At 43.8% G+C, this 72089-nt stretch overlaps 1 protein-coding gene across 1 annotated transcript; it reads left to right on the top strand.

The window, feature by feature from the left end:
• Positions 1-38205: 38205 nt before the first annotated feature.
• Positions 38206-59714, top strand: POU2AF1 (POU class 2 homeobox associating factor 1; the record flags this gene model as incomplete). Its single annotated transcript, XM_082844216.1, is given in 6 exon segments — positions 38206-38219; positions 38221-38381; positions 55685-55815; positions 56323-56365; positions 56450-56715; positions 59400-59714. Coding segments are annotated over 6 exon segments (930 nt in total).
• Positions 59715-72089: the final 12375 nt, after the last annotated feature.

Genomic DNA, 72089 nt, shown 5'->3' on the forward strand with positions numbered 1-72089 from the left:
CTGCCTTCACCTGTGGAATCTGACACAGTTCTTTGCATATAGTAAGTGCTCATCTAGTTTTTTGGGTGAATGACCCTCTTGAAGTCCCTTCCAGCTTTATGAGTCTATGATTCTGTGATCTCAGAGGCCCACAGCAGTAAGATGGTGGAGAGTGCTACTGGCAGAGAGCATGAGGGGTAAACAGAGACGGGGGTTTGTAGTATGCAAAGTCACTTATGAGCAGTTAAACTGGGAGGAGGGAGGAGAGCATAATGAGCATCCTTCCCATCTTGGTGTCTCTGGGAGAATCCTCAGGCATAACAGCAGGAACCCAACCAGTGCACCTGTCCCATGTGCATGATCAGAAGCGATGTCTCACTCTCCACAAAGCAAAGGTTGGTCAAGCCCCTGACAGCTGTTTCCCACAGAGAGGAAAGCCCCTAAGTTCCCAGGCAGTGTAAACTGACCGTGTGTTTATAAAACACATCGCAGGGCCCAAGCACGTGACAACGCCTCAGACACACAAACCGGCAGCTGGTGCAGCAGGGATTCAAGATGCTTGGGAGTGGAGAGGAGGGCGTGGGACATGGCACGGCTGAAGGCCAAATCAGCGTGGCTCTCTTCTGGGGGACACCCAAACGGATCTAAAGCCGAAGCTAGAAAAATAACAAACATCCAAGCCCTTTGAAACCAAACCGTGCCCAGATGTCTCTTAAAGCCGAGTGGTGGACCCCCAGACAGTGCTCTGAGGGAGTGGGTGCAGACCGCCCAGCACCCAAAGAATTAGGGGCAGCTTCTGCTCCCTGTCTGAGGGCTCCAAGAGTTTCGATGAAAAGCCTTTCTGCCTGGCTGTTGCAAGATGGAACTGAAAGAGCCCACTGCGGGGAGGACAGGAGATTGAGGAGGGCTGTCTCCCTCCCTGTACGGGGGGGTGTGGTGCCTTCAGATGAGCTGTTTTGTTTCACGCTGAGCTGAGCTCACCTGGGCGATGACCTTGTGACAAGAATACCCGGCCGAGTCCAGATCAGCAAAGAGAGGACAGGAAGAGGAAGAGGAAGAGAAGCAGAGGCAGCCATGCAAAGCAGTGATTGGCAGAAACCTAGTCACAGATGCTGGTTAACGTCATTTTTAATCCTTCAACCAGAGTTGATAAAATTTGATATGGACAAGTCCTTGTACTTAATCTCTCAATCTGTAGAAAAGCTGGTTCATATCCAGGGGCATAAGACAGAGGCGCTGGAGTCACCAAATTCTGCCTAAAATATAGGCCCACCCTGAGGCTGTGCTGGGGCCTGAGCCCCTCAAGTTTAAACTAGCATATGGCACCGTGTGCACACCCACATCCTCAAGCGTTCGCTGGGACTTGGGAAGTGCTGGGGGACCCGCATCCTCAAAAATCTACTTTAAGAGAATTCACTGCAGGCCCAGTGAGGCTACCGATCTGGGGGAAAACAATGATAACAGTAATAAAAATAATAAGGATGAGTATTATTTATTGAGCGTTTGATCTACTCAGGTGCCGTGCTAGGCATCACAGCATCTCATTTAGTCCTGTCAAGACCATTATTATCCCCTTTCTACATTTGAGAAAATGAGGCTCAGAGAAGTCAAATGACTTTCTCAAGGTCACAGAGTACATGGTAGAGCCAGAATGCAAATCCAGGGGCTCTAACCCGAAAGTCTGTGGGTCAGTGTGACCTGTTAATGGGCAGAGACCTTCTGTTCCTTCTGAGGGTTCCAGGCTATGCTGGGAGGAGGCATGGATATTGAACGAGAATCAAGGTGTGCTCTGGATCCATCTGAAGCACACCAAATTACTCCTTCCCCTTGGCATGACTGACAACTTCTTGAATCTATTCTTCTGACCTGACCTCAGGAAGACAGAGTCCCTTGAAGTCTGGGGTATGTATGTCTGGGGACCCCAAATGAGGGGCACACCTTACCTGGGAATAAATGTATAAATATTTAATATATTATATATTTAATATTTATATAATATAAATATTATAAATAAGTATAACCAAGAAGAGGTCAGAGAGAGAGGGAGACTCGGTTGTTTATATCCAGGGGCCAAGAAGGCCCTATAGACTTAGTCTCTCCAACCCCATTCCCACAGCCAGGCAACCCCATTCCCACAGCCAGGCTACCCCGTCAGGACCACCCGAGCTTTCCCTTCCGCACACCCTCCGAGCCCTTCTCCCTTAACAGCTAGATGTCCTAGGTCACCTGGAATGAAAACTGTCCTGAAACTTAACAAAGGAGCTGTCAGATTCCATTGTATTTCTAACCTCTGGGTCTCCGCTCCTTTACCTGCCACCCCCCCCCATCACCCCCCTCCCACCCCAGCCCTCAGGACTGCCACATCCTCCCTTTCCAGCTCTGTGACCTGATCAACTTCCTTTCTGGAAGCCAGTTTCTCTTTCTTGTTTAATGAGGTTGTGTTTTGGGAAGCTGTTGGGCCGCCAATTTGTGGAGGACATCCCTAGGCCATACGGGGCCACAAGCCACATTCCCTCCTCATCCCCTATTCTTCATGCCGGGAGATACATAAGAAATCTCAATCTCCCTCTCTCTTCTCAGCCTGACCTCTGGGATGTAAGGTCAGGAGGGCAAGATTCTTTTTATTTGTTTATTTATTGAATTTTATTTTATTTATTTATTTTTATACAGCAGGTTCTTATTAGTTATCTATTTTATACATATCAGGGTATATATGTCAATCCCAATCTCCCAATTCATCCCACCCCTCCTTCCCCCTCTTGGTGTCCATACATTTGTTCTCTACATCTGTGTCTCTATTTCTGCCTTGCAAACCGGTTCATCTGTACTACTTTAGGAGGGCAAGATTCTTTTTAAACTAAGGGAGAATCTCTAATTCTTTTACCCTCTATCCTTCCAAGCCCTCTACACAGTGCTATCTTTTATATTCTCTCTCTCTGATTTCTCAGGAAACATTAGCCTCAAAGTGACTGGTATTACTAGCTGTCAACTTATAAAACAAGGGGTCTAAAGTGGAATGAAGGAGAAGGAGAAGCCTTGGAGGAGGAAGGAGTGATCACAGTTACATTTCCCTGCTGTGGAGCTGGCAGAACACGCTGGGAATCAGCAAACCAGTCACAGGGTTGTAGTGAGCAGGGCCAGTTCTGCACGCTGCACAGGGTGAGGCCAGCGGTCACTATCTCTGCTTCCAGCTGGGTTCCAGAGGAATTAGTCCCTCTCTTAGGGCATCTTGGAACTGAAATCCCAGCCCAGAGCCAAGGGTTTGTGGGCATAGCCATTTATTCTTTTTAGCTGTTTCTCTCTCTCCAAGGATATATGGGTTTGTATTCTCCTTCAGTCTTTCCAGAGCAGTCTGCTCGCCTCTTCCCAGGCCCCCCAAAGACCCCCACTATTTGTTCTCTTTTAAGTACTCATCTCCCCCGAACCCTTAGAGCCAGGAAGGTGGCAGCATCTCCGCAGCGTCAGCTTTGAGGCTCCCTCTGTGAGGTACCGAGTTGACAGCCTATGCACATCAGTTTTTTCCTGAAGATCTGAGAAGAAAGGGAAGCTCAGAGACATTGATCTTGCCCTGCGTTCTGGGAAGCTGCGTTTTTTTTTTCGCTGCTGCTTTCAAGTGACCTGGATCTCATTACAGATATTGAAATGGGGCGTGATTCTCAGGAGGCGCCTGAGAAATGGGAACTTGTCTTGCTTGTTGCCTTTGAGGGTCGGTGGGGGAGAACCGCAAGCCTGTCCAGATCTTATCTGCTCAGGAAGGGGCAGGAAAACAACACAGCAAAACAGCTACCAGCCGAGAACACCACCTAGTGTCTTTACAGCACACACCCACGTGTGGTGAAGTTGCCGTTTCCCATGAAGATGAAAGTGAAGAGTGTGGCACGGCAGGGATTCCCTGAGCCCCGGATGAGGAGGGGCCGGTCCTGGGACACCGACTCACTTAGCAATCAGGACCCATCACCTCCACCTGTCGGCTCTCCCTGGAGGGACCTGGGAGAGGCTGAGCTGCTTTTGCTCTCTAGAAGGGGCAATCCATCACCCCACGCGTATTAAATACACACTGTGTAGCTGCCTTGTGGTCTGGGGGATCCAATTAAATACAAGACAGTCTTGGCCCACGGGGAACTTAGTGAAAAGCTGGTGGGAAGACCAATCACAAATAAAGGAAAAGTTAAATAACATACAACACACACACGCACACAGAGACATCACACACAAGAGCGGTTGCAAGTGGTACATGACTAACTGGCAAATTAAAGACATTTTCACTCTCGCTTTGCTCCCACACTGACATTTTGCTGAAGAACGGAACAGAAGGAGGACACATTACTGCAGCTAGCTGCGCTGGTGGAGGGGAGGAGGGGGTGCTCCCAGTGTGGCAGCAGGTCATGGCTGGAGCTACCTCCACGGTCCCCTGTTGTGCTGTCGGAAGGTCTTGTTTTCTGAAACGGATTTGGGGCCAAGTTTGCCATGCTCTCAGAGACCCTGGCCGTGTCTCCTGACATCAGTCATACCCGCTCGCATCTGCCCTCTTTCTTTCCATCCCTGCTGCAGGGGCCTTTCTCCACTGTCCACTGCAACACACTTTAACACATGCCAGCAGCCACTTCTCTGTTCATGTCTTGGCTAGGCCACTCTTTTCTCAGACCCTTAGGATGGATTTCCATCAAATCATTCATAGAAATGCATTGAATTTGAAGCAAATTGGTTTGGGAACAAATCCCAGCTCTGCATTCATTAGGCATGTGGCTGTGACTGTGGGCCTCAGTTTCCCCATCTGTAAAGTGGGTACAAAAATGATACCTTTATTATATTATTATTATGAGGATCAAAAGGGGTCATGAACGTGAAATGCCTGGTGTGTTCGAAGTCTCTTGCTGTGGGGAAATTCACCACAGTCTATGCTAAAGCGGTGCCTCTCAAACGGGCATGTGCATTCATCACTGGGGATCTTGTTAAAAATGCAGACTCTGATTCAGTAGAAGTCAGTGGGGCTTGAAGTTCTACATTTCTGGCAAGTTCCCCATTGATGCAGATGCTGCTAGTCCAGGGATCACACTGAGTAGCAAGGTACTAAAGGACTTTATGGTCAGAATCCTGCACTTCCAGGATTTCCTTGTGTGTCCACTGCTTACACTGACTCATGCCCTCTCTGTATTTGGAACATCCTGCTTCATCACTCTGGTCTCTGCTTTGCCCCACCCCTGTTCCTGAGCTTCTTGGCACTTTGACCCCTTCGGCCTCTGACTCTACACTTCTCTCTGCTAGACTTTGCCCCCTAGAGTGGCACTGCACACACAGATACCCCTCTTTAATGTTTCTGGCTTCGTCTCACAAAGTTCTCTTACAATTTGCCAGAGGTCACCTTTGGCTAAAACCCATCCCATTTCCCTTTTCCCCTGGACTGTTAGGAAGCTCACAGCTAAGTTTAAGGTGAGTTTTAGCAGAGTCCTCTCCCCAAGTTTTCTGATAAAGTTAGTTTTTTCCCACATGCCATCCTCCTTCATACTTCTCTTCTTTTATGACTTGTTTCTTAAATAATTTATTTCTTGTTTTGTTATATATGTTGCCATTTGCTAGCAGAGTGATCTTGGATAAGTCACTTCACCTCCCTGGGATTCAGTTTTCTCCCCTATGAAGTGGGGATAATAACAGTACCTACCTCATAAAATTTTGGGGTTGATTAAATGAGGTAGTATCTGTAGAGTCCTTAGAAGAGTGCTTGGCACATGGTAAGCACCACGTGGGTGTTATTTATTGTTGTTGTTATTTTATAAAATACTTTAAATCCTTTGGAAAGCAAGATGGGTACAATTGAAATTGTCACCACCATCATCATTATCATCCTCATCAACAGCATCATCAGAAAAACCATGCTGACATTAAAGTGTTATACAATGGACCACAAAATTATCATATTATCCTGGAGTACTTGAGTTATGGGACAACTTTTAAACTAGAAAAAAATAATTTAGAACAAGTTAAATAACTTGTTTATAGTACCTATTTCTTATATTCTAAAATCAGGTAGTTCCAAGATGGGTTGTAATGGAATGGAATTTGTCCTCCCCAACTGTGTGCCTTTAAACAAGCGCAGTCCATGGATGTACCATAGAACTTCCGCAGCACACTGGGCTTTGAGCATTGCAGTCATGCTTGGAGCAATTTTCTTGAACGTGTTCACTTCTCTTTTGCCCTTGCTCTAGCATTCTAGTCCATTCCAGCTCCTGACTTTTGGGCTCACCTTTCTCATAATCCAAACTTCATTGGCCCAACTCATCTCTTAAACCTAATGACTGGATTCAGCTGAACTGATTTGATTCCGTTGCTTTCTCTGGCTTATGGTATTTCTGTCTGCTTCTGGAAGTCAACCTGTTGGCTTCCACTCGAGCTCCTAGGACTTTATTAGATGGTTTTCTGGGGTTCTTGCCATGCTTTCTCCATACCCTCATGCTTCCCTGATTCATTCACTCAGTGAAATTTATTTTATGTCTCTTCTATGCCAATCACTGATATAAGTCACTAGGGAAGGTAGAAGTAAACAAACAAAGTTCTGGCTTCCATAGAGCTTTAGTTGGGGGAGAGAAAAAAAATGAACAAATTAATTCATACTACGTACTCTATGTCCTTGCTACTCAAAGTGTAGTCCATGGGCCACGTTAGGTTGGAAACAGTTTCTAGACTGTTGATCAAGGAGGCAGTTGCTTTCATGAGTTCAGATTTATGAGAGACTTTTACTGGACTGTAATGATCATCTCTTCCAGCCACCTCATTTCACAGATGAACGAGATGAGTTGTGTGAGGTGAACAGGCCTTGAACAAGGGCACACAATTAGTTGGTTGCAGAGCTTATTATTGGTCTTTTCTACTCATGACACCCCATCTTTTCTTACATGGTGTCTAGGTCAATGAATTGGTTTATTTAGGGGAACTCCCAAACCTTGTGGGGTTGTGGAAGTATAAGAAAAGCCATCTCTGATATTTCCTGTCAAAGTTTCATTTCTAAATCAGAAAGCTCATGGGTTGACTCCCACGAGGCAATTCTTGAATGTCTAATCACATCGGTCCTAAACAAGGAACACTTAGGGGTAAAGGACAGTGATGATGCAAGTTCTTTCCTAAGACACTTAAAGAGGGCTCTGGACAAACTGAGATTAACAAAGGTTTCAGAGAGACTCATAGATTCATATCCAAATAGGGAAATTGAGGCTTAGAGAAGTTAAGTGACTAATTCAAGATCCTACTGCAGGTGAGCAGCAGGCCCAAGCCCAGAGCTAAGTCTCTTGAATCACAGTGCAAAGTTTAAGATCTGGAGTTGGAAGATCTATGTTTGCCTCCCATCATTTCCATTAGCCAAGTCCCTTCCCTTCCCCCATAGACCTCAGGTTCTTCATTTGTAAAAAGGGGGGTGGGGGTTGATCAAATGAAATGATTTACATAAGATTGTTTTATGAAACTTATTTTTTCCTACCATAACATACAGCATTTCTTATGCCAAAACCATCCAAAAGAGAGGAAATAATCATAATCCAAACTTCATTGGCATTAGGAAGAGGACACTGACACGGGAGAGATGCACGAACCTCACTGACGTATCTAGTCAACTCCTTTTTCAGCTCCCTTCATCTCCTAAAGGGATGATTTTTAAACCTTACTGTTTTCCGTCACCTCTTCCATCACTCTCAGAGAAAACATTGGCTGATGAATGACAGTTCCTTCAATCTCCTGTAACTACAGCTAACAAACGTCTGCATAAACCTTCATTTCCACCTTTTCCTGTTTCTGAAATGACATTATCCTGCTTCTTCCCTTGGTTAACTCCAGTTTCCACGTATCCTTCACAAATCAACTCAGAGGTCATGGCACCCATCCTTATCCACCCTCCCTTGGCTAATTGGTACCCCTCTTCTGTTCTCCAAGAGCACCCTCTCCGAGCATGAATCCCATTGTCTTACATATTTGTTTACTCGAAAACCTCCCTCACTAGAATGCATGGATTCTATTTACCTCTCTATCTACCTAGTGCCTGGCACATATATGTTCTCAATAAACGTGTTTTTGGGTAAATGAATGCATGTGTAATGCTTATTTGGGTTGCCCTGAAGACGACTTCATCAGCTTCTGTTTTACCATCCCTGGTGGGTTTGAATGTCCTGGTGAGAGAAGAGTCTCCAGGTTGCCCAGGCTCTGTTTGCACCTCCCAGCCTCAGGCAGAAATGAATGAAAGCAGAGGGGCTCTCTTTTGACTATGCCCCACTGTGTACCTGTGCCCTGTGTCTGAAATCCTCTCTGGATGGTGGAGGTGAGGATGTTGAGGATGGCTTCTGGAGGAGGCAGTTCTGGCCTGGCCAGGAGTTAGAAGCTCCTGATTCTAAACGTATGGACCCCAAGGGCGGAAAATGGTGATGGTGGGATGAATTGGGAGATAGCGATTGACATATATACACTAATATATATAAAATTGAAAAATAATAAAAACCTGCTGTATAAAAAATAAATAAAAAAAATTTTAAAAAGATTATAAATTGAAAAAAGAAAAAAAGAAGCTCTTGGTTTTCCCAGCCGTAAGCCTGCTCTTCCTCTTTCTTCTGCTGGGAACCTTCCCTGAGGAGCTGCAGCAGCCTCTGCCCTCCAAGACTCTCTTCCCAGGGCCAGTGAGTCAGGCTCTGAGTAGGTCATGGTAATTGGTATCAGTGATTGGTATTGAAGCAACCAAGAGACAAAAGACAGCAGAGGATGTAGGAGAGACAGATGAGAAGTGGGTGCGGGTGGCTTCTTGCCTCCTACCACTCTGTCAATCAAGTGTGGTCCCAGCTCCAGTGACTCTGCACACCCATTTCCATCTGTCTTCCGGGACATCCGTGTGGTGTACAACATGAACTTGGAGGCTTCAGATGGGGAGGGTTGAGTATTATGTGAGCCCGGCTTCAATAAAGGTGAGACTGCAGTTTGTGTGTGGGGAGCCTTTAGCATACTTTCACTTGCGCTGGCAGAGCCCTTTTGCCCCAGCACTATTTTCCGGCTGTAGAGGCCTCTGTGTCCCTTTCCATCCTAATTCCCACACACTACATTTTTCCTGCCTTTTGACCTGCATCAAAAGTCACGTGTCCTGAGGAATAAGGCAATAGCTTAATAAGGTTAGGAACTTGAACTCTGGAGGCAGTCTGACCCTGGTGTGAAGCCTGGCCCCTCCATGGACTGCTATGCAAGTTACTTATCTGCTTTGAAGATTAGTTTTCTCATCCAAAATGTGACAAATATTATCCACTCATGGAGTTTTCTGAGGAGTATATTAGATAATACTCATAAAGGACTTAGTATGTTTTGAGCTCTTAACAAATAGTGATTATTACGTTGTTTTATAACTATATCTGTCTCAGATATACCTTGTCAGAAATAATCACTCTTTCCTTGCTGTTACTACAGAACATTGTAACAATAATACATATTTATTTTGAGAATAGTGTATGTAATAATATGCTATATGTAGGCTATATGCTCTATAGCAGGGGTCCCCAACCCCTGGGCCGCAGACCAGTAGCAGTCCACTGCCTGTTAGGAACCGGGCCGCACAGCAGGAGATGAGCAGCGGGCGAGAGAGCGAAGCTTCATCTGCCGCTCCCCATCGCTCCCCATTGCTCCCCATCGCTCGCATTATTGCCTGAACCATCCCCCCCATCACTCTCATTACCGCCTGAACCATTCCACACACCCCGACAATTTTTCCGCGGAAAAATTGTCTTCCACGAAACCGGTCTCTGGTGCCAAAAAGGTTGGGGAAGACTGCTCTATAGTATATGTAGAATATATACTTATATGGTATAACTGTATATAGTATATATGCTACATACTCTATGTAATATATCCTAAGTATATTTAATAATATATAAATATATAATATATGAAAATAATAGCCAACTTTTATTAAATGCTTACTATGTGCAGACATTATTCTATGAGCTTTATATGTATTAATTCACTGAATCCTCTCAAGATAGGTATAATCGTTATCCAAATTTTATAAATGAGAAACTGAGGCACAGACAAGTCAAGCAACTTGCCTAAGGATATAAAGTTAGTAAGAGGAAGAGCAGCATTTGAAATGCGGCAGGTGGCTCCAGTATTAGAGTTTGCTGTATGAGGGCTGTGCACCCACTCCTGGCCTGTAAGTCTCACGGGTGCATTACCTGTTTCTGATTCATCTTTGTAACCTCCCCAGCGCTTTGCTCCAGGTTTACATTGTTTTTGGATGCCTGTACAAAGGAGGTGCCGTCAGCAAAAACACCAGCTCTTCAGTAGCTAACTGCCTGGGGAGGAAGGATGCTGGCTTCCTGGTGCTCAGGTGCCCACCACCCAGTGCCCAGTTGTCGAAGTCCCTCTGCTCATCCCTGGCAGCAGATAGCAGATTTTTTCGCCCAGGGAAAAGCACTTAGAGTATGCAAGGCTTTCAATAATGGGGCAAAATGACCACCAAGCTAATTAGAACAAGAAAAATAAAGGTTCATTTTGCAGCTAGGGACCGTATTTGAGGAGTGAGCAGAGGTGAGATGTGGGGCACAAGCATGGATTTGATTATGCGGAGGTCCGTCAGTCAATAAAGAGAGACGATCCCAGGATTCTATCCAAGAGCAAAACATATTCAGGCCAGCGGGGCCCTGTTGAGCCATCTGCCCCTGCCCCTCTCCAGGCCCAGCAGGATCTGACCATCATCTGAAGACCACTCTCTGCACCATCATCAAAAGACAAAATGGTGTGGCAAACTGAGTGTAGCGTTAACAAGTCATTTAAGTCTCCTGATTTTAATTTTTTTCATTTCTGAAGTGAAGATGATAATAAAATCTGTCTCATGAGTTTGTTGGGAGACAGTGAAATATCTTCATTGTGAAGAGTGGTAAAGATAACTTATGTCTGCAGAATGTTTTAATAATAATAAAAATAATAGCAATAATAACACCTAACCTATATACAGCACTTGTTATATGCCAGGAACTCTTCTAAGTGCTTTTGTATATTTAATCCTTACAAAAATTTTATGAGATGAGTAGTATTATATCCATTTTACAGAAGAAAAAATGAGGCACAGAGAGGTTAAATCGATTGTCCAAAGTCACATAGCTGGTAAGTAGCACAGCTGGCATTCAAAGGCAGGCAATCTGGCTCCAAGTCTATGCTCTTAACCACCATGTAAAGATGAATGTAAGCATTTATAAAGTATGCTTTTATCCATCATCTCAGGTAATCCTCCCCGCTCCCCATACAGGACAACTCATTGGCGCAGGGGAACTTGGGCAATTCCTGGCACTGAGATGAATCTGCCTCTTGGAGAAAGGTCTTGAGTCTGCTACAGATCCCAAACCTTGGGAAACTTGCCTGATGCTTGCAGAAAAATACTGAGGGTCATCTTTGTTCTTATAGGTAGGACAGATAATCTCTGCAAACTCTCTGGGTTCCCATTGTTCTGGCATCTCAGTGTCCATCAGACAGGAGCTGACCCTGGCTGAGTGGAGGTTCCTCAAAAAATCAGAACTCAGATATTCACTGGGCACCTACACCATGCCCAGCACAGGCATGTATATATCCTGTATAAAGAAGCAGGATATGGTCTCCAATTACAAAGAGTTAACAGTCTAGTAAGAGAGATCAAACAGATGAAACAATAGATTAATTAATAAACAAGGTAATACCATTAAGTAATAATGGGATAACATGAAATCATTTGGTATTGAAAACAAGGCTGTGGGAGATGAATGGAACATGTTGCTAACTGTGTCCCATTCATCTCTTGGTCTTTTTCTCAAAGGTTTCTGTAGGGACACTGTATGCAGCATGGGTAACCTGTCCTCCCTTCCCAGGGAAGAAAACAAAATTCCATGTAGAAGAACATTCTTTTCCCAGCAGCTCATGCCATATTCACCAAGATGTGTCTTTGCTTTTTCCTGTGTATTTTTCCATCAGAGATGGTAGAGAAGTTGATTTGAGGTCTGTTACCCCTGTAATAACTGTCATAGTGACATCAGCAGAGGGGACTTGATGTCAAAGGGTAAGTCAGAAATGGCCTTCCCTCTCCTTTCAAGGTGTGCTCTTACTTCCCCAGGAAACTTGAAGCTCCTTCCTAACCCTGGAAATGTAGAGTGCTTCAGCCAGGGCACCATCTGAAAACTTTGGTGGGCTTCATTCCTTTCTCTCCTAGCTGGGTGACATTGGGCAAGTTGTTTAATCTCTTTCAGCTTTAATTTTTCTCATCTGTACAAAGGATATATAAACGTGAATGTGCACATTGATTCAAGATGGTGGAGAAGAAGGACGTGTGCTCACTCCCTCTTGTGAGAACACTGGAATCACAACTAACTGCTGAACAATCATCAAAAGGAAGACACTGGAATTCACCAAAAAAGATACCCCACATCGAAAGGCAAAGGGGAAGCTGCAGTGAGATGGTATGAGGGGTGCAATCACAATAAAATCAAATCTCATAACTGCTGGGCAGGTGACTCACAAACTGGAGAACAATTATACCACAGAAGTCCACCCACAGGAGTGAAGGTTGTGAGCCCCACGTCAGGTTTCCCAACCTGAGGGACCAGCAATGGGAGGAGGAATTCCCAGAGAATCAGATTTTGAAGGCTAGTGGGATTTGATTGCAGGACTTTGACAGGATTGGGGGAAACAGAGACTCTGCTCTTGGAGGACACACACAAAGTAGTGTGTGTATCGGGATGCAGAGGAAGGAGCGGTGACCCCATAGGAGACTGAACCAGACCTACCTGCTAGTGTTGGAGGGTCTCCTGCAGAGGTGGGGGGTGGCTGTGGCTCACTGCGGGGACAAGGATGCTGGCAGCAGAAGTTCTGGGAAGTACTCCATGGCATGAGACCTCTTGGAGTCGGCCATTAGCCCCACCAAAGAGCCTGTAGCCTCCAGTGCTGGGTTGCCTCAGGCCAAACCACCAACAGGGAGGGAACTCAGCCCCACCCATCAGCAGAGAAGCAGATTAAAGTTTTACTGAGCTCTGCTCACCAGAGCAACACCCAGCTCTACCCACCACCAGTCCCACCCATCAGGAAGCTTGCACAAGCCTCTTAGATAGCCTCATCCACCAGAGCGCAGAGAGCAGAAGCAAGAAGAAGTATAGTCCTGCAGCATGTGGAACAAAAACCACATTCACAGAATGATGGACAAAATGAAAATGCAGAGGACTATGTACCAGGTGAAAGAACAAGATAAAATCTCAGAAAAACAAGTAAATGAAGTGGAGATAGGCAACCTTCCAGAAAAAGAATTCAGAATAATGATAGTGAAGATGATCCAGGACCTTGAAAAAAGAATGTAGGCAAAGATCAAGAAGATGCAAGAAACGTATAACAAAGACCTAGAAGAATTAAAGAAAAAACACCTAGAAGAATTAAAAAACAAAAATCCGGTGATGAACAATATGATAACTGAAAAGAAAAATACACTAGAAGGAATCAATAGCAGAATAACTGAGGCAGAAGAACGGATAAGTGAACTGGAAGACAGAATGTTCAAATTCACTGCCATAGACCAGAATAAAGAAAAAAGAATGAAAAGAAATGAAGACAGCCTAAAAGACCTCTGGGACAACATTAAATGCACCAACATTTACATTATATGGGTCCCAGAAGGAGAAGAGAGAGAGAAAGGACCTGAGAGAATATTTGAAGAGGTTATAGTCAAAAACTTTCCTAACATGGGAAAGGATATAGCCACCCAAGTCCAGGAAGTGCAGAGAGTCCCAGGCAGGATAAACCCAAGGAGAAACACACCGAGACATACAGTAATCAAATTGGCAAAAATTAAAGACAAAGAAAAATTATTAAAAGCAACAAGGGAAAAACAACAAATAACATACAAGGGAACTCCTATAAGGTTAACAGCAGATTTCTCAGGACATTCTACAAGCCAGAAGGGAGTGGCATGATATATTTAAAGTGATGAAAGGGAAGAACCTACAACCAAGATTACTCTACACAGCAAGAATCTCATTCAGATTCGATGGAGAAATCAAAAGCTTTACAGACAAGCAAAAGCTAAGAGAATTCAGCACCACAAAACCAGCTCTACAATGAATGCTAAAGGAACTTTTCTAAGTGGGAAACACAAGAGAAGAAAAGGACCTATAAAAACAAACTCAAAACAATTAAGAAAATGGTAACAGAAATATACATATTGATAATTACCTGAAATTTGAATGGATTAAATGCTCTAACCAAAAGATACAGGCTCACTGAATGGATACAAAAACAAGACCCATATGTATGCTGTGTACAAGAGACCCACTTCAGACCTAGGACACATACAGACTGAAAGGGAGGGGATGGAAAAAGATATTCCATACAAATGAAAATCAAAAGAAAGCTGGAGTAGCCATACTCATATCAGACAAAATAGACTTTAAAATAAAGACTATTACAAGAGACAAGGAAAGACACTACATAATGATCAAGGGATCATTCCAGGAAGAAGATATAACAATTATAAATATATATGCACTCAACATAGGACCACGTCAATACGTAAGGCAACTGTTATCAGCTCTAAAAGAGGAAATCAACAGTAACACAATAATAATGGGGGACTTTAACAACACACTTACATCAATAGACAGATCATCCAGACAGAAAATTAATAAGGAAACACAAGCTTTAAATGACAAAATAGATCAGATGGACTTAAATAGTATTTATAGGACATTCCATCTGAAAACAGCAGATTACACTTTCTTCTCAAGTGCACACAGAACATTCTGCAGGATAGATCACATCTTGGGTCACAAAGCAAGCCTTGATAAATTTAAGAAAATTGAAATTATATCAAGCATGTTTTTCTGACCACAATGCTATAAGATTAGAAATAAATTACAGGGACAAAACCTGTAAAAAACACAACCACATGGAGGCTAAATAATACATTACTAAATAGCCAAGAGATCACTGAAGAAATCAAAGAAGGAATCAAAAAATACTTAGAGACAAATGAAAATGAAAACACAACAATCCAAAACCTATGGGATGCAGCAAAAGCAGTTCTAAGAGGGAAGTCGATAGCAATAAAGTCCTACCTCAAGAAATAAATCTCAATTAACAATCTAACCTTACACCTAAAGGAACTAGAGAAAGAAGAACAAACAAAACCCAACTTTAGTAGAAGGAAAGAAATCATAAAGATCAGAGCATAAATAAATAAAATACAAACAAAGAAAACAACATCAAAGATCAATAAAACTAAAAGCTTGTTCTTTGAGAAGATAAACAAAGCTGATAAACCTTTAACCAGACACATCAAGAAAAAGAGGGAGAGGACTCAAATCAATAAAATTAGAAATGAAAAAGGAGAAGTTACAAAAGATGTTGCAGAAATACAAAGTATCATAAGAGACTATTACAAGCAAGTCTATGCCAATAAAATGGACAACCTGGAAGAAGTGGACAAATTCTTAGAAAAGTATAACCTGCCGAGACTGAACCAGGAAGAAATAGAAAATATGAACAGACCAATCACAAGCACTGAAATTGAAACTGTGATTAAAAATCTTCCAACAAACAAAAGTCAAGGACCAGAAGGCTTCACAGGTGAATTGTATCAAACATTTAGAGAAGAGCTAACACCCATCCTTCTCAGACTCTTCCAAAAAATTGCAGAGGAAGGAACACTCCCAAACTCATTCTACGAGGCCACCATGACTCTGATACCAAAACCAGACAAAGATACTACAAAAAAAGAAAATTACAGATCAATATCACTGATGAAAATAGATGCAAAATCCTCAACATAATACTAGCAAACAAAATCCAATAACACATTAAAAGGGTCATACACCATGATTAAGTGAGATTTATCCCAGAGATGCAAGGATTCTTCAGTATATGCAAATCAATCAATGTGATACACCATATTAACAAATTGAAGACTAAATACCGTATGATTATCTCAATGGATGCAGAAAAAGCTTTTGACAAAATTCAACACCGATTTATGATAAAAACTCTCCAGAATGTGGGCATAGAGGGAACATACCTCCACACGATAAAAGCCATATATGACAAACCCACAGCAAACGTCATTCTCAATGGTGAAAAAGTGAAAGCATTTCCCCTAAGATCAGGAACAAAACAAGGATGTCCACTCTCGCCACTGTTATTCAACACAGCATTGGAAGTCCTAGCCACAGCAATCAGAGAAGAAAAATAAATAAAAGGAATCCAAATTGGAAAAGAAGTAAAACTGTCACTGTTCACCAATTGACATGATACTATACATAGAAAATCCTACAGATGCTACCAGATAAATATTAGAACTAATCAATGAATTTGGTAAGGTTGCAGGATACAAAATTAATGCACAGAAGTATCTTGCATTCCTATACAGTAAAATGAAAGATGAGAAAGAGAAATTAAGGAAATTATCCCATTTACCATCTCAACAAAAAGAATAAAATACCTAGGAATAAACCTACCTAAGGAGGCAAAAGACCTTTACTCAGAAAACTATAAAACACTGATGAAAGAAGTCAAATGTAACTTAAACAGATGGAGCGATATACCATGCTCTTGGATTGGAAGAATCAATGTTGTGAAAATGAGTATACTACCCAAAACAATCTAAAGGTTTAATGCAATCCCTATCAATTTTCACAGAATTAGAACAAGAAATTTTACAATTTGTATGGAAACACAAAAGACCCCGAATAGCCAAAGCAATCTTAAGAAAGAAAAACAGAGCTGGAGGAATCAGGCTCCCTGACTTCAGACTATACTACAAAGCTACAATAATCAAGACAATATGGTACTGGCACAAAAACAGAAATATAGATCAATGGAACAGGATAGAAAGCCCAGAGATAAACCCATGCACCTATGATCAACTAATCTATGACAATGGAGAAAAGACAGTCTCTTCAATAAGTGGTGCTGGGAAAACTGGACAGCTACATGTAAAAAATGAAATTAGAACTCTCTAACACCATACACAAAAATAAACTCAAAATAGATTAAAGACCTAAATGTAAGACTGGACACTATAAAACTCTTAGAGGAAAGCATAGGAAGAACACCCTTTGATATAAACCACAGCAAGATCTTTTTTGACCCACCTCCTAGAGTAATGGAAATAAAAACAAAAATAAACAAATGGGACCTAATGAAACTTAAAGATTTTGCACAGCAACGGAAACTATAAACAAGACCAAAAGACAACCCTCAGAATGGGAGAAAATATTTGCAAATGAATCAATGGCCAAAGGAGTAATCTCCAAAATATATAAACAGCTCATGTAGCTCAATATTAAAAAAACAAACAACCCAATCCAAAAATGGGCAGAAGACCTAAATAGACATTTCACCAAAGAAAACATACAGATTGCCAAGATGCACATGAAAAGCTGCTCAACATCACTAATTATTAGAGAAATGCTAATCAAAACTACAATGAGGTATCACCTCACATGGGTTAGAATGGGCATCATCAGAAAATCTACAAACAACAAATGCTAGAGAGGGTGTGATGAAAAGGGAACCCTCTTGCACTGTTGGTGGGAATGTAAATTGATACAGCCACTATGGAGAACAGTATGGAGGTTCCTTAAAAAACTAAAAATAGAATTAGCATATGACCCAGCAATCACATTACTGTGCATATACCCAGAGAAAACCATAATTCCAAAAGACACATGCACCCCAATATTCATTTTAGCACTATTTACAATTACCAGTTCATGGAAGCAATGTAAATGCCCGTTGAGAGATAAATGGATAAAGAAGATATGGTACATATATACATACAATGGAGTATTACTCAGCCATAAAAAGGAATGAAATTCGGTCATTTGTAGAGACTGTCATACAGAGTGAAGTAAGTCAGAAAAAGAAAAACAAATATCATCTATTAACGCATATATGTGGAACCTAGAAATATGGTGCAAATGAACTGGTTTGCAAGGCAGAAATAGAGACACACATGTAGAGAACAAACGTATGGACACCAAGATGGGAGAGCGGGGTGGGGGGTGATGGTGGTGGTGTGATGAACTGGGAGATTGGGACTGACATATATACACTAATATGTAGAAAATAGATAACTAATGAGAAACTGTTGTATAAAAAATAAAATTAAAAAAAGTGAATGTGAGGACGAAGTGAAATAATTAATACAGAGTGCTTATTATAGTGAGTGGTACATTGCACGTTGTTCAAAAATGTTTTTTTTTTTTTTTTTGTTAACAGCTCTACTACCAATAAGCTCAATCACTATCACCACTGTCATCATCCCCACCATCATTAGCCATATCATCACTATCTTCATCAACATCCTCTTCCTCACCATTACCGTCAATTCTATCATCAGCAGCAGCAGCAGCAGCAGCAGCATCCCCCTCATCATTTAGCCAGTACATTCCCATGTACCTTTTCTTAAGAACTTTTAAAAATGACTGGCTGGCTAATCTGATAAATATCAACCTCTCCTTGCATGACAATGGCTTAATTTGTCACCCCACTCAGATAATATCTTTATTCAAATTTTCAGAGACGAGGGAGGAGGGAGTGACTTGCTGAAAATGAATACTGACAAATTTAGTCCCTGTGGTGGGAGAGAAAGGAAGTTAGTTTTGGTTGGTTGGACTTTTGGATGCTCCTCAAATCGTCTCGTTTGCAGCTGTTAAGTCTGTCCCCGAGATAAATTCTTTCAAGGAGTTCTCTCTGTTTTCCCATGAATAACAGTGGAAACAATGCAGGTAAAGGAGACCTTAGCCCACTAAAATCATTTCCTTTTTCTCCATTAATTATAGAGTCCTGGTGAAGAGAAGACACTTCATTTCAATTTTAGTCCCTAATAGTGGGAGTGCCTGGAGGAGAACAACAAAAATGTTCGAGGTTGAGATTCTGAAGCAAAAAGAGCACAAAGTTAATTACCTTTGGCTTCCCAGGCAGATTTCTATGTACACAGTTGTGTTGCATGTTTGGAACCATGGCTATACTTTGAGAGTTCCTGAAGTAGAGGAATTACCTGTGCTGTATCCAGAGTTAAGAGCTCACATGAGTATGGGCGTAAATACCACTTAAGGACCCCACAAGAGAAGCTCTTCCCTGGAGAGATGTTTATCTGGTAATTCAGGAGGGTAAAGGGACTCATTCTACAATTTTTGCTTGGGGGCTCTCATGTAAAGTTCCATTCTGCAAAGAGCTGTTCAGTTCCGTTGAATTTCTTCACCAAGTTAACATGAATTGCAATGTGGAAATGAGTGCAGAGATATTTCCGATGTGGTATTTCTTTTCTTGCCTTTGGATAAAAACACAGTCAGACCTTTGTGTACAATGAGGATTCTGAAAAGCCATGGAAGGCAGAGTGGGAGAACCTCTAAGGCATCCCAGGGGAACACTGAGCACAAACACAGCACATGCCAACTTGCCTCAAGGCTGGGAGACAGAGGGTTTCTCTGCAGCAACCCCACTCTTCCTACACACTCAACTGAAAGGAACTGGAAGACATCCCCTTGGCAGGTACATGAGGTTTGATCCATTCATCCATTGAACAAATATATATTGAGTGTCAGCTCATGCCAAAGCTATTCCAAAACTGCTGAGGATACATCAGTGAGCAAAATAAGGCAAAAAGCCCACTTGACATAAATTCACTTTTTCTCAAATTGGCTTAATATTGTTATAGTGCTCTCTTTGATTATATATATACACACACATATGTATACATTTTTAATGTATGTATATTCTTAGATTTAACATATAAATCTTAGACTTCTCAGATTTATAAACAAATAACACATAAAAATATAAATAAAATAATTTAAAATATATCTTCTTAGATTGTATGTTCCAAGAATTCAGGAGTTGAGTTTATCTAATTACCTGTGTACAAAGCCCAGAATCACATCATTCATTCACTCTACACATTCTTTCTGAATGTCTACTCTGAGTTAGGTGATAGGGATACAGTGATGAACAAGACAGAACATCTCTTATACAGATTATAGTGTAACTTAGTGAATATGGAGACAAAGATAGTGATGCCATGGTTTTTTGACATTTCATTCAGGTTTAATGATGTACAAATTTAAAATCTTATGTTTAAAAAGATATGTCTTACATCCAAAGAGTAATGCCATATTCATTGTTAGTTGACACATTTTCAACATTAATAACTTTGTCTATCCCTTGTAGTCTTTTTTTTAGCTTTTTATTTTGAGATAATTTTAGCTTTACAGAAGAGTTGCTAAAATAAAGTACAGAGAATTCCTGGATACTCTTCACCCAGCTTCTCCTAATGTTAAGATCTTATATAACTATGGTACATTTATAAAAACTAAGAAATGAACATCGGTATAATACTGTTAACTAGATTATAGACTTTATTTGCATTTCACCAGTTTTTCCATTAATGTCTTTTTGTTCTGTACCTGGATCCAATCCAGGATATCCTGTGGCATTTAGTTGTCATGTCCCCTTAATCTCCTCTGAGCTGTAAAAATTTCTCAGGCTTACCTTGCTTTTATGACTTGGACAGTTTTGAAAAGCACCATTCAGGCATTTTGTAGAATGTGCCTGAATTTGGGTTGCCTGATATTTCCTCATGATTAGACCAGAGTTATGGATTTTGGGGGAAGAACGTCACAGAGGGGTAGTGTATTTCTTGTGGCATCAGGGGTGCACGACTTATCACTGGTTGTGTTGACCTTGGTTACTTGGTTAAAGTGGTGTCTGCCAGGTTTCTCCACCGTAGTTACTCCCCTCCTTTATATACTCTGCATGTTAGAAGCTAGTTAGTTTGTACTCAAAGGGAGAGGTATTCAGTCTACCTCCTGGAGGAAGGCTTCCTTTCTTCTTGAGTTTTCCTCACTTACATGTCCTGTCTTTCAGATTAAAGGCTTTAGGGATCATAGTATTATTTCTCCTTTAAGTGATGTTAAAGTTCATAAATCGAACCTCTTTGCACAGGACCTTGTTTAGAAAGTCCTTCATCATTTTACACAATCTTTCAGGAAGAGAGAGAGTGAATGTTTTCATTGGAACTTCTGAAGTTCTTGTTATTTGTAAATTCACTCTAGGACTACAGACGAAATACTTTGTATTCAGTTTAATGCAATTTTAGCAATCACTTATTGTATTTTAGGGTAAGTGGCTCAATATAAGTTCAATTGTGGAATCATAGAACGTCAGGCCTGTGTGATATAAGAATGATTTAATTCAGCCTCCTCAAATTACAGATGAGGAAATTGAGGCCTTGCAAGGAGGCATGGCTTTTCTGTTTCTTTTTTTAAAATTGAAGTATAGTTGATTTACACTATTATATTAGTTTAGGTGTACAACATCGTGATTCAATATTTTTATAGATTATACTCCATTTAAACTTATTACAAAATAATGGCTATATTTTCCTGTGCTGTACAATATATCCTAATTGCTTATCTATTTAATACATAGTAGTTTGTGTCTCTTAAGCCCCTACCCCTATCTCACCCCTCCCTCTTTCTTTCCCCCCTGGTAAACAGTAGTTTGTTCTCTATATCTTTGTCTGTTTCTGTTTGCTATATACATTGTATGTTTTATTTTTTTAGATTCCACATATAAGTGATAACATGGAGTATTTGTCTTTCTCCGTTTACTTATTTCACTAAGCATAATACCCTCTAGGTCATCCACATTGTTGCAAATGGCATAATTTCATTCTTCTTTATGGCTGAGTAACAAAACCCACAATGAGATATCACCTCACCCGTCAGAATGGCTATCATCAAAAATAACACAAATAACAAATGTTGGCGAAAATGTAGAGAAAAGGGAACCCTAGTACAGTGCTGATGGGAACATAAATTGCTGCAGTCACTAGGGAAAAATAGTGTGGAAGTTCCTCACAAAACTAAAAATAGAACTACCATATGACTCAGCAATTCCACTGCTGGGTATATATCGAAGAAAAATTACTAATTTGAAAAGATACAAGTACCCTAATGTTAATGGCAGCACTATTTGCAATAGCCAACACATGGACGCAACCTAAGTGCTCATCAACAGATGAGTGGGTAAAGAAGATGTGGTGTATATATATACAGAGGCATGGCTTTTCTGAGGTTGTTCACCTGGTCAGAGGGAGCCTCAGCCTCCTGTTTCTCAGGGATCTTTTCCTGTAAACCCTCTGTCTGACCTCCTCAGCAACTGAGGGAATCTGTACCTTCTTCCCCTGACCCATCCCAGCTCTTTCCACAGTGCAAGGCCTTCCATTCTTTCGGCAAATCAGGAATGAGGCCTGCATTCAGGCCATCCTTAGCACAACACAGGATAAAGAGAAACACATTTTGCAAACACCCTCAGGCCCCACTCCCATACGGTGCACCTCTACCCCTCTGGGAGCACGGGGACTTCCTATCCTGCAGCCACTTTCTGGCACTCCAGTCACACCAGCCTCAGTCCCAGTTTAGCCAGGCCCTGCCCCTGGCTGGAGATGCTGCAGTTTGAAAGTGGAAACTCTCTCTTAAATTTGGAGTTTCTTGTTAGAGACTGGTGTTGCAGGAGCAGTGAGAGTGGTTCCCTTAGAAGACTGAGCCGGCTTAAAGCCATGAAAGAACTAAGCTAATAGTTGAGGGGCAGTGAGAACACAAAGCTTGCATTTGGGAGAGGAAACTGGATAAAAGTTGTTCCCTTCCCCCTATCAGTCACTCCAACTGGGGTTGAAAGGCAGTGAGATAAACATCTGAGTATGCTCAGCTAAAGAGAGCTGTCATTTCTCCTAATGAAAAAATAAAGCTGGGCTTCCCTGGTGGCGCAGTTGTTGAGAGTCCGCCTGCCGATGCAGGGGTCGTGGGTTCATGCCCCGGTACGGGAGGATCCCACATGCCGTGGAGCGGCTAGGCCCATGAGCCATGGCCGCTGAGCCTGTGCGTCCGGAGCCTGTACTCCGCAATGGGAGAGGCCACAGCAGTGAGAGGCCCACATACCGCAAAAAAAAATAATAATAATAAAAAAAAATAAAGCTTAAAGTCCACTCCCCTCCCATGCAGGAGGGGAGCACCAATGATCAAATCCATAAGGCAGTGTTCTCCAGGGGCTCCCTGGACAAGGAAGGGCACAAGAGGTCAGGGGCAGGGCTGGCCCAGCCCGAGACTAAGTGGTATCCAGGGTTTCAGTCAGAATATCTGACCAGCTGGGCTTTGCACGTTGCCATTTTGATGGTCTTGGCCACAGTCAGTGAGCCTGAGAAGCAAAGTCAAGTTAGTGAGAGTGTCCAAGGAGGTGGCTGCAACTGTCTGGTCTAGGGCTGCTGCAAAGGGCTTTCACAGGCTGGACGACCCCCTTGGTGAGGTGAATAAAGATAGTTTTGGCCGCCTCGGTTTCCCTCCCCTGGGTGTGCCTTATCCACACGTGTCCCTCAGTCTAGAGTCTTCAGTACTCCCTTCCCTCCACTAAAATCTCTCAGGAACTCATTCATACTAACATGTAAATCACTGACTCCACTGCAGTGTGTTAGCCCTTTAGAGGGATGATTGCCTTTAAACAGGGATAAACACTTACTTGTGGTTTTCAGTCTAGGCTGTGCATCAGTATCACTGGTGGTTCATTGAGAAATGAGGAAGCCCGGGCTCCACTCAAACTCTGGAATGTTACAAAGCTCCACAGGTGATTCTCATGCACAACCAGGCCTGGAAACAAGTCCTATTTAAGTGAGAGCTTCTGTGTGTGGTCCCTGGACCAGCAGCATCAGCATTGCCTGGAACTTAGGAATATTGCTCTGTGGGCCTGAGCCTGGCCTCCTGAACTGGAATCTCTGGGTGTGGGGCCCAGCCATCTGTCTTTTATTAAATCTTCCAGGTGATTTCAATGCATGTTAAGTTTGAGAACCACTGATTTCAGCAAAAGAACCAAGGTCTAACTGGTAGACCTTGGATCAGGAGTAGGGGAAATGTGGATGGAGGCCAGGGGTGCCCTCTGAAACCACATTCCATAAATGGTGGGCTAGTCTGTGTACACATAAAGCCATCTGTGGTTACTAGTTGCTCAATCAACTGAAGCTGTTTGAGATTTGCCGACCATCAGCTGTGTTAGAACCTTTTCTTCCAGTAGGAAAGACAGCTTTATTTAAAGTGGCAACAACATGCTGGGTAGTAGTATTGATTGGTGGTGGTTATGTTGGTGGCCATGACTGGCTCCCTTCCTTCCTCTTGTGCTCCACAAGCCACAGACCACAAGTGAGTCTGGTGGACAGGGCAGAGGCAGAGGATAAGATTGTGGTAGGGGAAGTAAATGATTTGATTTGTTAAGCTAAAGTGGACTGAATTAGAGGCCATGGAACTCTTCTGCACAGTAACTATTTCTTTAATTGTAAATTATCTCAAAAACAGTGATCCTAAAGGGCTCACCTGAAGGATGTCTTCATGGCCTGAAGCATACGTGGGAAAGATGTCCTGAACATTGGCTGAAATGTGAGGATGTTTCAGTCTTACTCAACCAGCACTATTCTTGGTACTGGGCATACATGGAGGGACATGTTCCCTAGCCTCAGGGACTAGAAGGAAAAACAAACGGGTGGGGAGACCGCTAATGAAGAAGAGACACAGGAAGGATGCTGTGTGAGCCACTGGCAGTTTCTCTGGTCTTAGTTCTGGGGCCCAGGTAAGTTCTCTCTGGGTAAGTGATGCTTAATCAGAAAACTGAAGATTTACCAGGAATCGACCAGGTGAAGGCATGCAGGGGAGAGAAGGAAAGAGTGAGGAGAAGAACAATTTATAGACAGCGGAAGAGCTCATGTGAAGGCCTGGAGTCGAGAGAGGGCATAGTATGGAAGTTTTAAGAACTGCAAGCTGAATATGCAAATCCTAGAAAGCACAGCGGATGCGATAGAAGGTGAGGTTAGAAAGGCAGCAAGTCTGGATCACCCAGGGCCTAGGAAGTTAGGTGAAGGATTTGGACTAGAGCCTAAGGGCGATTGGAAGCCTCTGGGAGGTTTAAAGCAGTGGAAGAAGATGACAGATTTGCATGATAAATAAATCTCTTGGCTGCATTTTGGAAAGTGGATTGGAGGGGGGTAGAGAGGGTATTGGGAGACAGGAGACATGTATTATACAGACCAAACTTATGAATGTTTGCTTAGGAAAAATCAGAAATGAACTAAGAAATTATGAGATTAAAATTGTGTTTGCTCTTACATTCTTTTTTCAGCCTTTTTTTCTTTGGATGAAGCAGGTTTATGGCAACCATCTTCAAAGAGTGTGTAAGTATATAACATGTGGCGGACCTAGACAGTGCATGGGTAACACAACCAACATTAGTTAAATACTAGTTGTTTTCAAATCACAGTATAAAACATGGTGCTGGACACCATGGGGGATTCCAGGAAGGCTTGGTCCTTGACTACAAGAAACCAACAACTGAGTTATGGAAATAAACAAAAGCACTTCAATGTCCATTGAAAATTCAGGCAGTATGTGATTAATTATCACAATTGAGCATGGAATCATAAGTAGTTTCATGGAAGATGTAGGTCTTGGGCAAGGCTTTGAGGATCCTGGGAAGTGAGTAGACGGACAAGCATGGGGAGGACGTTCGAGGTGGGGGAGTAGGATGGGCAGTGGGCCTTGCGGTTGGATCCACATTTGTGGCTTCAAGTTGTCATGGTTTTCAGGGAAAGTCAACCAAACCTCGACATGACAGCAAAGCACACTAGCTTTTGGCAAAGAAGAAGGGAGTGGTGAATGTTGCCATCTTAATTAGTGGCCATTTTTCTGCTGTACCTGTTGGAACTGCAGCAGAACAGGGGCCTGTGGGTAGACTTGCTGGAAAGGGATTTGGGGTTGACTTGGAGGAGGCCTGGCAAGGGTGGGTGAGGGGCCTAGGCTCTGCTGCAGAGGAGCACAGTGGGCCTTCACTAGCTGACCTGTCAACCCAGAAGTCAGAGTGCTCTGGTTTTTCGAGCATTACCTAATACCAAGGCAGTTTAGAAGTTACATGTAACAGGAAGGCTCATTTCTGAAGCCCCACCCCTCACTCCCCCAGAAGGCCTAATGCTTTGCCCCTTAGCACTGAGGCAGTCTGCCTTGTGCAGGAAGCTCAACTGTTCTGAAGGGTAGATTGGGCTCTGTATTGCCCTCAAGTTTCAGGCATTTCAGCAAAATGCCACTGGATGGCCACCTGCCATCATCCTGGGCAGGGCGTAGGGAGGCGGTGGAAGGGCAGAGGGATGGAAATGGGACCCTGTAACAGCAGAGTCAGATCTGGACCAGGCTGGGAGAAGACAGGCGTGTCTCTGAGGTGCCTCCTGGGAGCCGTCTGTCATGGCCAGTGGGCCAGGATGAGAGGCTGAGCCAGGTGACGGGGGTGATGCAGGGAGTGTGTCTCAAAGTCTGTGAGGTGAGCTCAAAGGGGATGTTCTGAGGCAGAGCATTTCCAGCTGTGTGTGTTCTGTGCAGGTGCTTGTGGGGCTGCCTGGACTGAGGGCCAGGGAAGCTGAAATGTGGGGAGACCCAGAGACAGCCTACGGACCCACCCTGTTTTCACTGGAGTTGGTCCTCCTTTATCTGTTTTATACTTTGGGGATCTGCTTAATAACTCATTTGGGGGAAAAAAAAAGGATTCTGATGACAGAAATCAGTTAAAAATCTTTGTCAATTAAATGACTTTTCCACAATATGCTGCTTTGGTTCCTGCTTGAAAGAATGTCCCACAAATAGGAAAGTGCTTGTTGAGCACCCCAACTCTGTGGTGCACACCAGGGTGGCAGTGCTGAGCCCCAAGGCCGGCTCAGCGTGTCCAGAGTGGTGAGGCTCTGCTGGGGTCGCGGGGGCAGCAACCGGGAGGAAGAGGTAGAGAGCTGCCGGCAGGAAGAAGAACAATGGGCCAGTGTGAGTGTGCCCGAGGGTCCGCGGAGGTGACAGTCCACCAAGACTGTGGAGGCGTGTTTGTCCAGGCAGGAAGCCACAGGGGATCCTGAGCCAGCCTCCCTTGGCACATCTCCTGACCTCAACTGCAGTGGAGCCCCGGGCACCTTGAGGATGGCGGGAGCTGTTGCTGGGAAGCCCGCCCCGGTCCACCTGGCAGGACCAACTCTTTCCTGATTTCGTGGTTGTGCTTGAGGGCTCCTTCCCGTCCCCACTCCAGGCAGGATTCTCCACTGCACTCAGGTTGCTCAGCCTTCTCCCTTAGTCACCTCATGGCCTCACCGTCCGGGGAACATGTACTGAGCCAGGTGGGGCACTAAGATCTAATGAAACAGCGGCCAAGGGGGAAGGGTCCGACAGGGACAGGGCACGGCGTAGGCTCTCCTTGACACACGCGGAATAGATGGTTCTATGAGCATGCTGGGGCTCTCCCACTGTGTGAAGACTCTTGGGCCAACACAGGTCTAACCATATCTTGGTGGGTGGGAGTAACTGTATGACAAGACGACACCATTCCTGGCGTCGATGACTCAGGGAGGAGGCCTGCCTCCCAGACCAGGTATCGGGTTGGGCACAAGTGTCTGTGAAGGAGTAGGAGTGGGCCCACGAGGAGATAAATAGTAAAAATGAAGGGGCAGTAGAGGTGGGACATGGATCTGGCATTAATCTGAACATCGTGTATGGAAAAGGCAGGGCCTGTGAGTCAACAGAAAGAGCTGGTCATTCACCACGGATGGTGTCTTACATGTATGTTTTCCATATAACTAAACTAACCCTCATAGCAATGTTATAACATATGTACCCAGAGACGATAAGTAACCTGCCCAAAGTTGGTGAAGGCAGGATCAAACCTAGGTATTTGGCTTGTGAGTCTGGACTCTCAACCACCAAGTTATATATACACCATTGCACAGCCTGGAATGCCTATTCTCCCCAAAGCTCAGAGCCAAGCAATGAGGGGTGACAGAGCCAGGCCAGGCCCCCGTGCCTTTTTTTTGTTTGTTTAGAAAAGACAGCTAGGTATTGTAGAGGACAACTGGGTAAGGCAAGGCGTTCTCAAATGTGATCCCTGGACCAGCAGCTGCAGCATCACCCTTTGGAGCTTGGTAGAAATGCAAATTCTCTGACCCTATCTCGGACCTATCAAATCACAAACTCTGAGAATCATGATTTTGACACATGACAGTTTGAAAATCACTAACCCATCTCTGCCCTTGTCTATCTAAATGACAATGGGCAGGTAATTTCTGATCCTGGTTTCCTCATCTTTAAAATGAATGGCTTACTACAGATTCATTTACTTTTTACTAATCCAACAAATACCTACCACGTGACAGATTCTGAGACTACAAAAACACTGTGCCTTCAGAATGGAAAAAAATGGCAACCAGGTGGCTTGGGGTCGTCTATGGTCACCACTCTAGGTTCAACCCTAGCTGATTCTTGCTGGAACAATTGTGAGAAACACTCTCTCTGTACCTCCCCTTTCTCCTAACTCCAATATATCTCAGCACTGTTGCCAAAACCACATTTAAAGGGAGCATAACTCTGACTCTATTTCTCCTCGGTTAAAAACCTCCAATAGCTCCCTAACATCTATGCTTTCTAAGTGGATCACAATGAAGGACCAGGCTGCTTGTGATACTTGGAAATGTCAGAGGCCTCAGACACAACTCTGCTCAGGACACATAGACCTGCAGGATGGTTAGGAGTAAGGACTCCTGGCCAGTGATGGTCCTGGGTTCTACGGAACATGCGTCCCGTGGATGAAAGAAGGAAAAGGTAAGAATCTTATGCAACATTTGGCAAAACTTTGCTCTTTCTTGGGGATCACATGACATTTCCCCAGGTAAACCTGGTTAAATTTCCTGCCTGCATTTCAAAACCTACAAAATGTTCAGAGCAGAAGAAAATGGATTTGTTGGCTCAGTACTCTCACCAGCGTGTTTGGCCTGCTGTGGCAACTGGAGCTGTTGTGCTCATCAGTCAGCAGCCTGAATCAAGCCCCTGGGACTTAAGGACTGCAGTTAACCTCGATAGGCTGGCAACTTGCTCTCCAGGTTCAGGTGCAGCCGCTGCTGTCTACATGGTTTTCTCACCCTCTGAAAAAGAACGAAGAACTGGTGATCAATGAATCCATGAGAGTTTAGTGAGCACATACTCTACAACTGGCATTGTGTCAATTTTTCTGGATAAAAAAGAAACCTGAGATGATTCCCCAAGGAACTCAACACTTCTTGCACCAGAAGAGGCAGTCTTCCAAGGTTTCTGCAATCCACAGCTTGGTGGCATCTACACACCGGGCAATCTACGCTCTGGGACTGCTTAGCAATCTGTCTGGATGTTTGCTCTGAGTCTGTGCATCTTCCTGTGAAGGCCACCTCACTGGTACAAAATGGTCCCACTGTTTCAGAAAGACACGTGTTCTGAGTTGCATCTTTGGCTGTGCATGTAGGACTGGAAACCTTTGGAGAAAGAAGGAAGGCAAGCATGTTCAGGTTGTGTTAGACTGTTAGATTTTGGGCTTAGCATCCCCTGGTAAAATCCTTCTAGGCATCTGTGGCAGAGTGGGAAGCTCACCAGAGCTTTGGCCCCGCTTCCTGCTTATCTGACTGAACTTGGGCCTCCCTGAGCTCAGTTTCTACTTTGCCGCTGTGAGGGCAGTGGCTGGTGCTTAGTTGGTGTTTGCGGAATTTGTTGAATGTAGAATATCTGGGTTTAATGCCATTGATGGTTTTATCTGTATCCCTTAGCTGAGTTTTTAGAAATGTTTTTCCAAATGTGCCCTGTGGAAATATAAGGCTGGAGGCCTCAAGACGTTTATTTGAAGAGATTCTTTCTGATCTACTGCTTTCCTTGTTCTGGTGAGAAGAAATTTGTGCTGTCTCTCTTCCACCTCCCCCCATCTCCCACGAAAGTGGAAGCTCTTTGAAGTCAGGGACCTTACTTTACTTGTTCACTGCTGTATCCTCAGTGCCAAATACAGACTGGATGATAGTAGGGTGACAGTCAACCAATATTTTCTGAATGAATAGATGGATAGACGAATAGATTGAGGGATGGAGGCATGAATCATTGGTTACGTGGGACTTAACTCTCTTGGGAGGTAGTGTCATATGGCGATTAAGAGGTGTGGAATCAGATTGCCCAGGTTGGAGCCCTGGCTCTTTTGATGAGTTGTATGTTTTAGCCAAGTTTCTTAACCTCATCCTATTTCTTCATCTGTAAAATGAGGCTAATACTTCAAAGCATTTCTATGAGGATTAAATGAAGTAATATGTGCAAAGTATCTAGAACAGTTCCTGGCATATAGAAAAGTCCAGAAATCTTGGCTATAATTGGCTTTGTGAACAGGAAGGTACATGTGGGGTTCCTGGAGCTGTTGGATCTCTGTCTTCTGCCCCACTGCCAACAATTTTTTTTCATGGTGTGACTTTGTGGAACACCCTAACTAACTGAAATTTGTTTTGTTTTGTTTTTTTAAAGTTCTCATGCCATTCAGTTTATATTACTGTGATCCTGTTACATTTCTTGCCCTGTTTTTGCTTTTTGTTTTGTATTTGCTCCCATAGACAGTGGTAGAAATGCTGGGCTCAAGTCAAAAACTTCCATATTCATTGTTAATACAAGTAATAATAACAACAATAATGACTACCTTTTATAGAGTTTGTGTGCTGGGCATTGTATACTTTTCTGGCTAAGTAATCTGATCCCTGACCTGGATCAGGGGTCATGGATACCCAGGTACCGACTGACTGTCATATCTGACTTTGTCTCTGGGTTTGCTGAGGCCAAGCTTAGCTTCGTTCACTAGTTTCTCTCTGGTGTTAGTTTGACCACACATGTCTCACTTAGAGTTACTGCTTGATTGAATTAACTGCTTTGTCTTTGGAGGCAGATCTTTTTTTCCTTTGGACCCTTGAGATGGCTAAAATTCTGAGTTGTCTTTGTCTCTTTCTTGCCTTTTCTTTTCTTCCATTTCCATTTCTATTTCTATCTCCTTTTCATCTTCTCCATGTCTTCATTCATTCATTCAAGTTGCTCTCCTACCAAATTAGAGAAGTGGCAGTTCAAAAAAAGCAGCACAGCTGCCCGCCCCACAGCTCCACCTGTGACCAAAAGTAGCCCAGGAGCAGGGCACACATGCAAATAGACTTGCCCTGATGTGCTGGAACCTTTTCCTTTCTGTAGTAAACTAAACCTTTGATTCACAAGGAAATGGACTTCAGCTTTATTGTAATTCCTATTTCGATAGTGTTTAGGCACAAATCATGAACTACACTTAGTGAAAATACTGAGTCACTGGAGGGCTTGGTGTTTCAGAAAGAGGAAGAGGAGGAGGTTCTTTGTTGCATTTTCAGAAGGAGGGGTGGTTGACAAGCATCATCTCAATCACTGGACAAACTCCCTTCACTTTACTCCTTTGAGCCTTTAGCTCAAGGGGAACAGGGTCCAAAAGCATCCCTGATGTCTGTTGTTTTGGAGGCTCTGGTCACTTGGGGGACATTTTAACGCTACACAGAGAAGCAGTGAGACTGGGCAGTCTGAGTCATGGGCATGCAAAGTGGGTGCCAGGTCACAGGGTCACCTGATCACTATTCCCTGTAGAGGGGGAGCTACAGGAAAGGGATTGTCTCTGAGTGCAGAGCATTCATGGTGCTAAGCTCCCTCCTGTGTGTGGGAAATGATGGTTGTGTGCTTAAGTAGACAAGAGATCTTCCATGCTACACTTAAGCTGGAGCTTTTTGGTTTTCTTCTTAATTAGGACTTTCTAGGGGCATTCCAATGAATAAGAGTTGAAAGAAGAGAGACAGAAAAAGAAATCTTGAGAAGGAAGGATCAGCTTTTGACTGCCTAAGTTAGTGCTTCCTAAATCCCAAAGTAATGTCACCTGAATTTGTTTTTTTTTTTTTCCCACAAAAACCAACCAACCAACCGAGTCATGGACCAACCACTCCAGACCTACTGAGTCAGGGTTTTAGAGGGTGGGGCCCGGAAATGTCTCTTATAATTATTCCGTGTAATTGGAACTACTTACTAGGAGCTCTTGTGGGACTTTCCATTATTAAAAAAAGCAGGTTTCTCACACCAGTGATAATTGCTTGAGCACAGGGTCTGTGTCTTCCTCACCTCAATATCACTGACATCTAGCATAATTCCTAGCACAGAGTTAGTGCTCAGTAAGCCTTTGTAGAAGTATCATGGAAGATATTTCTTGAAGGTGGCCATCAACTGTGCAAGACTTGGGGCGGGGGGAAGTATTGTTTGTGATGTGGAGGTGAAATTAACTAAACCTATCGTTTGGCGTGTACTGCCAAGTATTGGAAGGACAACACGGTGGAAAGAATAACCTGGAGACTTTTTCTTTTGCGAGGGCTGTTTTCCAAAGCTCATGGTAACAAGGGCATCAAAGGTAATAACCACTAGGTTTTTATGACTATCTTCCAGGATTATTTATGACAGTCTTGGGACATAGATCATAGTTATACCAACCTGACCCTTGGTTTTCTCATCGGCAAAAAGGGGGCATGAATACTTGCCAGCTGCCTGTGTTGGAGAGAGTTTGTCAGTATGACTAGAGGCCATCTGTCTAGCGTCAGAGGGCATTCAAGTATAGCCATAAAGAGTTGGGCATCCTGCAGCCTGCCATGGAGGCCAGGCTGTTACATATAATAAAGCACTAGCTTCTGAACGTTGGCATCCATTCAAGTCACTCTGACATAGGTCTCTGCAATCTTTATTTGATCAGAATGAAAGTGATTTCCTTTTATAATTGTTCTTAGTCATAACATCTAATTGTTTAAAGCAATATAAAGCTGGAGATCTCAACCATTAAGGACATTCTTTGATAAGGACCTGCCAAGTAGCTGTTGGCCATATTTGTAGATGGTGCCTGGGGACTGGGATGCTGAGATGTGGTGTGAATCCCACTACTTCTTTGGCAGGGGTTGTGGGAACTGCTCTTCTCTTGGAAAAGTACAAATTGGCAAAACTTGAAGGGGTCCCTAGTGTGCATGAATTTGAGAACAAAAACATGAAAGGGAATTCAATTATGTAGTCTCTTGATCAAAGTGAAACAATGAAAACTAGTGTACAGAGATGACTCTATACTAGGCTGTTACACTTAATTGTTGCAACTATTCTTCTTCTTATTTTGATTTGGAAGAGGAGGAAACTAAAGCTAGGAGAGTTCAAACAATTACCCAAGGCCACACTGCTAGCAGTGCAGCCATATTTCAAACCAAGCTCTCTTAAATAATCTCTCTGTGATGCCCAGATGCCTTGACCAGAGGCAAATTCTGTGGAAGAATGAAATGATATTCATTTGCAGGAGAAATGAGAAATGGATTTAGTTGACTCAGTGTATAAAGGAAACACAGGAGATTGAGTATAGGCAGCAATGGAACTTGATATTATACACAGGGATTACTCATATCACTTGGGTCTTATTCTTGTTCTAGTTGAACTTAGTTAATTTATCCTTCATATATTAAAATTTTTGATCTCATAATATTTATCTAAAATAAACAATGGTTCTTAACCTTGGAATTCTTGTAAACTCTATGGATTGTGTCCCAAGGAAAATATATACACATACGACCCTTCCTTTAAAATCACCCAGGTCCTTCCCTCCTGTTCCACCACACCTCTAATGTCAAGAAATCTTTCTCCAGATATGTAACTTTACAAATTGCTCTGACTTTCTGGGCCACAGACAATCTTTATAGTCTAGGGGCTGTTCAACCTGCAGGCATCAGATTTTCTATGCTCTAGTCTGTTCTGGGTTCTTTTTTTTTTTTTTGCGGTACGCGGGCCTCTCACTGTTGTGGCCTCTCCCGTTGCGGAGCACAGGTTCCGGATGCACAGGCTCAGCGGCCATGGCTCATGGACCCAGCCACTCCACGGCATGTGGGTTCTTCCCGGACCGGGGCACGAACCCGTGTCCCCTGTATCGGCAGGTGGACTCTCAACCACTGCGCCACCAGGGAAGCCCCTGTTCTGGGTTCTTATGGATGTATTTTCTCTCTTTTTTTTTTTTTCTAGCCTTAAGAAAATTCCTACAATAAACTTTATCCAGGTGTTTGACCACCTTTTACTCCTGTATTTTTTGTGTCATCCTCCTGGGTTGCCGTTTTTATCTGATTGCTTCCTCCAAGAGCAATTTTAATGTCAGGTCAGGTATGCTTAAGGATACTTTTGTTATGCTACAATATTTGAATGACAGTTTGGTTGGATTTAAAGATATAGGTTCAATGGTCTTTTCTTCTATACTTAAAAAATATTTTTCATTGTCTATTTGCATCCAGTTTTGCTGTTGAAAATTGTACTATCAGTATGATTCTTGTTCCTCAGCTGTTAATATGATCTTCTTATCAGAAGATCACCAAGAATAAAGTTAAATGGCAGATTAGGAGAAGAAATTTGTATTGAGTAAAACTTATTATATCTAGAATTATACATATAAAATATATGAATAACTCCTGGTAATCAACAAGAAAAAGACAGCAACCCCAGTAGAGAAATTGGCAAAGAAATGAAAAAACATTTTAGAGAAGAGGAAATCCAGGAGGTCAGGAAGCGTATGAAGAGATGCCCAGATTTATTAGCATTAGTAATGTAAAATAAAACCACAATGAAATATCACTACATCTATTAGTTTGGCAAAAATTAGAAAGCTGGATGATACCAAGTTTGGTGGTGAAATGGAAATACATAAAGCCTCATGGAACTGCTGGTGGGAGTCCTGGTTGTATTTAGTCAACTTAAATACATGCATATCCTTTGACCTAGTAATTCTACTTCTGGGCGTATAATTCCAAGGAGATGTTCACATGCCTCTGTAAAAGGATGCATATCAGAATGTTGATGCATTGTTTGTGGAGGGAGAGGTTGGAAACAATCTTGTTAAGCATGATGCAGTGCTGCATTCCACTGAATACTTTCAAGCCATTAGGAGTGACAGATGGAATGTATACATAGCAATGGGGATGGATCTTACAACATAGTTCTGAGTTAAAAAGTAAGAAAGAGTATGAGCTCTATAATACAGCACCACTTACGTGAATTAAAAATCTATGTGAGCAAAACAATACACATTGTGTAAGAACAGATACAGATGTCTACAGATAAAAGGATTGACATCAACCAGATGAAAATAGTTGCTTTGATTGGCATGGTGGGTATCTGGTGGAGGTGAAGGGAGTCAGAAAAAAGAATAAGCATGGTAGATAGGGAGGACAGTGAATTAATGAATAAATTAATGAACAAATGAATGAATGAACAAACAAATAAATAAATAAATAAATGAGTCCATCATGGACCAATGATGCTAAAGTGCCATGGATGAAGAGGATGATTAAAGCCCAAATTAAAAGGGAAAAATAACCTAATATAGACAAGGGCACATAATGAGCACTTAGTAAATATTTGTTGAATGAAGAAATGCAGTCTGTGGTGAATCATTTTTGCAAAGCTAAGAGTTCTTTACTGAATTATTTTAGGAGCTTTGATTTTGGCATATCAATTTTTAAAAATATGTGAACACACTGGTATTTCAAGACATCTGGTTGGCATTAACAGAATTTTTTTCTTCAACTTCTTGAGGTATTGCACAAACATGGACACCTTGTCCTCTTTCAAACTATGCCATGTAGTCTGACTTTTGATTCTGACTTATGGAAAATGTCTTCCCAGCAAATATTTGCCTTTTTGATCAAATCTTGGTTCCCAAATACCTGCCTATATGTGGTCATTGATATCTACTTCGATATCCACTTTCTTTGCTGGAGTCACTGAGTTGGACTCTGCTTCCTGAGCTTTGAGGTTGTCAGCAGTGGCAGGGTTTAAAGCTGGCCATGACGGTGGATGTGCTGACGTTTTTTTCTCTGCCACTGTACAAGATTTGATTTCTTACAGCACCTCCGGGTTTGTCCTCGTCCTCCCCTCTTTCCAGAGGATTTATCCCTGGGGATATAAACTTCTAATGATCTGCTCCAGGTTTTAATATTAGCGATCCTATATTTCTGCTAATAAACATAGTTCACATTGGGCTTTCACTGATTTCAACTTAACGAATATATATTTGTGTTAATTATTTAAAATTTCAGCTCTAGTCAGATGAACTTGTGTCTTACACCAAGCTTATCACCTAGTAGCCCTGTGATACTGGGCAAATTAAATTTCCTAAGCATCTGTTTGTTCTTCTGAACAATATGGGTAGAAGTATTCTCATAGAGTTGTGGTGACGAGATAATGTAGTTAAGGCTCCACATGGAGCTTGGTACATAATAAGTTGTTATTATTACTTCATGGAAATCATTATGCTAGTCTTGTGAGGAGACACAAAAAAGTTCTTAATTTCATGGAACTTGGAGAGAATAAGACAGATGCCCAGACTACAGAGCAATGTGAGAGAGGACCATTGAGGTCACATATCCTCCTAAGAAGCCTGTGAGACAGTCAGAGAACTGTTTCTTCATTTTATAAACAAGGAAAGTGAGACTCAGAAGAGATTTGTGACTTGGTTAAGGGGACATAGCTAGTGAGTGCCAGAGCCTTGTTGGGAACCCATGTCTCCTCCAACGGAGCCAGGCCTGATGGATGTGTCCCTGTTTCTGTGGATACACTTCAGTGTGGCCCAAGGCCTTGTAGCACTGCTACCTGCCAGGCCACTGACTGGAGCCTCCATGTCTTAAAGCCCAGAGGCTTTGTGCTGAGGGCTCATAACTCAGCCAGGAGATAGACTTTGTTGTTTGAGTGAGTTTGGTTGGTTTATGTGGCTGGTTTATGTGGACAACATTTCTTCTCAAGACCTGCTTTCAAACCAACAACCCATTAGAGACAGTAATTCATTAAATTCATCACTTCATTTGAATGAACTTTTATTGAGAGACAGATATGCTCCAGGTCCTTTGTTGGCACTGGGGAGACAAAGATGAAACCTCCTTGCAGAGCCTACAGCGGCATGCAACAATTTACTGCCACATAACAAACAGACAAAGTGCTCCAGGACCTGAGGAAAGAGGGACGGATATTTTCTGGATGAGGAGGTTTGGTGGGTCAGAACATTTTCCACTGGAAGGATCCTGAAAAATGAGGAGATGATGATTTTCGGGTGAGGAACTGGAGAACAGGAACCGAGAGAGAGAGGACAGCAGTGTCAAAGGCAGGAGTTGCACGGGTGCAGAGTGGTGCTTAGAAGGCACTGGGGACCAGTGGCAGGGGTGGGCGCAAGTGGGCCACGAGCCTGGGAAGGTAGACAAGGATTAGATTGCCAGCGGTCTTCTGTGCCTCCAGCTCTGTGGCTGAGGGGACCAGGTGAAGGCTTTTTAAGCTGGAGAATGGCATGATTCGATCTAGGTTGTGTGAGACGGCTCTGAGGCAGTGTGGAGGGCAGAGCAGCAAGGCCCCAGACTGGCCAGAGGGGGCCCAAGTCAGGTGGTCTTGACCCCAGACTGATGGGGTCATTAGGGCCTGAGCATGTGGACTTCAGGTACCCAGTGACAGAAGGCAACCAAACTGGGAAGAAGTCCATGGCCTAACACCCCAAACACGATCAGAGGGTGAACCCCATTTCTTTTCCGCCGAGTCACTTCATGTGGACAGGTGCTGCCGGCTAGGAGGGAGGCTCCTTCACATAACGTCTGCAAGTTCTCTTCGAGTACCCAGCTCCAGTTAAAGAGCCCAGGAGTCTTCTTTCTGCGCTGAGGGAGCTGGCCTCTTTCTCCGTGGGCATGTGGACCATCAGAACCGGTGTTCCCCCTATTTAAGCATGATTAGGCCTGGCCATTTTGGTCGTAGCTGGGGGGCAAGGGGAAGCGCTAACCTGGTTCAAAATGGAATGCACAGAAAAGCAATATTAAAAGAACAAGGAGGTTGTTTAGTGAGGCTTGAAGAGTCTACAGGTGTTTCCTCCTGTGTTGAGAACCAGTGTCCCCTGGGAATCGCATTTCCTGTCGAGCAGGGCCCAGGGCGGACTGAGCGCTGCCGACACCCTGGTGGTGGAGAGGCCTGAATGGGTGCCACAGAAAACCCAGAGTTTTCCAGGGGGTCTTAGGGCCCATCGCAGCGCGGAGGGGGTCACGACTGGACACACACGCTCACGGAGTTCACACTCACGCACACTTGCCCATGCCCCGCGCACCCTGGCACCCCGTGGGGTTGCGTCCCGCGGCCCACGGCCTCCTGGGCCGGCTGGTTGTGCAGATCCAGCCGGCTGGCCGCGAGCATGGCGCATGGAGGGGTGGGCTGCCGGTGGACCCGTGAGCGCGCGCAGGGGGGTGACGGGCGCCCCGCTGGAGAAGAGGGGCGGCGGCGGCGCCCGGGGTGGGAGGATGTGATGACGCTGTGCCCCCGCCGCGGGAACTCAGGCCTTTAAAAGCCGAGGAAACAGCCTTGAGCAGGCGGTGGCTCCACTGGAGGCAAGCACACCCGGGTCTCACATTAAAGAAGCCAAACTGTCTGCTTCAAAGAGAAAAGGCAACATCCTGTCGCAGGCCATGCTCTGGCAAAAACGTAAGTGGTTTGGCTGTGGCTGTCGGAGCCGAGTCAGTGAGGGAGGGCCTGGGCTTCGCCAGGCATCCGGGAGCCGGGGAGGTGCGGGGTGCGGGCGGGGGGTGGGGACCGGCAGTGGGGTCCCGGTCCCCAGCCAGGGGAGCAGGAGGGGCGAGGTAGGCAAGATGGAGCGGGGTGGAGAAACCAACCTGTCAGAGGTGATGCTGATTTTCCAGGCTGGAGGGGAACGAACTAGTGTTCCAAGGTGGGACAGCTCATCCTGTCTCCTCTGCCTGCATGAATCACTGTGGTGAAGAAAGGGCAGCTGATGATTCACAAAACACAATTTAGGGGGGAAAGCGTGGAGCTCTTTACCAGAGTGTCTTTACTTTTATAAACAGCTACTCTACCCTGTGGTTCAGTTCCGTGGGCCTGTTTCTCTCGGAGTTACTGAGCTTTCTGACAAAGGCACGATGTGTCTCTGTGACTGCATCGGGACGATGTGGAAACTTGGCTTGTCAAGCCTGTCCTCACCTGCTTTGCTGTCTTTCTCCTGTCATTCTTCTTCCCCTCTTGTGGCAAGGCTCGTGTGTCCCCGCGCAATGGGGCGCGGGTTTACCTCTAACCTTAATGTTTATCCCTGGAGTTGGATGGAACATCTGTGAACTTTATTTTCCATATGTGGGACTGAACAGAGACTCGTGTTATTAATAATTGAAATCACACAGAGATTATCAACAACATTCCTTTCTCAGAAAAACAAAGTCAACTCAATGGCCTCATGAGAGTTGAACCTTCCTGGGGCTCAGTTCTGTACTTCCTCAAGAAAGAAGTAGTACCAAAAAATTTCTCTTTTTAAAGGTGCTTAGGTCTTTAAAATGCCCTTTAATGAATTCAGGTACACCCTACCTCAAGCAAACTTAATATAAGAGAAACTAGATTTACAGAGAAAGATACATTAGGGAGTGTTTATTTATTTTACAAAAGATATTCTAATGGAGACCTTACAGTTCTGAAAATATACCATCATTGATTAAGTCATAACTTACAGTCACTTATCAGCAGTTCATTGTTTCCTTTATTTCTTGTGTAAATTCTTTGCAACTGAGCTTGTTAATGTGTAATGTGAAGGAATGATTTCAAAATTTCTCAGATTGTGAAGTCTCATCATTGTTCGATGTTGGCAAGATGCAGTTTTTTTCTTCAATGAAAGAAGTGACTTCTAATTTGCATTTGAGAGTTATGGAATCCTTCCAAGGTAACTAGGGATATTCTAGTATGGGTGGTGGCCACCGCTCCCAGGAGCGGGATAGAGCAAGATCCTCCCCTGCGGGGGCAAAGGCAGCCGGCCCTGTGGGAGTGCATTAATGGTGGTAGGTGGGCATTAATGTCCCTACTGGGAGCTGTTGAGTGTCCATATGCCCGGACCCCGACACTTAGAGCCCGATCTGTGGATTTTATGTAAGCCCCTGGAGGGACTTCTGCCTTTATTCCTACCTACGCAGAGAAAGTCACTTTCTTCTTTTTTTAATCCTCAGGTTTCTTATATGTAAAATGGGGTAAAAATGATACCCATTCCACAGAGATACCCTTAGTAAGATGAGATGCCACCGAGATGATGTTGATTGCTCTGGTTCTGCTTCTGTGCCTGAGATATGGGTTGCTTCCTTGCCCTCATGAGCTGCCATATTTCCCCCTCTTTGTTACACACTGCATTTTTTCTTCTTTAGCTCCACCTAAGAGATTAACAATTGTTTTTTAAAGGGGATGCTAGAGGCACGTTTCCTGCTCACTCTCTGGAGGTCAGTCAGGTGCAGCAAAACTCCATCCTCAGGGAGGCCACGTTGTAAATTCATCAGTGGAAAAACTGGGGTGAACGATTCTACCTGTTCAGATGCACATAATCAAAATTCTTTTTAATTGCTCTTTGGCATCTTAAAGGAAATTAGGAAAGGCCCTGGGTACTGGGCCCATCCCCTTACCCTAAGTGAGGCCCTGTCTAAGGCACTGAGGGCACGTGGGTGACTAAACCCTGTGGGAAAACCACTAAAAACAGGGCAGCATTGTCAGCCCACTTAGAATCACCTGATGGAAGGCCAGAATTTGAAATCAGGCACCAAGAGCGCTGAAAAGGCACTTTCTTTTTTCAGAAAACACCCTTGAGGCCTGAGCTGAAATGACTGTACTATGGGGTTCTGGAAAGGGTTAAGAAAACATTCACTTTGTAGATGTTGCCTCCTCCCTACCTGGCCCGTGACCCCTGTTTGTGGACTAAATGTGAACATGGGCTTTGGTTCAGATCAGCTCAGAACTGGGAGCACACAGAGGTAGAAATCTTCAAGTCACAACCATGAATTGGAGATTTGCTTGACTGGCCAGTTGGACAAAGAAGTCATGCTCCCTGCAGATCCACCCACTGCCACCACCCCTCCCCGCCCCGCTGCGGTTCTGCACTTGGTCCAGCAGGTGCCGCGTAGATGTGAAGAACGGACATCCACCCCAGCAAGAAGCCCTTGTTAAGGCCAACTAGTAACGGTGCCGTAGAAATAGCAGGCACGATGGAGTGAGACAGGTCTGGGTTTGAAAGTTGGCTCTGCAGCTTAATTATTTAACCTTTTCGCATTCTTACAAATCTGGAAAATGGGGGTTCTAATGCCTGCCTTACAAGGTTTTTGTCAGAACTAAAGTAGAGAATGGGGAAAGTGTCATCATGTCTCCTGAGAATTAATGACAGTGATAAGAGAGCACCTTCCCTCCTGGGACACCTTTTGTGGGCCCATCTCGAGTGATTAGGGCTATGCCAAATCCTTTCTAATCATTTCCCACACTTTGATTAGCATAGTTAAAAAGGCACATCAAAATATTTTTGAACGATAGGACCTTACATACAGTTTTCCAAGGGTCTAAATCAGAGGTCTGCCAACTATGGCCTGAGTGCCAAATCAGTCCCACCGCCTGTTTTCATAAATAAAAATTGATTGGGACATGGCCATGTCTATTCATTTACATATTGTCTAGGGCTGCTTCTGCTACAATGGAAGAGTTGAGTAGGTGCCACAGAGACCATATGGCCTGCAAACAATATTACTATCTGGCCTTTTACAGACAAGGTTTGCCAACCTCTGGTTTAAGATGATTTGGGTAGTACTTAGGATGTTTATTTCCCTAAGTCACTGGGTATCATGGACTTGCACAATGCCAGTACCAATGGGAGACAAAGCTTGCAGTCAACTGATTACATGATTTGCACGATGCCGAAATTTGACTTGGTTGACTTCTTCCTTAAAAGCAGTGGAACTGTGTATAATAAACTCAACACCACTTGTTAGAAAATGAATGAATTGAACAACTGCTTTTTATTGTTATTTATGTTAGAGAAAGATCTACATGAGAACAGAAGGCCTGCTTGACTGATTTTCTTTGAATTGACTTGTTTGTCTTGATGCCCCATAGACTTGGTCTTGGTGTTTCTTTGCTGTAGTGCTCAAGGAGGCATCTTAAGAACAGGAAATACTTATCAAATTATTATGGCATGAATGTTTACTCTCAGACAACTTGAACGGAGCAGAGATTCACCAAATAGATAAATTAAGGTCTCAAAATTCTCATTGACATAGAACTCTATACTTTCTCCAAGCTTCCACTAAATAGCCAACTTTTTGAGGACAGTTAAAAGTTCAGTTAAAGATAAGAAAAACTTGTAATATACATATAATTTTTGGAACTCTATCTCCTGCATAAATTCAGATGAACTTATAATAAGAAGTAATTTCGGTCTGTGGACTGCTTCTAATATTTCTAGTCTGTGTTATAACCTTTGCTTACTTAATAAGCCTAATGAACACCTTTACTTCTTACTAAGTTTATCTATTGATGCAGTGGTTCTTGTTGATTAGGACAATTAGGATGCAAAAGATATTCAGGAATTTACGTGCACAGGAGGAGGTGAAATAAGTGACACACATCTACTAAGCTCACAGATTAATCGGTAAAAGAGCTGATGAGTTTCAAGGTGGACACTTTACTTCTTCTCCCTATATTAACTAAATGAAAAACCAACCGTGTCCCCCTTTACAGCCCAAAAGTTTATGAGTCAGAGGTTTTGAAAGCTCTCTTCTGATTCAAAGCTGCAAATCTGTTCTGTTGTGAGGAACAAAAAAGGACCAGGGCTGTCCACACTTATTAGCTAAATATCTGGACATTTAATTCACTTAGAAGTGCTGTAAATTTTTGCTTTTAAACCTTCTCATTACAAAGTAAAGATATTAGGTTTCTGTCCTTCTAACTTCTTTCTAAAGTGGCTCGTTTCCCACTAAATGAAGATGTCCACCAATTTCTCACTTTGAGCCAAAGAAACCAAGGTTGGCTAATTGGTTATGATCATTAACATATTTTTCAGCTTTATGAAATACTCAGTAACATTGTGGCTTTCTCATTTTTGTAGAGAAACTGCTTGATAGAGTGGGGCTGCCTGGGATGGAGAGGCTTCCTCTGAAACCCTCTTGTCCTGCTTGTGTGATGCTAAGACAAAGCATTACTCTTGCAGGGAGGAAACATAGATTCTACTTTCCAGACTCTGGGTAGTTAGATGTGGGGCCTCAGGCAAGCCACCTAACCACTGTGGGTCTCAAGTGCTCCAGCTGTAAAATGGGACTTCTGTTTTCCTGGCTGAGGACAAGGAGCCTGGACTTGACTGAAATCCTTTTCCACCTCGAGTTGCTGAGTCTTCATGAGTGCTTATAAAAAATAAATACATATTTTCAAATGCATCCCAGGTGATTCTAATGGGCAGTAGAGCTGAGAACTGTTGACCTGGAGGCTGAAATTGATGGCTTATAATATACTTTTGGACATTGCACCACTATGAGCAGAACATGTTCAATCCTTTTCATAGGGATACATTTCAGTTGAGTGCTTCCCTGGTGCCATGCAGTATACCAGATGTTCTGCTGGATCAGTGTGGATTGCATTTGGTGGTTATTGAAGAGACCAGAAAATACATGGATTTAAATAAATAAGACAGTGGTATAGTTTTTCTCACACAAAAAAGTCCATAGTAGTCTGCAGGGGCTGTATGGAGGCTCTAAGTGCCAACAGTGTCTCAGGCTACGTCTGGCTTTCTGGTCTGAGGTCCTTAGCATGTGGCCTTTGTCCTCAAGTTTGCTTCATAGTTGCACTGTAGCTCCAACCATCACATCTGTGTTTCAGACAATGAAGAAGAAGAAAAGGGAAAGGCAAAAAAATCATGCTTCTCTATCATGGCATCTCCCCACCAACACACAACTTCTGCTGACATCGAATGGCCACTCCCATCTGCAAGGGAGAATAGTGTAATTGTTTAGCTGGGCACATTGCCAACCTTCCAAATGTCGGGGTTGACAGTAAGGAAGGAGAGGGCAGATGCTGGGTGTGGGAACCGCCAGTCTTTGCCACACTTTGAATGTAGTATCTCATTTAATCCTCATAAAAATTCCATGAGGTAGATTCTGTTTTAAGCTCTATTTCATAGATGAGAAAACTGAAGCTTAAAGATGAGGTTAGTAACTCACCCTGAATGCTGTCTTGCTAAGCTGTCCTGTCTCTCTACCATGGTGCCCGTCTCACTCACAGGGCTTAGGAGGATGCTCTTGGTAGAAGCACAGGCCTTCCATGTTAGATAAAGGACCAGTGACAAAATGAAGTGCACCAGCTGGCAGATGTCTGTTCATACTTTGGAAACATTTTTGATGCATGTGTTTCAGCTTGCTTATTGAAGGAAATGAAGTTTTTGCTTTCCTGCTATACCTCCTTCACTGGACTCTTTGCAGATACTTTAGCTGAAATGGAGGGTTCAAAGGGGAGGGAAGGACCTAGAATTGCCCCCAAATAACATAGCCTGCCTGTTTTCTTGGGAGCCCTGTGTGGCAGCCTGTGCTGGAAGCCAAGGCTTCTCGGCACTTCCTTCATTCTGAACTGTCTAGAGTTTGGAAGACTCAGGCTCTCCCTTCACGTGTGTGTGTGTGTGTGTGTGTGTGTGTGTGTGTGTGTGTGTGTAAGTGAGGTGTGGAAAGCAAGGTAGAGGGGATTATTTTGAATTAGAGAGTGACAGCTCTTTCTTTCTCTCCCTTCAGCGGTTTAAAGCTCAGCCTCTGGGGCAGGCAGATCTGAGTTTGAATCCTAGATTTATGCCTCAGTGGTTGTATGAAGCTGGCTTTACCTCACTTTGCTGCCATTTCCTTGTATGTACAAGGGGGAATGCAGTTCTTCATAGGGTTGTGGTAAGTGTTTACTACTGTGCTAGGCATTATGTCAACACTCAATAGCTATTAGTTACTATTATTATGTTCCTATTCTTACTCACTCTACCTCTGAGGACAAAGTTTATGCAGCTAAGCCTAGATTACAATTTGTATGACCTCTGAGTTCTGCCTTTCTTGTGAAATAGCAGGATGCATATTTCCAGTCTTGTAACTCATGGTGGGGTTAGTGATCAGGGCTTACATGGATGGTTAAGCTGGCCATACTGTGACCAAACTTGGAACTTGGACCACAATTTCCTACCAGCCTCATAAGGTGGGATGGTGCATGGCTTGTATTGACTGGCAAACTTGTGTTTGTTTTTTAAATTCACAAGATAGGACTTGAGGTGTTGTAATCTAGCTTGAAGTATGCAAGAAATAGAACAAATGATACTGAAAACTGAAACAACAATGTGCTGCCTCCTTTTCTCAGTAATGGTTTCATTAGTATCACTTTCTGGGAAGAGCAGGTAGCCAAAGAATTACAAACCAGAGTCATACTCAGACCAGGTGTTGGGACCAAAAAGGATTTGACCACACTTAAGAAAGATGAATTACTTTTTAATTCTCTAGAAAGAATCATAAATTTAATTGGAAGAGGAGTACAAAGATTGCTATAACCTTCCAGGACTGAGAAATGCTGGGAAGACAGAAAAGAAAGGAAAAAGGGAGACCAGAGAGTTGAAGATAGAAACAAGTTTTAATGCTGGATGAAAGCAGCACCGATTTAGGAAAGAAAAGGTATAGAAGGAAAATCAACCATCCATTTATCATCCCATGCAAGCATGCATCCATCCAATAATGGAATTATTTCCAGCTAGGGAAATCAACGAATGAAGTAAATCCCTTCAGCAGGAAGGAGAGGAAAATGGAATCAGAGAAGGTGTCATGGAGCATATATATGGCTTCAGATGTGGATCCTCAAGAATAAATGGTAATCAGCCTTCTTGCTTAGATTCTGGGGAAGGAAGAGCATCTTAGGATGTAAAATATTATCATTGGGAAGAAAATCCAACTCTATCTATCTCGGCTGGTGTCTAAAACATTTTTGTCACCACCCCCTTTATTCAAACCAAATCTACTGCAGACCTCTGATACAAAAGTAAAAATGGAGTACTTTTGGGAGGCTCTTGGAGCTCTGATTGCTCATTCACCCCCAGACTCCCCCGCTTCCTTCCCTTTCTTGGCAAAAAATTCCCTTTATAGGCATCTTTACTCTATTCCAGAGTTTTTGATTACAGCCTGACAATCCTGACCTGGACCAGTCCTCTGCTCCTTAGCAAGAACTCTGATACCTGGTCACACATCCTTGGTTTAAATACTTCCAGGGTAAGGACCTCACTCCTAGAGAAAAGTGAGTCACTGTGAAGCATGTTGTATTCGTTTCCATGAAGCTTTGAGACTGTGAAAGTCGTGTTTTCAGTCTACATAGGTATCTTGTGAATACAGAAGGAGGTACATTCCTCAAAGATTGACCTAGTGACGTCTTTCCCAGGCTTGCTGTTCTAACTTCTTCAGTGTCCTTCACAAGAGATTTCCCCCACATCATAAGGCCATTGTTTAGTAAACCCGAGACTTAACAAAAAAGCTCCTTTTGACTGGTAGTTACATCTCACATCATGAATCAATTATTAGGGCTGCCTTCACTTACGTAGGCTGTACCCAGGCCACCATGAGCCTTGAGTCTTGGGCAGTTGGGTCTGACCCCAAATATATAGCTGATGCTGGGTCTGAAGAGTCCTTCCTCCAAGGAAGTGTTCCCTACCTGAGGGTCTCAGGAAAATTTTATTTATTTTATAAGAGTCTTTGGTCTTGGAAATCCTAAACTAGATATTGCTTAAATCAAGGAACAAACAACTGAATGTCCTCAGTTCCTAACCACAGGTTTTTCCTGTTCTAGATCATACTGGCAATTAGATTTAGACTTTGTATCTCAGTCTAAAGAGGGTAGATGTATCTGCCTCCTCTGCTCCATCTCCTCATTCTGGTGCTGCCTTTCCATAGAATTTGGGTGGGAGCCCTGGGTTGGTTCACTCCCTGATGTGGTCTTGTGCTCTCAGTGTAGGTCCCTTCTTCCCCCATTTTGATCCCTGTTGCTCTAGGTAAAGCTGAGGCAATACCCAATATGTCAGCCAGAAGCCTGTCTTGCTCTATAGCTGGTAAAACTTCCCTCTCTGACCACTGAAGAGCCCTCCCTCATCCACTGCCATGTTTGCATCCCGTATGTGATATGTGCTTCTAGGTTTCTAGTCCCTTGAAGATGTATCCATGACTATGGCCTCAGTCATGGCTGCGTCCCTGTCCTTTTGGAGATATATACAGGTTCCTTGAGGGGCTACATCTTACTCTGTCTGCCACTCAAAAATCTCCAAGGTACTCCTTCCTAGAGTTGTCCTTTAAAAAGTCAGATCTGCCACAAACCTAATCCTCTGGTGGCTTTGGAAGAAAACAGTCCTTCTGCTCAGCTCATGGTATCTTTACGACAGGTCAGTGCCAGGATTTTGATGTCTCCTCTCCAGGCTTGCTCTGTTTGCATGTGAGGTCTTTGACCAGTGTCTCTGCAGCATCATTGGCCTCCCTGTCTCCTAAACAGGGCCATCCTGCTGCTGGGGACGTAGGCCCAAGTACCTGAGGGATGACTTCCAGGAATACAAGGAAGGCAGACAGGCTTTGCTGGAGGAAGAAGGCCCTGGGTATATTGAGGATAGAGACATTCAGTATCAGGATGCAGCAGGATGAGGGCAAGTTAGGGTCACTGTACCAAGGCTACTTCTCTGATGAGTGATAGACCACAGATTTTTGGCTGAGAACAAGGAGAAACAGCCATCTCTTGAAAACCTATTACATGCTAGGTGTTTGGTTAATTTCATACAATCCTCATGATAACCCCATGAGATGGAGATCATTATTCTCATTTAACAAATGGAGAAACTGAGGCACACACAAGTTAAATTATTTGCCAAGGGTCACATAGTGATAAGCTCTGTAGTAGGCTTTCCAAACTAGATCTGCTTCGGTTCCAAACAATGCCACACCACTTTTCAATGCCAAGGATTTTAGGGTTGCATTAGATGCTTCTTCCCTTCCTAATTAAAATAAATGCACCATTAGAAGGAGGTGGTCTCTGACTTCACTGAGAGTAATTGTAGCCTGACTCAAAAGCCCCTGCAATTATGAATCTCAGAAAGTTAGATCTGAGACAGCCCAGAACTTCTGAAGCCAGCTGCTTTCCATCTTGGAATCTGAATTCCTAGGACTGGTCTTCCCCTAGTGAGCTAATCAGCCAAGATAGGATAAGTGAAACGTCTTTGGGGTTTATCCAGGGTCTCTAGGCTGAGGAAGGGTCCTGAACATCTGGGGCTCCTTTGTTACGTCTTGGGCAAGGCTTCCATTCACGGTGTGGGCTGAGCCTGACCCCAGAGCCATCTCCTTGCACTGGAGACAGAACAGTCGAGTCTCATGCACTCTTCTCTTTATACAGCCCCAGGAGGCTGGGGCCCCTGGCTGGCTGCTCATTCAAGCCCAACTGAATCAAGTGAGGCTTGGACTTGACATGCTACAGAAAGGCTTTCCCACCCAATTTACACTAGATTGTAGTTTCCTTTTTTTAATGTAGGCCAACAAAGAAATCCCATATACACGTAAATTTAGGTTTTTATTAAAAACCTAATTAGGTTATTATTATTCAATCAAATAATAATTATTATTATAACAATGCAATTGCGAGGCAGATGCAGCTCTGTCACCATTTGTAATTCTAGGTTTGCTTGTGCAATTATTTGATTAAATCTATATTCCCTACTAGACTAGACAGTAAGCTCCATGATGGCAGGGGCATGGTTTCCTCCGCTCTGTTCACAGAATGCACTGCCAGGGGTCTCCTACTGTTGACCCCACCCTGGGACATGGTATCTGAGACGGGAGCTCTTTCTGCTCTGGTGACCCCAGTTTCTGTAAAAGGCGGGCAGATGCAGCTGGTTTCTCAGGTGGACCTATCCGCTGTCATTTCAGTCGAAAAATACCAAAAATAAAACTTTGCGGGGAATTGTGTGGGTCTCTCAGTTCTCGCCACTCCTCATGTGAGCAGACTGCTGGTAAGCTTCTCATGGACTTCTCTCTCCCTCCTCGGCTGGGAGACGCCCTCTCTTGCGGGAATTGGCAGCCAAGGGAGATTGGATCAGGGTGGTACGAGCCCAGACCCCCAGCGTGGAGGGAAGAGGGTTAGAACTGAGCAGGGGACCATTCAGTGGCCCACCTCCAGTGTCCCCCAGAGAAATAAATGGGATTTGCAGGGGCAGAGAGGAAGCAGGATTTGAGGCAGAAGCGGACTGCACTTGGAATCAGAGGTCCTGGGTTTAGTTGATGACCCTGCTGTTTACAAGCACAGTCCTCAGGCAAATCACTTAAAATCTCTGAGCATCACTTTCCTCATCAGTGAAAAGGAGGGTGAGAAGAAGACCTCCCCTGCCTATTTCAGAAGTTGTGGTGAGTCTTCATGTGAAATCATTTGTGTCAAATTCTCTGTGAGCCACAGAACATCTTGCAAAGGTGAGTGTGGTGATTTCTGAGTTCCTGGGAGTTAAGATCATGACCAGGAATCACACAGACCTCTGGCAGCCATGCATTCAACATACCTGCGTCTCCACAGAAAAGAGGTCTCACACTGACACTGTCTCTGGGAGTAGGGAGCAGTATCCAGAGGCTTCCGTGCTCCTCTTGTTCTGTGGGAGGGTTGGAGGGAGGATGGATGTGTGGTTTGAGGGGTGCTGAGGGCTCTGGGGGAGGGACGCCTTAGCAGCAGTGCCTGTGAGGGAAAAGTCTGAAGGCTCTGCCACTAGAGGCCTTGTGGCTGAGTCTACCCAAGGTCATGGGGTGGGACATCCAAAACTTTTGGCCTGGCCAGGTCTGGGGAAGTCCTAAGTGACTGTGGCCCTCGTTTAGCTTTCCCAGCGACCTGCCTATGGTTGATCAGTGAGCTCTGTGTGGGCTGATGGGGATATGCCTCTTAGAATGGGGACACAGGGAGGGGAATGCCTACTGTTCCCTTCCTTTCTGTGACCAGACCAGAGAACATGGGCTCAACCGCCATCTTTGAGATCTCCTGATGGAGACATCCTACTCTACACATGAAGTTGTCAAGACTTACTCTTGATTGGCTGACCAGTAGCCTTCAAGCAACATCAAATCCTAATTCAGCTGAGGTTCCACTTTCCCATATCTTCTGTATACCTTTAAAGCCACCCTTTTTGTCCGTCTATATTTTTCTCCTCTTCCCTGTTATGCAGATTGCTAGAATACGTGAGTGACACTTCAATATTTCCTGGCTGCAGGGTCCTCCTCTGTTCAAACATTAGTGAATAGAAAACCCAAATTTACATGTAGATGGGATTTCTTTGTTGGTCTACATTAAAAAACGGTAAACTACAATCTAGTGTAAATTGGGTGGGAAAGCCTTTCTGTAGCATGTCAAGTCCAATCTTTGGCCAAAGCCCAAGTTCTTTCTTCCTGTTTGGAAAAAAATCAGCCATTGTCCATGAATGCAAAGAACAAATTTTAAGACTTTGACTCAGACCTTCACCAAGAACACTTGCAGTAGTGTTTCAATTAAGGATATGAATAATCCTTCAGCTGAAAGGAGCTAAACTTTCCTGGGAGCCCTCTTCTGTCTTAGGTCAAGAACACAAGCAAGCTTGTTTACATTAAAGTGAAAAGTGTCAGCAACTTTTGTGACTTTGTTTTCAGTTAGAAGCTAGGACAAGTTTGTTAGCCCTAGGCTTGAATTCCTATTGTTCAATTATTTGTTTTTGGTTTTGCCGTAAGTAACAAGAATATTATTGTATTTCTCCTTAGTGGGTCTTTTTTATTTTTTAAAATACTACTGAAGGTTCAGCAGCAAAAGTGAATCATATGTACTGTGGTTATTTGGACTGATCCATAATGTGTTATGTGTCCTTCTGGGCTAGGAAAGCTTTGTCTTTCAAAATGGCCTTGTGTGGCTGCATCCTCAAGTTTCAACTAGACAGTTGTAAATGGGAAGCGCTTTCAACGAGCTAGACTGTCAGGATGGGTGGGCTGGGTTCCTCTTCCTGGTTCCCTGATGATGGAAATGTAGGCTTCGCATGGATCCCACCTTAGATTCTAAACTTTAGAGCAGCAATCCTGACTGGTGTCCAACTCACTGCCTGGCCCTGGTGGCTCATGGGAAATCTGTAACAGGACAATGGCTGGGAGAAGAGTATTCTTTCAAGAATATATTGGCGGCTGTTCTAGGTGCCGCCTGCCTGAAGAGGGCTCTCTTAAAGCTGCCCTGAGGAGATGCCTGGGTGTTGGCTCCACTAGGACCTACCTGCTTAGCCTAGCTTTCTCACTGTGGTGTGAACACGGTTTGCATGGGGTCATTAAATAAACAAGTGCTGGCAGTTTTGCATATTTCCTTGGTGATGTTAATTATACCTTATCAAAGGACCGAGGGCCATGTTTATTTAAATCTGTAGAATCCTATGTTCCCAAAGCTTGGTGCAAAGCAAGCGCGGGACCCACATGCAGCCAGAGTGCTGTCTCAGGTGACCCTTGGGCTTGAATCTGTCATGGTCTGTGCTTTCCAGTGGAACAGCAGCTGCAGGACTCTTATTTTTGTGATGTGAAGCATGTCCGGGTATGCGGCAGGGGGAACTGAAATAGCCTCTGCTGACTTTTTATACCTTCAGATTTTTTCGTTGCTCATTTTGGAAAAGGGAAGCCCTCACTGGGGCCAAATTCATAGGTTTTTCTGTAAATGAGTGTTGTTTTTTCTCCCAAACAACATTGGTGACGGACTTGCCGTGGTGGAAAGGTAATATGGCTGAACTTCTCAGACTGAAAAAGGAGATTCCCAATGAGGGTCAAGAGGCTTGTGTTTAGGTGGAAAGATTTTTCTCAGTGCTGGACACTTGGATGCCCACAGGGGACTTAAAGGGCCTTCGAACCACAGGATAAATTGTGAGAAAGCTTCAGGCTTTGAAAGCGTGCTGCATGGAGCTGCAATTCGACCGGTGCTATGAAAATCTCTGGTCAACTCTACTTTGGGAAATTGGACTTTCATCTTTCTCTGCTTGTGTATTACTATTTCGATCTCCTGTTTTATTTTCCTTGGCTCTTCTTTTATTTAGTATTATTATTTGAAGAAATTATTTTAATAATCTTAAATTTTTCTTTTAAATATTTTAGTTTAGTTTTTTTTTATTCAGGGATCCAGAAGACCCAAGGCAAAGCAATCATGACTGCAGACAAGCTTCTTTTCCTTTTCCAAATTTGAATTTGTGGGCTCATTTCTCATGCTAGCAGCAGTAGGGAGTCCAGCGTTTACTGTGGAATTAGAAATGTTTATCGCTGCTTCACAAAGGTTGGTGTGAAAGGCACCAACTGCGTTTTCACCTTGCAAGTACACTTGGCCGTTGGGGTCCTGTGGAAATTGTCCTGAGGCTTCAGATTTTGATATTTCATGGGCACTTTGCAAAGACACTGTCAGAAGTGCCCTCACTCTTGCCTACTCACCTGGCAGCAGTCACAGGATTCCTTGGGACTCCTGGGTGGGCAGTCGGGAGGTCCTTGGGAGCTGTAGGAGTTTCATGACTGCAGTAGGAAGAGGTGGGGACTTTGAAACTGTTCTCCATATGGTGGTTGTGCCAGGGCACACCTGTTGACACTGTGGGTTCCAAGGGAGTCCAGACATCAGAGGGTGATGACCTCTGCTCACAGCACCTCCCCAAGCCCTCTTTGTTCGTTGATTCAAAAACAACAGGAGGCAGGAAGCTCTCACTTGCCAAGAAGCTGGAAGTGCCCAGCTGTCCCCTTTGCAGCCAAGTGGTCCATGTGTCCACTTCCCAGGGGGGAGTGGGATTGGAAGTCCTCTGGGCCCTTCCCCAGAAGTGTACATGCAAATCAGAGGGGCATGAGCCGTATACCTGCCTTTGATCTGGTCTGAGATGTGTGCATGTGTGATGGGGCCTTTCTTGTCCCCCAACTGAGTTAAGAGTGTGATCACCATGCTCAGACCCCCAAATAACCCTGTCCCTTGAGTTTCTCCCAAATGCACAAGGCCTCAGGCTGCACTTTATGCCTAAGAATAGCTGGAAACCCAACCGGAGACAAGTGTAGGTTGAGTGATACGGGTGTGAACAAAAGCTGGTGTAGTTGTGGGTGACCCTGAGAATGAGTGAACAGAGTGCAGGAGGGCAGGGGCCCTTGTTCTCTGCCATGTCAGGCCGTACCTGGGGTCTCTGGTCACCCCTGGGCATCACCCATCATAAGGGGAAGTGGCAAATGAACTTGTGGAGGAGTGAAGCAGCCAGAAGGAAGGTTAGAGGGATTCAAAACATGTTGTTAAGAAATAGCTGAAGGAATGGAATGTTCGCTCAGACTCTACAGGGGACGTGGGGGTCTGTCTTCAGATGCTGGGAAGGGATACTACTACTAATACTAATGATGATATTAGCTCACATCTTTTCAGTGCTTCCTCAGTGTAAGCTCTATTCTAAGCATTTACATGTAATTCTCAAATTATCCTACCAGGTATATACCACTATGATCCTCACTCTGTAGATGAGAAAGCTGTAAATGGATTATGAATTGTGAGTTTCATTAGAAGGTAATGCCAGGAAAAATGGTGCTTGTCACCATGAGGCAGGTCCAGTAGGAGGAAGAGCTTTCTGACATTTGCACTCTCCAGAGGAAGGTAAACATGGGTGGAGGAAGGGGAAGGAAAATAACGTGTGTTGAACATCGACCGCCTGCCGGACATGGCTTTGGGAGCTTCCCGTGTGTTATTTCAGTTAATCCTCACAAGAACCGTGTGAGACAGGAACTATTATCCCTATTTTACAGATGAGAAAACTGAGGCTTAGAGATGTAAAATAAATCAACTGAGACCTTTCCACCAGAAACTGACACCCCAGGTATCTTGAGCTCTTAAGTCCATTGTCACTGTTGTTTAAACAAAGATGATGGTGCACAGGTGGCCCCAGGGTGCAGGTACCAGTCTGGCTCTCTCTGCTGTACACTCCTGCTTCAGCCTGAATTTCACAAGTTCTAACTGTTTTATTGCTTGCCTGTCCCACTAGACTGCAAGATGCGTGTGGGCAGTGGCCACATCTATCTTGCTTAGTGCTGTATACCTAGTGCCCATCGATATTTGAAAGAATGAATGAATACCCGTAGAGATCCCTTGTTATGACAGGGCAAGTTAGAAAGAGGATGTTTAATCTCCTCTTGGGATGTTAGAGGGAGATCAGGGATGCATTAGCAGTGGTCCTACTCCCAGCAGAGCTTCAGAATCACCTGAGGGATTTTTATAAATATAGATTCGTAAGTCCACATCAGACCCCTGGAATCAGACACTCCAGGAGCAGGGCCTGGGTATCTGTATTTTGCATCACTCCCTGGTCGCTCCTGCTACTTGGCCAGGTTAGGAAGCCCCCATAAATGCATCTGAGTCTGGGGTTCTCTGACTCTCACGTGTTTCTGGGGCTCTTGGACAATGCTTCTCTCTTCCCCCTTCTTCTCTGCCTGGGCTTGCAGGCCAGGCTATGTGTGCGCCTGGAGCATGGTTGGAGGTCTGGTGCTGGTCAGGCTTGGGGTCTTATCAGGTGGGTATTTACTGAGCAAAGTTTAGTTAGGGCAGCACTGCGGATCCGGCTTTAATAGATACCCAGGCTTCCGGGCTTTTGATTCAGAGCCCAGGTCCCTGGGCCCTTATCAGTGGATGATAATGGACTCCCATGTGAGTCGTAAGGCCCAGTGCTACTTGCCTTTCTTGGCTGACCCAGGCCTGCCCTCCAAGGGCCCAAGGCCTCCGGCTGTGGGCCGTCTGGGAGGGTAGATTGTCACTGCCCAGCCATGGCTGCTTTGGACTTCTTCTCCTGCCAGGGAGAGCCCTGTGTTCCAGCTCATGGTGCTTTGGTTTCCTGGCATTGATGGCAAAGGCAGATGGAACCCTCTCTCGGAGGCAAGGCTGGATACTCTCTGGCCCCAGGGCACATGGATCACCATTGGGTATTTGTCCTGGGAGACACAGAGAACCTGGGAAGCATTCACTGCAGCCCATTCTAAAGTTCCAGGAGAGGTGAAGGGAAGATGAACGGCAGCACATTTTGAATAATCATCCAACCAATTAATCAACAAATAACTTACTGAGCTTATTATGGACATGCTACTTGGGATGATATAGAGAAATAAGGTAGAATATTTCACCTTGAGAAGTTTATAACCTAGCTAGGGGCATAAGAAATTTACCCCAAAAAGGATGACTAATTATTACATAACAGACTACAAATTTATTGAATGCTTACTCTGTACCTGATTTTATACTTAGCATGTATTATGCTTCCCATTTGCTATGTCAGTGACTCCTTACGACACTCCTTTGATAAGAAACTGCAGGTTAAGAGGCACAGAGAGGTTTAGTAACTCGCCCAGGATCACACAGCTAGAAAGTGGCAGGGGCAGGTTTTGAGGCATCTGACTCAGAGTCCCGCTCTTATGCCACCCTCTGCTGCCCCCTGTGATGAATACTAACCTGTCTGGAAGTGTTGAAGAGATTGTAGGATGAAGCAAGTTCTGTGGGCTCTGTGGTCAGCTAGGAGGCTTGCAGTAGTAGTCTTGGGTCAGGAAGAATCCAGAGGTCAAGAAAAGTGAGAGGGAATCCTCACCACAGGGAACTGCAAGTAGAGAAGAGGAGGGGAGACCTTCAAGGGGGGTGGAGAGGAGTCTAGGTGGACCTTCTGGCTGGAGTCAGGCTTTCCATAGTGGTTAGTGTACAAAGAAGTTGGGAAAATGGGTTGAGGTCACCCGGTGGTGCTCGGGCCTTAATCCTCTGGGTGCAGGAGAGCCGTAGAAGTGTTGGGGCAGGAGTAGTGATAATACTGGGAGGAATACCCTAGGAAGTCTCGTGTGGTCCTGCACGTTCAGGCACAACTTTGGTGAGCAGGCAGACCCTCGAGGAGAGGGGGCACATTGGGGTGGGGCCTGTCTGAGAAGGGAGACCGAGTACCAGTGATGCTTTCTTCACAGCCACAGCTCCAGAGCAAGCCCCGGCCCCACCCCGGCCGTACCAGGGCGTGCGGGTGAAGGAGCCAGTGAAGGAGCTGCTGCGGAGGAAACGTGGCCACGCCAGCAGCGGGCCGCCGGTGGCACCGACCGCGGTGAGGGGGCCGCTGTGGCCAGAGTGTGTGTGTGTGTGTGTGTGTGTGTGTGTGTGTGTGTGTAGGGGGCTGGGGGAGGTCAGGTGGCGGTGTATGTCTTGCTCCACGGGCTACTCCTAGAGGGCACGGAGGCTGCACCTTGCCCTGGTGTGGCTGCCAGAGAATGGGCCCAGGTAGAAGTGCCTTGAAGTGGGATGAGGAATGTGGGGCGGCTGGCTTGGTCCACTGAACAGCAAGTGTCTCACATGTCCTGGTGTGAGTTGAGGGCTCCCCCTGGGACGTTGATGAAGCCAGTTCCCTCAGTGCACAGCCTTCTTGCTAAACGGGAACACCAATCCCTCGAAAGTATAGGTGGTGATGGTTGGGACATGAGGCTTAGTTCTAACAAGGGAGGTTCTTGCGCCCCACCCGATACCCTCCTGCCCTGGGGCCCTCTGGGCGAGCTCCCTGCAGAGGGCCAGCGGGAGGTGGCTGAACCCTGATCCCGGTCTCCCTTCTCCCCTCTAGGTGGTGCTGCCCCATCAGCCCCTGGCGACCTACACCACAGTAGGTAAGAGCTCCCCACAGCCCTGGCCTCCTCCCGGACCCGCATCTGGGAGACACCTGCAGCTCTGTAACTTCCTCCTTCCCACAGGTCCTTCCTGCCTTGACATGGAGGTCTCTGCTTCCACAGTGACGGAGGAGGGGGCCCTGTGTGCCGGCTGGCTCTCCCAGCCCGCCCCGGCCACCCTCCAGCCCCTGGCCCCATGGGCACCCTATACGGAGTATGTGTCCCATGAGGCTGTCAGCTGCCCCTACTCAGCTGACATGTATGTGCAGCCCGTGTGCCCCAGCTACACGGTTGTGGGACCCTCCTCGGTGCTGACCTACGCCTCCCAGCCGCTCATCACCAATGTCACGGTACGTCACACAAAGGCCTTTCTATACCCACCCATGCTGAGGGCACCCTTTTAGAACCAGGGCTGACTTCCAGAACCCTGACCTTCCTTGCTGTTGATTCCCAGGATAATCCCATCATCTAAGCCCACCCCATCCTCCAGGGAGGCCTACTTTCATTCCCAATGACTTCAAATATCTTTCATAGAAAAGGCTTATGGCCTCCTTTGCCATGCTTTGTGGTCCTCGGGGTTGGCACATCCTCCTGCCTCTCTGTCCTAAGTCTCCCCTGCTGCCCCATAGGCAGTGAGTCTCGGTGATGAGTCTAAATTTTTATTGAATGGTGATACTTGTGTGGGGTCTCTTGCCAGAGCCAGCCTCTCCTTCCTACTCAGATTATTTAGGGGGTGATCGTTCACCCAATAATGGGATTTACTAGAACATTTTTAGGCTGATCAACAGGTGACACAATTTTTCAGAAAACTGTACTTTTGATGGAGTCAAACCCACCTGCAGGGTAATTTTTTGAGTTCCACCTCTAGTGTCAGATTGCCTGGGTTCAAATCTCTGCCCCTTCACTCACTAGCTATGTGATCCTGAGCTTGGTGACTTAATGCTCTGAGTCTCAGTGTCCTCATCTGTAAAATGGGTTGATGTCAGGATCAATGACAGGATGCACGTAGAGGGCTTAGAACGCTTCCTGGGCTCAGTATAGCTCCTAGCATACAGAAAGCACCCGATAGATGCTAGTTATTATGATCGTTGCCCAGTTGGCCAACAACACTAACCAAGGGCCGTCTTCAGGTGCCAGATAGGAAAGGAAGTGCTTGCTCCCCCAGGAATGGAGGAAGGAAGAGAAACAGTTTTATGTGAATGATGCCTGTTTGACCAAAGGAATGGGAATTCTCCAAGTGTTCAGAGGAGAAAAGACCTGTGGTTACAGCTACATCCAGCTCCAGTCCAAGGAAAGCTGTGGGAGGTAGAACAGGGGCCTCATGAGCCGCTGCAGAACCACCCTTGATGATGGAACTTGCTTTAGTTCCCCAAGTCCTCTCTGTTTACCTCAAGGTCCGGTGTCACCCTGATGCTCCTGCCCCTCAAGCACCGTCCAGGCACAGGCTGCAGGAGCCCTCCCACTCCATGCCCACCTGGCTACTCAGCAAACCAGTTGTGGGGCCTGAATGATGGTGGATGGGAAGGAGTTAATTCCGCACCTCTCCCAGGCAGCTCATTTCCATATCAGAGGCCTGGGGTGAGAGGGTGGGGAGTGGTAGACACAATGGTTTCCCAACCATTTCAGGACCGAGCATTCCTTTCATTATTTATCCTTTCATCAATCTCACCTCTTGCTTTGAAAGGTTCTGTGTAACAAACAAACTATATTTATTAAGAAATAATTTATTTGTTTCGCCATTTTGTAAATTAACTCATCAAAGCTGGTGAGAGCTGCCAATCAGTACTCCAGATCGGTGGGAGATAAGACCTGTTATGATGACAGTTTGATGTAATTCTATCCCTGAGCCAAGAAACCTGCAGTCGCAGTTGACCTGCGCAGGTTTATGACTCAAAACTGTAGGATATCTGTTTGGATTTTTGAAATACTAGAAATAACAAGGCTTTGCTGGGAGGCTGGAAGTCCTCTGAGACCCTTTCCAGCTCTATCATTCTATAGAAAAACATCCTAAAGCCTTGCTACTCAAACTGTGGTCCCTGGACTAGCTGCACTGGTGTCAGCTGGGATCCAATTAGACATGCAGTATTCAGGCCTGACCAGACCTCCTGTACCAGAATCTGCATTGCAACATGGTCCCAGGATATTAAAATAAGCTCTTCCCTAAGTGACTCCAATAGTTTGCTCCCAAGACACAGTGGCAACTGGAGGAACTATGACAGAGAAGGGAGTGTGGTAGGGGGAGGTTTTGGCCTCTCACACACACATCTTTCCATGCAAAGACCTTCCTCCCCCACCTGCTTCCTCAGCAGTGGAAGATAGTAAGAATCCAGACCCTGGCTTTGCAGGCTTGAACTGGGATTCGTAGGGTGGCTGCTGTGCAGGTGAAAGATGTTGTTTACAGAGGACCTGGGAGAACGGCCCTGACCTTTGGAGGTCCCTGGGTTGGCCACAGAGGGCCCAGCTAAGAGGCAGCGGAGGGTGAGGTAGTGGGAGGCTAGTGGAGCTGAGTCCAAGGGGTCCTTAAAATGCCAAAGCTGCTGTGTGGAGCCTGGACAGTCTCTGTGTCTGGGCACAGCAGTGGCCGCTTTGGGATATAGCTGCTATGCCGTGTGATGGGCTTGTTGTTTAACATGCTGTGTTTTCATTGATTTTAAGATGCACACCTCCCCCCTCCTCACACATATTTTAATATCTCTGAAATTGGGATGCATTTTATATTCAGTGAAATCTGGAAAAGTATCTCTAATTCACTCAGCTCTATGATGTCAGTCCTCTGTGTAATCTATTTACAGACGCTTCAGATGGGGAAGTAGCATGAGCAAGGACATATAGCTAGTGAGTGACAGGGTAAGGGATGAGGAAGTTTGTCTGGCTTCTCCCTTGGGGAAGACCTTGAGCAGGGAGAGACGGAGACCTCTGGAGTGAGACGGCAGGAAAGGGCTGAGGTGAGGGAAACAGAGATCCCCGTGGGGACCAGGGTGGGCAGTGGATATACCCCAGGGCTGCTAACCAACCAATGTCTCCCCCATCACAGACGAGAACTGCTGCCACACCCACAGTGGGACCCCAGCTGGAGGGCCCAGAGCACCAGGCACCTCTCACCTATTTCCCGTGGCCTCAGCCCCTGTCCACGCTGCCCACCTCCACCCTACAGTACCAGCCTCCAGCCCCAGCCCTGCCGGGGCCCCAGTTTGTCCAGCTCCCTATCTCTATCCCGGAGCCAGTCCTTCAGGACGTGGAAGACCCCAGGAGAGCCATCAGTTCCCTGACCATCGACAAGCTGCTTTTGGAGGAAGAGGATAGCGATACCTATGCGCTCAACCACACGCTTTCCGTGGAAGGCTTTTAGGGCTGGCTCCCACCCGAGCATCCTGTCCCCTGAAACTGGGATTTGAAAACAAGCCTGGGATTGAGCCTCAGGTTCATATCTGTTTGGAGTTTCATAATTACAAACTACAGTTTCTACCCCAAACTAGAATTGTAAACCAGACTTCCTTCCTCCCTCCCTCCCTCCCTTCCTCCCTTCCTCCCTTCCTCTCTCTCTTACTCTCCCTTTCTTATTTCTTTTTCCATTTCTGTTTCCTTTTGGGAGGGAATTATAGGGATTTTAAAGATAATATTTGATGCCAAGTGTTGCCTAATCTGTGGCCCAGGGTTTTCATTTCTGCCACGTTTCCTTCCTGAAGAAGGCCCCTCTCTCCAATGCCCACTGCTTCGTGGGAGCAGCAGCCCTACTGAGCAGTCTTCAGGCAGTGATGCCCTGTGCTCTGTCATTTTGAGATGGATGGGGTGCCCTGTGAGAAGACCAGCCCTGCCAGCATCTCCAAGGGCAGAACCAATGCCAGAGGCCTTGAGCTGTCCGTTCCCACAGTTGCTCCTTTGTTTGCTGTTCTCAGCTTTGGCCAGATTTACAGTCTTGACAGCAGGGTCTCAAGACCTGGGGCTCAGCGAGGTGGTGGGTGGAGGGTCAGGAGGGTGGTGGAAAGGGAACATCAGAGTGTGTAGGGGCCGGGTCAGAGGGACAAAGGAGGGTTGGGGGCATGGAGTGTGGATGTGGGGGGAGGGGCGAGCAGGAGGGCTGAGGAATGGTTTTCTTTAGATTACTTGGTGATTAAGAAGGGGAATAAATTTAAGAAAATATGGCTTTAATAGGTGGTTTTGCTGCTCTCCTTGAGGATGCTTGCAAGGAGAGCTGAGCTTTGGTCAACAGGATGATGGGATATGTCTGACTGTATCTTTCCATGTCCAGACCCTCTTTGGGGCTATGTGCAGGCCGAGACCCACTGAGGCCCAGGGATGACAGACCTGGTTGAGTGTGGCCACATGTGCTTCTTTAGGGTCTTAAGCCTCCATGGACCATGCTTATGTGAAGCCAGGACCGCCTCCCCAAGCACCATCTTTCCTGCGGGTTCTAGAGCCTCAGCCAGAAGGACCATTAGGTTTCATTTCAGTTTTTATTTTTTTGCTGGAGAAACATCAGATCTGCAGGGGCCTGAGCACAGCTGTCACCAGGGGTGCACAGCTCCTGACAGAGGCCATGTCCTTCGGGAACTAGCACATCTGTCTGCTAAGGACACCATTGTCACTATTAGGCAGATGCATTAGTTGGAGGACTCCGCATAGAAGTAATGGACTTTTCTGGGAAGTGACCCTTTCTTTGATATATATATATATATATATATATATCGCCATTTTAAATAAAGACTTTGGAGAAAAATTGCCTTTTTTGGATTTTTCTGCTTTGGGTTTATTTTGACCCAAATTTCTGGTATCTGCCTAAAATCCCCAAACAGATATCCTGAATTGTTTTTATTTAGACAATTTTTAGATTTAAAAGGTTAAGATATCATTTTAGATAACAAATTTCTATCTTTGTTGGCAGTGATGTGAGTAGGAAAGGGAGGGGGGGTCTCAGGCCTATTTGATCAAAAGCCCTGGCTTCCTATAAAAAACACTATGCAAGAATTTTCCGCTTACTGTTTGAGGGTTTGAGAAGATGCAGAAGCAATCTCCATAAGGGAGTTTAAGCTGAAAAAACAAGCAAAGAAATAAAGTACTTGACATATTTGCTAAGATTTAAATGGTGTTTTCTTTCTTCTTATCTTGAGGTCATGGAAATCTTGGTTGCAGCCATCCATCTAGGTTTCTTCCTGGGTTTTTCTGTTAAGATGGAAACATTTTCAATAAAGATTTGCTCAGACTTTTCTGTGCTGAAGTGTTTTATTTCTTATCAGATTAATCCCCTTAGCTTGCAGTCCCATGTCAGGCAGTGCCATTCTAGGAAGCAGCTTATACTAGTCTTGTTGATTTTGCAATGTGACTGGCTGCCAGGGAAGATAAAATCAGCCTCACTGTGCTTGCAGCCCAGTTATCCCAAGCAGGACATGTGAGGCCAGGAGGCTTGGTCTCCAGGAGAGTAGGGATCTGAGGAGAGGAAGAAAATCTTTGTAACCGTATTACTCTTCCTGTTATTCATGGTACATGAATACCTGCTCATGATGCTGGGGGTCCAGGGATAAATCAACCACTGGCATTTCCACAGCAGGTTCTTAGAGTGCACCAGTCAGAACCCAGGGCCGTGTACACGGTGCTGAGTGCTATGCGTAAAGGGAGCCATCTCTTAAGACCAGACATCACAATGAAATGGAAACTCAAGACGCCAGCAGCCTCCTCTAACACCAGTCCTTGGAATGAGTAACAGTTTGGAGGGATCTCCTTTTCCTGGCGATTTTCTGAGTTGCTGAGAACCTCTGAGCTCATTGCCTTCACTGGTAATATTTACAGGGGTGATTTTTTTAATGATCCACTTTTTTCTGCTGTGTGTCTTATTTCTAGTTTAGGGGGACAAAAGTACATCCAGTTATTTACCTCAGTTTAGATTATCATCACCATTGTCTTTTTTGTTTATTCTCCATATAGATCATAATTCAGAAAAAAGATACAGAAAGAAAGGGATTTGAGGGTTTTTTTTTTCTCCAGCTTTACTAAGGTACAATTGTAGGGGAAGCTCTTTTTAAAATGCACTTTGCAGGGGCTTCCCTGGTGGCACAGTGGTTAAGAATCCACCTGCCAATGCAGGGGACACGGGTTCGAGCCCTGGTCCGGGAAGATCCCACATGCCACGGAGCAACTAAGCCCATGCACCACAACTACTGAGCCTGTGCTCTGGAGCCCGTGAGCCACAACTACTGAAGCCTGTGAGCCTATAGCCCGTGCTCCGCAACAAGAGAAGCCACCGCAATGAGAAGCCATGCACCGCAAGCCCCCGCTCGCCACAACTAGCGAAAAGCCCACATGCGGCAACAGAAACCCAATGCAGCCAAAAATAAAAATAAATAAAATAAATAAATTAAAAAAAATGCACTTTGCAGTCCTCACCTCCTTATGTGATAGAAGGGTGAACCACTTGCTGTACGATGTGAAGAGGGTGGCCAGCTTCTTATATATGTATATTTAGTAGTTTTTAAATTGTATCCCTGAACTATTCTATAAATATAACATCCAATATAAAACAGTCATGATAATAGAAATTTAAAAGATGAAGTAAGTATAAAATAGATAATATTTTAATAATTATTTTATTAATGGTATAAAAGTACTTTTGACCTCATTTACTATAAATAATATTTAGAGGGAGAAATGTTATTGAATATGTCTAATTGCTTTTAAAAATCTTTGTAATATGCCAGTTTGAAGATCTGGGTCTTAGTTCAATCGATTTCAGTTCTCTGCTTGAATAGATGTTATAGGTGAAAAAGATACCATACAAAGATATTTAAAGCCAAATAAAATAGTATATAATTGGCTGTGCTAAGTAAATTACAAAACTCATTTCGAAATTCCTTCCATCAATTTTGCAAGGGCTTTATTTTAACATTTGGCTAGTAAATTTCATCTTAGTTTATGTCAGCTAGTCTTGCAAACTAGTTAAAGGGGTTGACTTTTTATTTTTTAACACAGTGAGTTAAAACCACTCAAATTCTTTATTTGGAAAATTTAAAATAAACTAAAAAATTCTGCTTCTACTTTTTAAAAATGTGTAAAGATAAGGGGTTTTACAGGTGACACATACCTACATTGTTGTTAGAAATAATATCACATCATGGTGGAATCATTCCTAAACATGCACTAGACTTCACTTTCTAAAGTTTTCCCCATTCATTTACTTTCTAAAAGTACTATTAAAATGTCATCTATACCTTGATGGGCTGGATTAAATGCAAATTGTGATTATTACTTAAAAAAAATCTGCAGGTAGCATATTTTGGACAGTCAACTTATCAACCAAAAAAGGTCAGAAAATTTAGTACTATTGCATTTTTTAAAAATTGCTAATAATTTATTTTTAAGTTTGACAGTTCTTTGGAGTTTTTTTGCCATGAGATAATCAGTGATTCTCTTTGTAGTGGAAGAATCTCATATCATTATAAAGATTATATCATTTAAAACTGTTGCACCTATAAAATTAATCACATTTGTAATTGCCCTGTAAACTTCAAAGGCTGCCATATGATATGGAAATGAATAAGCTGAGCAAGGGCATCACCATCACCCCTGCTCTCGCGCATAACTTCCACTTGTCCCCGCAGACACTTTCAGAACCATGGATCACACATAACCAAGTGGGATGCTAGCATTAGTCCATGTTAGGTGACCAATTTGTCCTGGTTTGCCTGGGACCTTCCTGGATTTAGTCCTGTGTTCCAGGAAATCCTTTAGTCTGGAGCAAATTGGGACGTTTGATCACCTCAGTCCACATATTAGGTACAACTAGATATTAATTTCTTCTTTTCTCTGTTTTTTTCTTATAAATTAGTAGTTTTTTGGTCTGCACGCCAATGGTTTGTCTCATGTGATTACTAGGATACATGCGTCCCACTTCAGAGCTTGTAACTGAGATTCTTGCTGGCTAGAATTCTCAGTAAAAGCTCCCCTGGGGACCACAGGAGGGAAGCTGGCTCTGGCCTGAAGAACCTTGTCCTAATGGGTTCTAAGTCAATACTAGGTCTAGAAACACCAGCGATTCTACCAGGGGAATGATCCTGGGGTTTCTCATTTGAGTGGTAATAGCATGAGATACACATTACATACTGTCTTAAAACTAAAATCAAGTTCTCACAAAAGTTTTTCTTTATGTAACCCGATCTTAAAGCAACACCTGTACGAATATGACAATGTCAACTCATTTGGGAAAATCTTAAGAGAAGGCACATTTTTCCTAAGGTCAATGTGATGCCTTCTTCTACCCAATTCAATCAGGTGGGACACTTTAACAGCGGTGTCTGCCTAGCCTGCATATTAGAACTTCTTGGGGAATTTTTAAAAATCCCCGTGTCCAGACCAAGACTTAGATCAACTAAAACAGAATTGCTGGGAGTGCGAACTGGGTATCAGGAATTTTAAAACTCTCAGGTGATTCCAGTGTACAGCCCAAGCCCAGAACCACTGCTCATCTACCCTCCCCTGCCAGCGGTTTTGGGATAGCTGTCATATCTGAAAGCTGAAAAAGAGATCTCAGCGACTTGTGCATGACATGTAGAATTGACGCTGTTCTATTTAATTAGCGTTGTTTTCCTACCAAGCCAGGCAGGGGTATAGTACTGCACCATCTCTTCATTAGAGGGTGAAAGCCCAGTGGTCTTAGCAATCACTATAGGAGGGCTCTAGAGTGGATACATTCAGTTAAGAGATAGCAGCTAAAGTCATTTCATATGCCCATTATCTGATAGCACACGGATTTTCTTTTAATATGTGTAGTTCCCATGAGCAAATGTAAGAATGAAACATAAAGGAAAGAACAGGATATTAGAATCTTCTCCCCTTGTCTCACCTGTGTGTTTTAAACTTCAGTAATGGATTGATATATTCAATATGGAGCTGCTTGGACCAGATGAAAAGATAACAGGGACAACAGCTATGGTAGAATCCCCCCTATAAGCCTATGCTTGTGGTCAAGTCAAGGGCCTCCCTGGGCAGAAGGCTTTATGACCTTCAAACCAAACTAAACCTTAAAGGATGAGCCATGTAGGACCGAGAAATCTGCTTCTTCCAGTGATGGAATATAACTAAGCCTTGACCAATGTCCTTATTTGCTATCTTAGATTCTATGTATTTTAGTGGAGAAAGATCTTGATGTCTGGAGGGCCTGAGAGAACTGGAGGACTTGGGGCCCAGGAGTGTAAGGAAGGTTGTCACCAACTGCTGGTAAATGAGACTGGAGACCCTTGTTTTGTTTACCAGGTGCAACAGCATTTATGTGCTGGGTACTTGTTGTGGAATTCCAGGCCCTGACCACAGGAAGCTCAGAGTTAGTGGGGCAAGTGGAAAGTTGCAATAGAGTGAAATGAGTGGTAGATCTAAACACAGTTGATTTACCTGTCCCTCCTTTACCAATGAAAACGTTATTACCATCTCATTTAATCTTCACGAAAAGCAAATAAAGACTGTACAATTTTAATTCCCATTTATGGGAGGAAGACATAGATTTAAAAAGGCTAAGTAACATGTCCAAGTTCACACAGTCAGTAAATGGCCCTGCTGGTGTTCAAACCCACCATGTCCAATGCTCATTCTTTTAATCGTTTTGTCATACAGCCAACAACATTGGCTCTGGCCTGAAGAGCCCTGTCATAATGGGTTCTAAGTCAGTACTAGGTCTAGGAACACCAGGGATTCTAACAGGGGATGATCCTAGGGTTTCTCATTTGAGGCAGAGAGTAGGGATGGAGACCAAATATATCTATTTCTTACTATAAATCACAGTATCGTAGTGACCAACTAATATGTCCAGACTTGGTGCTGGGACACTTTACAAATCAAGAATTTGTTGCCTTCTTGGTTCCTGGCATACTTAACACAAATCAGAATATTTAAAGGGCTGAAATAAAATGTATTAATATTTTGGTCAACTTCAACACAATATTCAGTTCTGTTAAAGTATTTGTTAGAGTCTCTTAATCTGTAGATTTGGCTAAAAATGACTTTCAGAGGAAGGATATGATTAATATGAAGTTTTTACAGAGATAATTCGAAATATGTATTTCACTTGATTATGAAAAGGATTTTCTTGTGTTTTTCCCAAAGACTTAGATTTACATATTCACATTATCCCTTTTAAACAGAAATCTGCAAGCCATCTATTTAAAAGAAATAGCCTAATTCTTTCTGCACATGCCAGTAAAGAGTCCAAGGGCTTTGGGGCTAAGATGCACGAAAAATGCCTCAGTGCCATGGCAGACCTGGATTTCTAGAGGTGTGCTTTCTTTTTTTATTTTATTATTATTATTATTTTTTTTTGGTGTGCTTTCTTTATGTCTAGGGAAGTAAGTCAGGATAAAGAGTTTTCAGAGTTGCAGCATTTGGCCCTATTCACCCCTGGGAAGAGTGACTCTGGTCTATGTACTTCAAAAACAAGGAGGCAGACCGGAGATCCTCGTGATGCTGAAGGGGCTTTTGAGCAGACCTGTCTGCTCACCACAGTGACTCAGCACCAACTTACAGAGACTAGCTCAGACTGCTGTGCATTTGCTGCTGTGTTTCATGTCCAAGTGTTGATTAGGGGCACTTTTGACATGGAATAACTGTCTCTTTCACATATCAAAAGCCATTGTTACCTCATCTGAGGCAATGGAGCATAGTGGAAGGAAGAAGAGTTTGGAGCAGACAAAATTTGGTTTGAATGGGGATAATATACATGATAATATAATTAAAGAGACCACTGTAATGTCTGACATTTCATAAGCCTTTCATAAATGTTAGTACCTCTTAAGTAGAAGGTTAAAAGGTCCTGCATCTGAAGCTTTTAAAATTTAAAAACAGCTCACAGTTTTGATAGAAATACTTTATATAAACAAAATTTAGAGGTAAATCAGTTTTCGTATAGCTGATGTTGAAATAGAATCTCCTGGCTGGGAAATAATTTGCCTTCCTGTTTACAGTTGTCATTTTTCACCAATTTTAGGTCTGAAATAAGAGTACTTTTTACATAAACAATGTAGTTCTCATAAGCTTTCTCATATTAGTAATCACAGTTTTTAAAATTAGAATGTACACACAGACTTGCTGAAGTAGTAATGACTTGCTGTATATTCTTTTTCTGGGAAAGTTCAGTGCAATGAATGAGCTGGGTTTATGAGAAGTCTGGGTGTTGGATAACCCATGCATGGCGCAGATGGGCTGATGGGCTAGTATGCAGCACGGAGAGCACATCTTCCAGGGGCTGAATTCCTCAGGGTTATGTCCTGAGGTCACCAGGGAGAGTTTTGATCTTTCACATCAGTGTTACTTTTTTTCTACCCATCATCTTATTATGCAAATGTTCAAACATGCACAGAAATTTAAAGAATTGTACAGTGAACATCCATATACTCACTCCCCAAGATTCTACAATTAACATTTTACCACAAATCTGTCTAACTCATTTACTCACCCTCTATTTATCCTTTAATCTGTCTTGTATTAAGGTAGATTTCAAAGTGAGTTGCTGATACCAGTACACTCACCCCTAGATACTTTACTATGCATACAAGAAACTGATATTAGATTAGGGTTTTGTTTTTTTTTTTAATTGTGAGGTCAAATTTGTGTATGGTGAAACAGATAAATCTTAAGGGTACCATTAAATTAGTTCACCTGTGTAACTCAAATCTTTATCAAGACACAGAACACTACCATCAACCCCAAAATTTCCTCATGACCCTTCTCAGTTAATCTCCATGCCTACCTCCTTAAAGGCAACCACCAATTTTTCTTTTCACCATAGATTAATCAGTGTTGCCTCTTGTAGAATTAACACGAATGGAATGACAGAGTGTGCACTCTCTTGTGTAAATCTTCTTTTGCTCTGCATAATGTTTTTTATATTCATCCGTGTTGTGCACATATAGGCAGTTTGTTCTTTTTCATTGCTGAGTAATATTCCATTGCAAGAATATTTACTGTAGTTTGTTTATCTGTTTTCCTATTGATTGACACCTGGGCTGTTTCCAGTTTTAGGTTATTATGGATACAGTTGCTAAGAACATTCTTGTACAAGTTGGTTTACTTTGTGTGTGTGTGTGTGTGTGTGTGTGTGTGTGTGTGTACATACATTTTTATTTCTCTTGGGTAAATACCTAAGAACAAAATTACTGGAGCATACAGTAGATATATGTTTAGTTTTATAAGAAAACTGTTAGATCTTTTTCCAGAGTAGTTATACCACTTCACACTCTCACCAGAAATGTATGAGAGTTCCTGTTACTTCACTGCCTTGCCAACATTTAGTCTATCTCATTTTGGTTTTAATTTGCATTTCTTTGATGACTAATGATGTTGGACAATTTGTTCTACATTTATTTATTGATCATTCATCTTCCTTTGTGAAATGTCTGTTCAAATCTTTTGTCCATTTTTAATAGGTTTATTTGTCTTCCTTTTACTGAGTTATAGGAGTTCTTGATATACTGTGAATACAATTCCTTTGTTAGGTATATATTTTGGGAATATTTTCCTCCAGGCTGCAGCTTGCCTATCATTTTTCTAATAGTGTCTTTTGATGAGGATAAGCTTTTAAACTTGATGCAGTACAATTTATCATTCTTTTCTTTTATGGGTGTTTATTTCTGTGTCTTATCTAAGAAATCTTTCCCTCCCCAACCCCAAGTTGTGAAGATATTATCCTGTTTTCTCACAGAGGCTTGGTAGTTTTATGCTTTACATTGAAACCTAAGATCCGTTTGTGTCTGTGGTATGATATAGGAGTCAAGGTTCTTCTTTTTTCCTACATGAGCATTCAGTTTATAGGAGACAAGTTTCTTTTTTTTTCCTACATGAACATTCAGTTTTCCTAATACCATTTGTTGAAAAGCATTTCCTTTCTCCATTGTATTTCTCTGATGTTTTTGTTGAAATTAAGTGACTATATAAGTGTGATTCTATTTCTCAACTTTATTTTCTGATCTTTTGATACTTTTTATCTATTCTTATACCACTACCACACTGTTTTAATTAATGTAGCTTTATAGCAAAACTTGAAATCAAATATGTAAGTCCTCCAATCTTGTTTTCCTTTTTTCAAGATTGCTTTGAATATTATAGGTCCTTTTCATTTCCATGTACATTTTAGAATCAGCTTATCAATTCCTACAAAAAACCAGGTGAGATTATGATTGGGTTGCATTAAATTTGTAGATCAACTTGTAGAAGATTGACATCTTAAAACATTGCATCTTCTAATCCATGAACATAGTACATCTCTCCATGTATATAGACCTTTAAAGTTTTTCTCAGTAAGGTTTTGTAGTTTTCAATGTACAAGTCCTATGTGTTTTTAAAATTTATTATTAAGTATTTTACGTTTTTGATGTTATTATGAAATAAATTGTATTTTAAATTTTTATTTTCTAATTGCTACTAGTATAGACAGCACAATTATTATTTGTGGATTGACCTTGTATCCTTCACCTGCTAAAGTTACTTATTGGCTCTAGTATCTATTTTTTGTAGATTCATAATGATGTCACATGTAAGCATTCATGTCTGAGCAGAGGTTTTACTTCTTTCTTTCCAATCTGCATTATTTCTTTTCCTTGTTTTATTGTATTGGTTAGAACCTTGGGTAAAATATTGAGTAGAAATGGTGAGAGACAATCTATTTGCCTTATTCCCAATCTTAGAAAGAAACAATTCAATATTTCACTATTATATATGATATTAGTTATAGGTCTTTCTTAAATGTAAAACCTTTATCATATTGAGGAAATACCCTTATATTCCTGATTGCAGAGTTAAAAAAATCACACTGGTGCTTAATTTGGATTTTTTTGATCCACTGAGGTATTCATGGAGATCTCTGAATATCAGAGGAGGGGCTGGGCTATGAACATCACTGTCACAACACACATTTGATGAGCATCAGCTATTCGTCTTCATTGTGTTGTATGTAGTAGAGTTTGGCCTGGAGGCAGAGGGCTGGATAAGGTGATCTCTGGTTGGCTGCCTGCCCTAAGATTCCATGACTCCTTCTTATGTAAGCCACAAGAGAAGCTGATGTCTCAAGCTGCCACTCACTAGGGAAACTGATCTTCCCTGAAGGAGCCCCTCCCTAATTCTCACCTGGCAGTCTAAGCCCCAGGTGGACAATTTATTGGACAATTTATTGGACAATTTATTATGGGGCTAGGCTGCTCCAGCTGGACCCAGGAGCTCAGCTATGCAAATACCAGTTATGAGTTTGTATTTGTGTTGACCTCACCTTTTGCTTTCAAACCTCCAATGCCCACCAGAAGGAATCTGTCTAGGGAGTTTGGACAGTAGTGGTTTTTTTTTTCTTTTTTTTGGCTTATTGTTTATTTGGTTTTTGCTCGGGATGAATTTTATATCTCATAGACATGAACTTGTGATTTTTAAAAATATACCTAGCTTTGTTACAGTGATTTTTCTTAAAAAAAAATGCACTTTGCCTTTGTCATCTAGCCAACTTTAGTTCCATCACTTGCTCCTCCTAAAATAAGCTGTGGACCTTCCTACCTCTGTGTCCTTGACATGCCCTTTCTCTGCTTTTGATTCATCTCCAAGGTCCAGTTCAAATACTGCCTTCTCTGAGAAACCCTCACCATCTGGTCAGAATAAATGATTCTGAGCTCCCAAGGTCCACTGAAGAAATCCTTCCACCTCCTGTGAACCCCAAGGATCCTCTGAAGGAAACACTTTCCCCTTCAAGATGTGTGGGGAGGCAGGGATTGGGCTTCAAACCCACTGTAAGGACAAGACTGAGGGATGAGTTTTGTGCCTGTCACACCAGCCCTGGGTGGTCACCCTCTGCTCATCAGGTTGTCACGTCCTGGAAAACCTCCTTGCATTGATCAACGGTGTCTGTTTTTGCTCTATAGCTGGATGGAAAGGGTTAAGCAGTTAGGCAATTCCCCTGTGGCTTGGTAATTTCTGGAGAATCCTGGCACAAATAATTTGCATAAGGCGGACATCTCCTGGACGATGCAGTGCCCTGCAATCGCAATGCAAATGAACTGCAGCTGTATTAACCTCTGAGGCTTGGGGGACTGATTGGACCGTCCCTGGGAGCCTTTGCAGATCACCCTGCCCCATCTGGCCCCAGGGACTGCAAAGTAGAGACAGAACTTCCTTTGTCTGGGGTTGGAGTTATGCTGAAGGTGATTCTCCCCTCATTTCATCGCATCAGCAATAGGGCTCGGGAGACTGCCGGAGAGCTTCACCTATGAGGTTATACAGACCTGGTTTCAAATCCTGGTAGTCATGTGACCAAGGGCAAGTTGCTTGGTAACCCTCTGACCTCGTTTCTCCATCTATAAAATGGGTCCTCAAAGGATTGCCATGAGGATTAGATGAGATAATAATAGAATATATGCAAAGTACTTAGCCTAGGGCCTGATGACTTGAGTGATTTGTGGCTGCAATGACGATAAGGAAGAAAACCTGCTCTCAGAGATTCCTCTCTGAAACCTGTGAGATCTGACATTCTCCCCTGAATAGAAGACCATCGGCAGTGTTCTAAAGACATGTGGCCCCCTCTCACTGAACTCTGAAGCTCCATCGGGGATGACCAGGGGTCCTTCCTGCATGGGGACACCCCCATCCGTTCAGATGATCTGCTGCCTATTGAGGGATGAAAGGGAGAAAGGGATGACACCGAATCAGATTTCCCACAAGAAGAGTCTTAGGACACCGTGCAAACAGAAAATTTAGTCCTGTGCCTTGCGCTCTGATC

Source organism: Leucopleurus acutus (assembly GCF_964270905.1).
Source record: "Leucopleurus acutus genome assembly, chromosome: 8".
NCBI lineage: Eukaryota > Metazoa > Chordata > Mammalia > Artiodactyla > Delphinidae > Leucopleurus > Leucopleurus acutus.